The sequence below is a fragment of the Leiobunum rupestre genome, chromosome 3 (assembly GCF_980474605.1).
Source record: "Leiobunum rupestre chromosome 3, qqLeiRupe1.1.hap1, whole genome shotgun sequence".
Classification (NCBI taxonomy): domain Eukaryota; kingdom Metazoa; phylum Arthropoda; class Arachnida; order Opiliones; family Sclerosomatidae; genus Leiobunum; species Leiobunum rupestre.
In genome coordinates, this window is record NC_143386.1 from 22,842,913 (window position 1) to 22,901,327 (window position 58,415).

Here is a 58,415-nt window from a genome sequence, read left to right on the forward strand (position 1 = left end):
CAATATACAGTAGTGGTACATTTTTACTTACCGTAGGGTACGTGACGATAGTATATTTATTTTGGACTAAACTATGTATTAAATATTTATTATTTCGTACCGTTGGGCATTTCTAGACCTTTTCCCATAAAATTCGATATTTTAATGGGAAATATTTCTATTACTGTGTTCTTTCGCTACTGGAAACTATCGCCTGTAATATGTATTGATTCAGTCAATTTATTCTTGTATAAATAAAAATGATTCTGCAATAAACCAAAAATACATATTTTTCTAAGCATAATGGCTTAACCTAACCTATAGTGCCTACGTGCCTGCGGCGCGCCCGGCTAACCTAACCCAACCCAACCTAACCTAAAGTGCTTACGCGCCGGCGGCACGCCTGGCTAACCTAACCCAACCTAACATAACCTGATAGCCTAAATAAATATATTTCGGTCCATTGGGAAAACCCATAGCATTATTTCCCATTAAATCGAATCCCATTCGACCGAATGCCGTTAAATAATAAAAGCCTGACATATGTCATGCATTTATATACTATAATGGGAATCGGTCGTATGGAATTCGGTCGAATGGTAAAATCTCTAGCATTATATCCCATTGTATCGAATCCCATTAAATCGAAAATATTCGTATTACATTTTTGTTACTAGTTTAACATGGAGTGATTCGTTTGCTTAGTCCAAATTATGAATAATAAAATCGTGAACCCTACTATACATCAAAATCTACAAATAAAAACACGAAGCAGATTTAAATTTCCGAATCAACCGAATCCCCACCAAATTGGGCTATAAACGAAAATACTTTTCGTTGCAATGGGATTCGGTCGAACGGGATTCGGTTCAATGGTATACAACCACTGTGATTGTATCGATGTTAAAAACCCGCGTTGACAGATCAGATTCAATTTTATTTAAATTGAACACTGAATATTTATCTCTTTAATAAACTGCGATCCTTTCATCGAAAATAGCGATCTCGACTTTCGTGTTCTCAAATATGAGGTTAAATTTTATAAAATGAAAAACCAAAACTATATTATGGCCGATCTGGACGTTGAATATGCCAATTCCGACCTTCAATATAGAGATCTTTGAAATTGTAAAATTGGGACTTAAATACTATCTAGCCCCTCAACTGCAGCACGTTTGTCATTTTTGATGGGTGCGGTTAAATTTTAAGGAAAATACACTTTAGTGGTTTTGAGACATTGTGACTTTTTCTTAATTCACAATTCAAATTTTAGTCAAACTTTTTTGTTTTAATACTTCGAATAATCCGTGATTTTTATTAAAAATGGTTGCCTACACAAAATGCCTTTGTTTAAAATTAAAATTTCACGGTTTCATACGAATTATCCTCTTGTGGTGGATCAAAGTCAGTGGAATCCTTGTTTGAAGCAGCTAAGAGGAATTCCCGTAGAGCAGAATATAACGCCAAAAGGAATTAAAGGATTGTTTTGGAAAATATTGACAATAACCAGATTGTTGCCTTCTTGAAATCATTAACACGCTTCAGGGCCAAATTTATAATGGATACTAGGCGAAAATGGTAGATCTAAAAGATAATATACTCTTAAGCACTATACTGAATGAAAATGACGGTAAAAATTAAATCAGCATGGAAAATTGGAAACAGCCAAGAAATAGGATTTTTGAAATAAAAACTAAATCTAAACTATGTAAAATCTACACGATTTCAAGGCTGCTTGATCTACGTATTATCGGTTTTCATTTAAAAAAATTGGTCGTTGCGATAAAATCGCCATAAAAGTGTTTAACCAAGGATTTATTTATTAATACTTTGAGAGAATGACTGTATTGAGACGTTCTCCGACTTCATGTATGAATTCCCCTTTCGGCACGAACGAGGGGAGGAGACACGTCACCGGCGTGTGCTCCAATCACGTCGAAGCGGTCAAGTGGCGAATCTTAGGGAACCAATGAGATGCCGGATTGATTTGGTTTTATTAATGGAGAATAATTTTAATTTTAAGTGTGATACTTTAAAAATGGTCTCAATATATAGTCATTCTTGAGAGATTATTTCATAAATATATTTAGATATATATGTATATTTATAGCACAGGAATTAATACTGTTATAGAAGAATCTTTAACCAACGAATAATTCTGCGGAGGTTTCGTGAAAGTGGTGATATAATTATTCCTCATAAAATAAACTTTTAAGATAGTCATTCTTCATCATTGTATATAAATACTTTCAGTACCCTAAAAAATTTAATTTTTTCTTCGTTATCATCAAACTTTTACAGTATATTCCTTCGGGGCTTTATCAGAAAAGTTTAAATGTGACAGAAATACCAAAAAAGTAAAATTAATTACAAAAAATTAATTAAATGTAATTAAATTCAATTAATTGAAAATTAAAAAAGAAATATAATGGAAGTAAAATTGAAATAAAATAGAAATTAAATAAAATAAAATAAAATAAAATAAAATAAAATAAAATAAAATAAAATAAAAAAACGAAATAAAATTGAAATAAAATGGAAATAAAATGGAAATAAATAGAAATAAAATGGAAATAAATAGAAATAAAATGGAAATAAAATTGAAAAAAATTAAAATGAAATAAAACTGAAATCAAATGGATATGAAAAGTGGTAACTTTAGCTTTTACGTAGTCGAAGTTACCACTTTTTTAAACTATGGCAACGATAAGCAAATTAATTTATCTTTATATTTGCTGTGTATAACAAGGTATCTTTAAAATATTTTATATAGATATGTTATGTGTGATTGTATTACGAATGACTGTTCAAAGTACTAATATTGCGCTATATTGCTCTTTGGGGAAAAAGGGGAACTATCCATCTCGTTTAAAATCTTTCTATGGAATAAATCCAACAGGAGGAAAATGAGTGTCTCGTTACAAGGAAATTATTACGCAAAAGGCAGATTGCAAAAAGTTGCTACACATCAAAAATGATCAAATCGGAATGTAAAAGCTTAAGATTTAATGATTGTTTTCTAGCATCTACATTAACGCCCTCGGTCATAGATGACAGGAAATATTAACATCTGTCAATTCTTTTTTTTTTCTTTTTTGAGGAATTCGTTTTGTCTTTCGAGATTTCCTTCGAAATCTAAAATGGGAAATTTGGCAGACCGCGCTCTATTAAATCAGTCACATAATACGTGATCTTCGAATTCCATCTTACGTAACGTATACACTGTTAATTTTCCGTTCATAAAGTTAACTTATGGCAACGGATTCAGTTAACTTTGTTTTGATCTAGCTAGCCAATTTATTTACATTTTGGACCCAAACACGTTAATTTTAAAATAGGGAAATAATTATGTTGCAAAGTACTAACTTTTATTTTGTCCTCAAAAATAAATTGTTACACTCGTCAACTTACTATTTTTCAGTTAAAACAGGTGTGTTACAATAGTTAATCTGTAGTTTATGGCGATCTTATAAAATATAAATTGTACAGCCCTGATTTAAAAAATTCGAAGAAAAATGAATGATGTAGTTAGTCAAACGACGCCCGTAGTAGGGAACAAATTTAATACTTGGCGGATTTGGTGCAACGATAAAAGGAACCTCAACATTATCCCAAAGACTAAATCAAAACATCAGCTAAGGAAATAACAAAAGAACCACACAGGCCTTTCATGCCACGCTGCCCAACAGCTATCTTAATTTACTTTCACCTTTAATCTTAACCAATTTTTATGGAAACGGATAAATCACATCTTACCAGCATAATTATAATAATGTTATGCAATGCAATGTAAGTAATGTTATGCAATCCAATGTAATGTTATATTATGAAATACAATATAACATTAAATTATTGCTAATTGTGGAAAATTAAGGTATTTCACGAAAAGTTAAGTGAATTGCCCTTGAAATATAATTAAAATAAATAAAAGGATAAAATATAATAACAGTTTCTTCTTGAAATATTTTCCCTTACGTTGGAACCAATGATAATAAATGATCAAACAGGAAAAGCAACTTCGGAAATTTACGAATAAAAAATAATATTATTTGACGGTTTGGTTCCGACTCGATTACGGCGCACCGGTGAAACAAATAAAACCTGTTGGAAGCTGGAGGCCGTTTCTTCTAAGAAAGCGTTATATTTTTTACCGCTAACAAATCTTTGGAGTTTGGCCACGACATTCCCTAATTCCTACAGATCAACGAACTTAGATTACACGCTATTGAAGGACGGTGTAAGCCAATTTAAAATCTGCGAAAGAAAGAATCGTTGCCGACGTATAATTTCCAATCAAAATGTCAAAGAGAAAATATTTGGAAAGATCATTCGTTAAAGAAAACTTATTCCTAAACAAATAAAAAAATTATTTTATCAGAAGTTCGTAATAAATCCTTTTCAAAGGAAGTATCCATGATCACCATTAATTTGAACCATGTACTTTTACTCATCGCTGATTCCATTGGTTGCCAATTTCAGGGAGCACGTGCTAATAAATTGTTCGAGACAGGCATATGATTTTGAAATTGGATTAGCAAAAATACCGAACTATACTTTTAGGTACTAGACTTACTTCGGACCATCGTAGATGTTTAAATATTGATAAAATAAAATTAAGAGCATAATATACTTGTTCAAGAAAATTGTTAAAGCTCAGGCGTTAAATCTGGTGAAATAATGATTTTTTCCAATGATACTTGTTATACCAATCCTTAAAACTAGATAAACAGCCATTCTTCAATTATTGTTCTTCATTATTTTGTTTACGTGCCTTTATAAAAACCTTCGTTTCACACAAGAATGCATTTATTCATTCTAAAAGAGAATGTCTAAGTTGAGAAGATTTTTACAGTAAACTACGTCTCTCCCCCCCCCCCAAAAAAAATCCGCCCGGTAGATCATTGGTTCCTTAAAAGTGACTTCTTCATAGGCCGGTGACCTTTTTCCTCTCTTGAAGTTCAAGTAAAAATAAAAGCATTCTCGGTTTCTCCAGGAAACTATGCGCTTAAGATTTTTAAGGTGCCATTTATGATTCTTGCAGATGCGGGAACAGTTAGACTCGGCTCCAGCTCAACATTAAGCTTTGTATCAAATATAAGTTCACTTACCTTCTTTGGTTATTTTTTAAGTATCTAAATTGTTGATTTTACGTGGAACTACAACTGCTTTCTCAAGAACATGACAAATTCACCAATCTCTTGGTTGAGATTTAATTTATTGGTAAGTCTATTTTTCGAGTAGGTGTCCTTCATTTGTATTCACGCCCTAGTTTCTTGAGCCTCTTCCTTAGACCAGCGGTTTCCAAAATAGTCCAAGAGCCCATGACAAAATAAGCATGTGATAAGGTACACGATGGGTCAAAGTATTTTTTAATAAGGTTAGTGATTTGTAACAAAGAACTGTTTGTCTTACGGGTCAAAGTGGGGGCTTTCCGGAAATACGAACCACGTGACGTCACTTTCGGTGACCTTGAAAATTTATATGACCTGATATTGGTATCATTCGATTGGTCTCAACGCGCTCTTACCAAATATCGCAAAATTAACCTTCAAATCTGAACCAAACGGCGTATAAGACTAAAAAAGTAATTTTGTCTTATACATGTAAATTTGGGAGGGGCTCGAAATTAGTTTTTTAGTCTTATACGCCATTTGGTTCAGATTTGAAGGTTAATTTTGCGATATTTAGTAAGAGCACGTTGAGACCAATCGAATGATACCAATATCAGGTCATATCAATTTTCAAGGTTACCGGAAGTGACGTCACGTGGTTCGTATTTCCGGAAAGCCCCCATTTTGACCCGTAAGACACACAGTTCTTTGTTACAAATCATTAACCTAATTAAAAAATACTTTGACCTATCGTGTACCTTATCACATGCTTATTTTGTCATGGGCTCTTGGACTAAAAGGTGTTCCGTGGGTCACCGGAGTTCCGAGACAGCACTGCAATCTTTGTTTGTGTCAAGAGTCTTTTAAGATAAGTAAAAAAAATAAGATGGGGTTCCGCTAGTATTAGCTGGATAATTTAGGGTTCCATAGAAAAAGAAAATTGGGAACCGCTGCCTTGGACACTTCAAGTTAAGACATATATAGTTTTCTGACGGAACTTCATATACGCAATTAAGCATGGCCGAATTAGTGCCATCAATTTATTTTGGTGATATAACAACTTAAATGATAAATTACATTACACCTTGCCAAATCTTTTGTAAAATGTGGAAAAGTTCAAATACATTTATTTCTTCTAATATTGTCAATTATAGTTATACTGAAATTTCGTTTATATGTTATTATAATAAACATTGCATTCAAACATTTCTATAACTAAATTTAAACTTTAAAAATCGTAACTTTTTAAAATATTGGTTTTGTTTGAGAGTGGGAAGTTAAAGCTTGCACATCACTTAAATTTTTGAAAGGCTACTATTTGATATACCATAGAAGCCTAATGAGTTGAGCAAATCAAATTTATTATTACATCTTCTAAAAAAAATTAAATTAACATTATAAATCATTTTTAATCCAATATTTTAACGTTATATCATACATAAACGCGCGGAATTTTTCATGATATTTTTAACATTAACAATCTATAGTATAGATAGTGCCTCGCGATGACGTGATTTCGTTTCCATGGTAACATTTTCAAAAGCGCCAGGATTTTAAGAATTTTCTGTTTTTGTCAGAGGTGGGCAAAAATTTGTGAGTGAATTCTGAAATGAACGCTCAGACCTTTTTAATTTGTGTGATCAAGTAAGCTAGTGCTCAATACTGGCGATGCTATTTTCTTTCTCTTAAACTGAACCAGCTCAGGCCGAGCGCCGTGAAATTATCTCAGTCACTGATCGTTCACGGTGCGTTGAGCGAAATCGGCTGATCGACACGCTAGCCTGCTCAATTTGAAGCGCCACGTCCTCCAGCGGCGGGATAATTCGTTCACTAGAAAGCGCTGACGGCGGGCTGAGTGAGATCGCGCCGAGAGAAGCGCTAGTTTTTTAACATTGGAATTTCTCAACGCACTGAGTGACTGGATAGTCTTTTTTCCGGAATTCGCTCACAGCGCGGTGAGAAAAAATTATACAAATAATATTTTTATTGTCGATTTTTTTATTCAATGCACTTTTTTGTGAAATAATTTATGAGAAATGAAACTTTTTTTCTCACAGCGCTTTGAGCGAATTCCGGGAAACAGTCAACCCCGTCGTTCAGTGGGATGAGAAATTCCAATGGTACGTGAGTGTTGGCATGTGGGTGTGGGTAAAAGTGTTTGGGATTATTGATATTTAAATCAACCACGATCGCAATTACCAGGCATATCAATTGGTTATGCTTTATGTCTTGGAGTACCTGGAAATGAGATAAGGTTAAGGGTTTTATAGTCACAACATTATTTACCAAACGTAAGAACAATTTAAATGAAAAATTGAAAATAGTAAATAGCAGTTTTCGACAAAATGGTGAAATAGTTACCCAAATTTAGATGAATTTCTTATGCACCAAACGGTGTTCGTCCAATCCCCCACCCCCGAAAAATAATGGTCGGCCCCTAAAAATCAAAGCACAAAGGGCTGCTAGCAGAGTTGGTCATATATTTTGAGACACACAACATACAGGGCCTTTACAACTAGGTTTTTTCTATTAAAATAAAACTATACCTTATTTGACAATCTCTTTTTTATAAAATCTGGTAACCAAATAAGATAAAAAATGTTTGATTTAACTAGAAATATATTGGAATGCTTGTCCTGGCCCAGCCCACGAGATAAAAAATCTCCTTTGCGCGTGCTCCCCTCTCACGTAGTTGTTTGTTAAGTTAATAAAGTGACGTCAAAAAAACCGTCCACCACATCGAGACGAAAATAAGCCGAGATAAGCATTCCAAGAAGAGCTACGGATTCCTGTCGAAACATATAAGCCGCGCTATGAAAAATATTTTTCTACTTGGTTTAAAAACTAGGAATCACACGTCTTAAAAATACGATCTGATTTGTCAAAAAAATATATCTAACGTTCCAGCTTTCAATTAACCTGGAACAACGTATAGCTTGCATACTAAGGCTAGGCGCCCACTGGCTCTCAGTTTCGTATCCGTCCTGCCTTCCACAAGGCATTGTCTCCGGTACAAAGCAAAGGCTTGTGAAAGGTGGGACGACGTTACGAAGAGCAGTGAGTGAGCACCTGGCTTAACTCATTCGTTTTAGTTAAAGGAAGTTTAAATCGAAAAATTGTCTGATATCATACTCTACGACGGGTTTCAAACTAATGCCAGTTATCGAAGCTGCTAATAAATCTAGTGGCAGTTATGTGAACTAAAATTACTATGTTGAGATCATTTTCAGCGTAGCTCGACGAGTATGCTACCTTCTCCTTAAAATTCATTGTTCTCGCATTATGGGGTGGCGGAGTGGTTAGCACTTTCACCTCGCAGCCAGAGAAGCCAGATTCGATTCCACCTTGTGACACTGGGTGAAAAACTCTGAACAACTCCTTCTGCGTTGAGTTTGCAAGTTCTTTCCCCATTGGTTTAAGGGGTTTTCCCTCGAGCTCTTCAGTTTCCCCTTACATAAATTTGTTGAGGTTAACGGTAATAGTTAGTGTAAGGAGCTGTTGGCTCGCGTGGCATGAAGGACTTGCCCCCACCCTCCTACGCATTGTAACCCGGCCACCTGAATTAATGGCTTTAAAAGTAGCTTGATGACTTGGATATTAGCCTAGCTGATTATTATTATTATTAATGTTTTCACTTTGTTATCACATTGGTACCAGGATTTCAAGGATCACCCCACTATTCTCCCTAAATATGAAAATCACATTCTTGATAATACGAAGCTATTGCTGAATAACAACCCTTCAACTGAACTAGTGCTCGGAATTGTTTATTCATTATCCACAAAATTTCCGATTTATTTAACAAAAGTTGGTAAAAAGAATATAATTTTTACGCAACCAAGCATTTATTAGAATTAAAGTGGTATTAATTTAAATAATTGTTTCTTTTGTTTAAATAATAGGCTTATCCACTTTCTATTATTTAAACATTTTACAATTATTATTCAAATATTGATTATTTAAATAAATATTATTTAAATATCGCCGCACTTATTTTATCCATGGATAAACGTTAATCGAACGCCGACCTCTAAACAGAACTGCTTGAAAATAATAAAATAATTTTAATTGTTAGAAAAAATTGTGTCACTTACTGGTGCTGATCAGTAGCTTTTATTGTACTACATCTTTACAACCATTTCGAGCCCCTTTCAAAAATAGTTTTAAAAGCCCAAGTTACGAAATTTTTAAGTGCATATTTTCCTCTCAAATAATTCGTTACATACAAAACATCGAAATTGTATTTGTTTTTAAAGTTTACAATCGATGTTAATTATGTACATTTGGCTCTAACGGAATCACTTCCCGCAAATATGAATGGTACTCGTAAATCACGTTTTCGGTTCTATCGCATCAAACGACCTTGAACTCAAACCGGCGAATAAAGAAAATGTTCGCCTGTCAATAGACAAGTAGACGCCGAATAACCTCTCGACGTTTTATACGCGAAATTTATTTAAAATTGAAAAATTAAGCTCGTACCAAAAGACGGGTACGGAGAACGTGCAGGCTGTACAAAATATATATACATTTCACTTCGAATTTGAAACGTATTTGAGATGATATAGGTTAATTGAGATTAACAATTTAATGGTAATTTAATCACACAAGGGGGTCGTTATAATCAAGGGAATGATCTGCCCCTTGAATGCGAGATTAAACTAGTATCATAAAACGTGTACGGAGAACGCGTAGGCAGTGCCGAATCATTGACAATTTCAAAATAGCCACAATATCTTCCTTATAACGTTTTAGTGGAGCGAAGGTGAGATCATGTTTATTACGAAATTTAAGAAACGTGTGTAGAAGTATCATGTACAAAGGTTATCCGCAATTGAAGCAAAAATTAAGCAAGTATGTAAATTTAATTTTTAGGGGTCGACGTTCGGATAATAAATTTTCCGTTCATTTCTTTTATATCCATATCCGAAAATTATCCCAATAAAAACTTATTTGTTGCGTATAAAATCGTAAAATAGGCGCGACTAATATCCATAAATAAACAGTTCATCGATATTTTTAGGATTCATTGAAATTTTGGCGGTTAATTTATCCGTTTCCCCGAGCTCTATTAATTTTAGAAAAACGAGTTTTGTTTTTCTATCAAGACAACCATTATAATAATAATATTGGGAATATGGTAATAAAATGTAATAAAAAGAACTTGATAAATGTAACAAATACATAAAACTGTAAAGATTTATATCAAAGGCCTTTCAATTGTCACTTGATTTTTGCTATAAGCTAGGGCGCTGCTCTAGAAAAAGTGGGAAGAGGTAGGTTAGAGAGTACATCTACTTTGTACGACAGGTGTTTGAAACGTAAACGTACGGCACAGCTTCCTCTCGCAGCCAAATTAATCCCTTTGTTTGACTACTGTTGTTTTTGTCGCCACGACAACGACGTCTGTAATGTATTCTTTTGCGCGCTCCGCTGAACATTAGTTTCGCGAATGTTGACGGCCGCCGCGAATAGTTGAAAGTTGCCCGCGGATCGTTTTCAACCCGATCAAGGGTTTCTGTGGCAGCCCTCATCGACGAACATGTACGATAGTGTCTGTCCGATGATACCGTTTGGCCGTGTCACTACGGTACGTGAATTTTTGAAATGATCTCCGCCACTTTTCATGTGAAAGTTAGAAATTATGATATTTATTTTTCTTTATTCTTTTATTAATATTTTTATGTATTTCTATATATTACTTATATTTGCCTTTGTCCATGGCTCAAAATTAACTTTTTTAAAGTTCAGTGGCGGCGGAAGGATTTTGTTACAGGGTAAAACTAAAACATGATATTTTGAAAATACCACCACCATTTACTGTATTTAACGTTTTAGTTAATTTAATGTAAACAGTTTTATAAAGTACCGATAAGACGCTAAAAATATGTCTACAACGAATGTGGATAATTCATTATTTCTTCATCTACTGCGCTTTTATAAAACAGGACTTTTGGGCAGTGGCGTAAATAATGACTCCACAGACCCCGCAATGCAAGGGGCCCCATTATGGAGGGGGTCTCCACTCGTTCCTTATAAACGCCACTGATTATAGGGGGCCCCGGAGACCTTAGCTACGCCACTACTTTTGATGGTTTTTGGATTAACAATTTAGAAACTCGAAATAACAATTTGCACATCCTTGATCCGTTTTCCCACCCCTGTTAGATTTATAGTAGGGCCTCTCTGGCAGCTGTTTTAGATTTTTGAAGGACAATTTATGTTTGATTAGTCGTGAAGCAGGAACGTATTGTAATTTAAAATATTCTACAAAATAAAATAAATCTTAATTTATAATATCAACAACAACAAATCATTGAAAAGCAAATTCAATTAAATGGAACATTTGTATGTATAATTTGGGAAATGTGGCACAAATAAGTCAATAAATTCTATCATTTGACATCAGTTTGGTCATATTATTCCAGCCCTATTGGACTATAACCATTTGAATCTGTGAATGGCATTACATAAAATTTACCAATTATTAAGAAACGGCTTTGTCTTCCCTTACATATACATTTGTCCGTATTTGGGGCTAGTTATTATTTAATAACCAAATATTTAGTTTAAAAGATCGCCATTATCCAGGCGAGATTGCTCAGACTATTTTAGTTTTTTTCATTTTAAGATTGAATTTACTAGATAAATATTTTAAAGGTCAAGATCGCCATTTACCAAATATGGACCATATATAAGAACAATAACTTGATTAATCAGGGTTAGTAATGGGTATTTGACCAAAGGTTTGATAGTACATTATATCTTTTAAAATTGTAATGTTTTTTTACCGATAAAAATAAAATACAGAACACCAAGCGGATAACACTAGAAAAATGTATTATCTACGTGAAAAGGCAATTTAATTTTAGCATAGAGTATTGCTGACATTATCCTAACAATAGTTTATTTCTTCTGAAATTATAAATATTTTTACTGAAAGAAAATAATATTCGGGAAAAATTTTCAATGAAATTGTTTGATTGCCTAAGGTCATAAAGTCAACCTCACTAAACGTAATAATGTATTAAAAAAATTAACACAAATAAATTTTAAAAGTGTACAGTCTGTTGTATAATTTTTCTCATAAGCACCCATAAATTTTAAAAGTGTAGTCTTTTTGTATAATCTTTCTCATAAACACCCATACATTTTAAAAACGTAGTCTTTTTGTATAATTTTTCTCATAACCTCTAATGAATCTTTGGACAAGGAAATTCTCTTAACTGTTCTTAGCTTTCTTCGATAACACACCGGGTTTTAAAGTGTTTTTCTGGTAAATGTCCATAATCTTTTAAATAAATTATATGTGCACTTTTGGCATTCCATTTTTAATTATCGCTCAGGCCATTTGAAATATTATGGCAGTTGAAGGACTAGATGATTGAGGAATTTGCTTCATTTTTTTAAAAGAAGTGAAACGTCATTTGGTTAGAAACTTAATTTATCAAGCTATAACAACTTTGAGCTTCTACTTGTATTTTTATTTGTTAATTTTCCACGTCAGTTGATTGAGATAATATTTTTTTCAATTTTCATTTCTGGTGCTGGGCCACAAGTATTTTGTGATAGGTAAAGACGATATCGCGATTTTACTGATTCATCGTTTCCTCACATTAGGTTCGATCTAAGACATGATACATTTTTTTTTAAATAAGGGTATATTTCACGACTCAATCGCTATTATTAAAAATAGGAAAAAGGTTTGAAGGCTTTGTATTAGTGGGTTGTCTAGCCACATTAATTAATGTAATTATATGTATGACATTATAGTTAAATAAATATAAACGTTACAATTAAATTTAGAATTATATTCTAAAATATGTATTATATCAAACTAATGTATAAAAATATACTCAAAAGATAATTATCTAATATTCTTATTTAATTTACAAATCCTCTCAATCTCTTTCATAATTTCAAAAAATAAACATTCGTAAATTTCAAAAAGCGGATTCTCTTTAGTATTTTGGGTTTAGTGGATAAATTATCCAAAAACTGCAATCGCCACAGAATGAATTGTTGTGGAATGTATATTGTAAGCTATTCGACTTCCCAGACAATATGTTCTTAGTTACTAGAGTGGTATCAGCATGCGTCAGAATATGCGATATTATGTTCTAAGCTAGCTAACATAAATAAAGGGATTTCTTACAAACGTACTCCCAAGCACGCACACCCGAAAATTTTAGATACGCATTTTAAAAAGAAAATAAGTTTTAATAACGTAAATGTTTCGAATATTTTTTCCTTATATTGTCGGAACCTCAATCTGCCAGTAAACAGTCAAAAATCTTGGGCTGCCTTACATATACCTGGTCATTGTTGAAGCTCATCGAAGCGTGCGGAAAGGCTTATTTATTTTAATTTGTTTGTCCTGCAAAAGCACTTTAAATTGTCACTACATTTCCTGTAAAATTTGTCAAACTAAACAGAAAAATATAAAAGAAATGACTCAATGAAATTAACCACACACGATAGAAATGTAGTTTTTATTTTTAAAACGAAAAATCTGTTTAGGAGTGCCACAAGGATTTTCATTGCATTCTTCACTAATTTCAGTAAGATTTATATAAAATATTTATACGTATCTAATTATTTAAATTGGTTTCCTATTATTTATATGTCCTAATGGTTAAATAGGGCGTCTTTTATTTGTTTACAACACGTTTTATTAAAAATAACTATTTTCTTGGTTTAGAAATGTGACGTGTAAATTCTGTACATGCTAAATGATTACAACCGATCTAGCCTTAATTAGTTAATTAAATTAAGTTTTTATATAATTTATGCCCGTTTTTTGATAACCTTTAAATATCTTTATCAACGACTTCAGAGCTTAGGAACAGATAACTTAAATTTTTAAAAAATAATTAAAGATTCAATGAAATAAGAAGTGCAATATTTAGTAACGCGTTTAAGTTTTGGAAGTTAAAAACATCAAAAAAAGGTATTATATGAAAAGTCATAATTTTTGTGAGTATGTCAAATGTCTGCAGAAACCCAAATTGTCAATAATTAAAATTTTAAAGATAAATTTTTCTGCAAACATTCTTGGTCAGATTCATGTTGTTAAAATTATGTACAAATTGTACATTTAATTTAATAAAGCATTAACTGCTCATTAGCTTTGTCATGTGCGAGAAGAGCTGAGTAACATGCGTGGCTATCATAGATAAAATGATATCCCCTTAGCGAAAGCATACCAACCATTAAGTCCCTTTTTCTGAAGTTTCCTGCGTTGGTTAATAACGCCCAGCTTGGGAGACTGGACGTTTCTTGGCCGATATTGAAGGCCGTTTCGCAACAATAATGTCGTTTCTCAGCCTATTATTCTGAAATGTAATGGCAACTTAGTCACACCCTTACAATTAAACCTTCTATTTTGAGTCGAAATGCCACGCCTTTTTGGAAATGACAGATCCGCTACTGACAGAATTGAAACAGTTTAAGTTCTTTTGCTGGAGTTTAATCTGTTGGTTGGAAACACTCGGCATTGGAGACGATGACTTCTTGAAAAAATGGCTGAAATAACTTTGTTCTATAAGGAATAGCTGTGGATGTTTTTGTACCTTTCTCGTAAAAGGGGGGATAATACTTTTAGTTTCGAGTTCAAAACCCACGCCTTCTAGAAAAATGGTAGATAACGTAAGCAATAACTGTATTAATTTTTAGACGCTTTTTAAAAAATTCTATGGTATCTAAGAAGAAAGTTTCCTACTGCTTAAAAACTGAATCACTGCTTCAACTTCACGGGGACTGAAATGATAAATGAAAACTAAATATTTAACACGAATAGTTTTATCATTTATGCGACAGTAGTTTTTTTTACTGATGATCTAAACGGGCACATCTGAACATAATTATATTTATCATCACAATATAATTAAAAACTATACGATCAACAGGAATATATTATATTTATCGCAAATGGAAACTATATTTGAGAAGCAGATTTCTCCACCAACTATTATGTTCTACCATATTTTCCCCAGCCTTTATTTACCACGAATGCCGTTATTGTATGTTTTCCTGCAGATGTAAAAATTAAAGTATTTTCGTCCACAATTCATGACAAAAAGCCTTTTTGGTTTTTTTAATTATCTGAATGCGGGATCGAGCAGTGACGGCGATCCCGTGGGGGCTCTGGGGCTCGAGCCCCCACAGGGAAATCCAAACGAGGGCAGAGCCCCCACAGAAATTAAATTGAGGAAAAATAGCAACCAGGGTAAAATTTATAATATCACTGCCTTTATTTGGGTCCGAATTCAGTCTTTTGACAGAAGTTATTTTGAGATTGCAGATGCGAGTAGCATTAAGATGATATAACCGTAAAATTGATTTCGATAGATTCGTCCAAACAGAAAATCGCCCCGTCGTGTACCCTATTTTACCTCAAATACCTTCGTTAAGTATGTGGCCACAAAGGGCTTAATTATCTAGCCATGTACACAGATATTTTTCTAAAGATATCGACTTAACTTTTATTATCAATGTAATCCATGCCGGATGAGATATTATAAACAACACTTTTAAAAATATATAGAAATTTAGAGCTGTACATTTTCTTGCTTCAGTTTTAAGTATATGCATTTTTGGATGAAAAAATAATGGCCCGGGCCCCCACAGAAATATTTTCCGATCGCCGCCGCTGGGATCGAGTGAAGTCTGTTGTGATTGAGTGGCGATAATGTGTCTATTTTAGTCCAGATCTCTTCACTGTGAAAATTTTGATAGAACTCATACGTCATTCTTTCGTTTCACTAATAAAAAATTTATTTATTTTTACATTACCTCAAAGTCTAGAACATCTTGGTATATTCTTAAATATTTTTTTGGAAAACTAATTGATATCTATATAAATAGTACTATTTGTGATTCCATAAACATTTGTTGATTCATATTTTATCAAATTATACAGAAAGCTATGAAATGCTTAAAAAGACTTTTAATTAAATTGTCATTTTTTCACACGATCCGTAAGAGTTACTCGAATTGGGAATAATACTGCTAGAATTACAATTACGATTTCGGTTGCCATGGTTCTGATAAGACTGTACGAAATTCGTCTTTATAATTAGGCGGTAGCGCCATCTATATTTTGTAAAGTTATATGGCTAAAAATAACTTGAGTTAAAAAGGATCGTGTTGACAGAATCAAATTATTTTAAAACAACTTCAAAGGTTTGTTTGTTACGAGTAATCAAACATTTCCATTTCGCATCAGATTCGCGAAAATATTCAATTGCAATATAGTTGCCACCACTAGAGACAGATGCCGCTACGGTAGAACGATAAAGTTGATAAAGTTTCCTTATTGAACGAAATTGGTCGAGCGCCAGCCAAATTTAGTTGTACCTCTATTTATTCCCAACTCAATGGAGTTACTAGTTGACAATTTAAAGTTACTCTGAAACACTGAAAGTGCTTTTAAAAGGAAGTTTTATTATTATATTTAAAAAGTATTCAAATAAAAACTCGCCGATATTCTATGGAGATTTTCCGTGAGAGATTTTGAAAGCGAAATTTAAGAGATTTTTAACTATAAGCTTAGTTATTTACTTACATTTAATAAGGGGAAAGTAAAAATATTTAAAGTCTTTTAAACTTTAAATGGTTAAATAATAGATTTCATTCATTTCTGTTTTGCAAAATAGTGCTTGACGTCAAAGAACGATAGCACCTAAAATGAGCAAAGGACAAGTGACTGACCATCTGGTGCAAAATGCGAACGTTTCTATTGTTCCAAAACGAGAAAACGTGCCACAATTGGTAAGCAAAATACATAATTTTTGTGAAAGCCTTACACATCAGGGGAAATTCCAGGAGAGGTTTACTAGCCTTGCGGACTATAACCGTTGTCGAGATATATTTTAGGTGATTTTCTGAAAATGAACCTTGACCGCTATTTCCTCCACCCCATAAGTATCTTTTGAACGAAATTAGTTAGAGCAATTCTGATTTTCAGATTCCTCTCCTCGCTATCTAGAAAATAACGTTAGCTGCGTGTCTCTATTTCAATTCGATTAATTGTTTCTCTAGGTCTAACAATTGGGGTCAAGGTCAAATTAGCACCAACGTCTCTATAGAGTTTCCAGAAAAGATAATTTTGCGGATCCATCTGAACTGGAAATACCTATTCATTTCGCTTTTAATTTAATTAAACCATATTTTACAAGACTTACTTTAGTATCGAAAACGTTCAAGAATTTGTTGTTATATGTAATAGCTAATTTAAGAATGTATTCATGTTTACGTGATGAGAGTTGTATTTAGATGAAGTTAAGAGAAACCACGGCTATGGACTGCATTGCAAAGAGTGATAAAAAACGCGAATAAATAGAAAAGTCCATAATGAAAAAGGATAAAATTTTACCTAAACCCTAAACAAATTTGAAGAAATTTAAAAACTCACAAATAATTCGTACCAATAGGTACTCGAGTATGCATAAAGACGCGAATCTTGGACCAAATAGGTCTTCCAGTAAAATAACTATATAAAAATTACTCAAATCGCCAGAAGTGTTTTGAAATTTTAATTTTCACTTTTCGGTTTAATAGTCACAAGCCAGATTTCGCGCACGGTACTGATGAGTCCCAATTAGGACGAAACCGGTCTATCGTTGGAATTTCTGGCTGTTTAATTTTTTTAATTTATTTTTCACTCAAAGATCTATTTGGTCCGAGTTTCGCGTTTTTGTCCGTTCGAAGACCTATTAATACGAGCTATTTGTAAGTTTTTAAATTTCTTCAAATTTGTTTAGGGTTCAGCTTTTTTATCCCTTTTTCATTATGGACTATTCTACTTATTCGCATATTTTATCACTGTATTACGATGACTTGCAGCGTTTAAATATCAACCTCAACAAACTGACGTGTCCGACGCGACTGAAGTGCACCTTTCCCACAACTCAACTTAGTCATTTTCCCTAAGCAAAAATTTAATATATTTTTGTTTAATTATTAATTGAAGTAGTTAGTTTTCAATGAACTTAAAATCAATTTTTTGGTGCCATTCAAGAATTTACATTTATAATGGAAAAAGAACTGATTCTTTAGCATAGTTTTCTGTATAAAACGTCGATTTCCACCTAAAGCGCGAACGAGCCAGAAAAATAAAAAATATTTAAAGAAATATTAATTTTGTTAATAGACAAAATACGTAGTTTTAGGCATAAAATTTAAAATCATGATTTGAATATCTGCGAAAATTCATTTTTTTCCATCATTCTGAAAAGGAGACACATAAGCACCTTACATATATATAGTTAAAAACATCTAATTTAATTATCCATCCTTGTTAATAACTGTTACAGGAGAAAAGTGAGGAATTTCCTTATGTCATTAAGGTCGTTGATGTTTCATTCACTTACGAGAAGCCGTCCAAAGATCTTTACGTTCTCAAGAACCTACACTTTACCGTATCCATCGGAACAATGTAAGCGATCTTCTTAAAACCTAAACATTGTGAAATAAAGAAAAATCATTTTTAAACAGTGAAAAGGCACCAAAATGCATAAAATTTTGTTTCGAAGATTTTTACTTATATATTTATGTTAAAAACATTTATGTTTTCAATCCGAGTCTTGGGCTAGATCATTTATCCCTTTAACCGAGTATATGTCAAAAACATTTGACCCTTTAATCCAAGTTCCTCATAAAAATAGGTGTTCTTTTAATCCAAGTCCTTGATAAATGGGGTTGCCCCTTTAATTCAAGTAGTAGATAAAAGTTGGTGTCCCTTTAATCCAAGTTATTTATAAATGTAAAGGTCCCTTAAATCCGAGTATTAAAAAAGGAGGTGTCCCTTTAATCCGAGTATCTATTAAAAGTAGGTGTCCTTTTAATCCGAGTTTTTGATAAATAAGGTGTCCCTTTAAAACGAGTCTCTCTGATTAAAGTAGGTATATCTTTAATCTGATTCTCTAAATTAAGTAGGTGTCATTTAAATGCTTGTCTCTGTTAAAACATAATTACTTTTTAACAATGTCTCTGATAATAGATAATTACTTATAATCTTTGTCTCTGATAAATGCAAATTTAAAATTATATTGTAAATAACATTTGATGGTGACGTATCAATTGTCATAATGGTCAAGTCTGGTCCCATTTTTCATTTATTCGTTAAAGTTATTTATTTTTGAAACCACGCTATTACCGATTACGCTTAATCTTTTTACAAAAAAAAATAGTTACGCTTTATTGGGACCCAGTGGATGTGGCAAAACAACTATTTTGAAATGCATCACGGGTAGCCTGCGGCCCAACGAAGGCAGTATCATCATTCCGAGTAACTCCACAGAATTCAAGGTTCCCGGTAAAGGAGTTGGATACATGCCACAAGTAAGCATTTTCAAAATTAAGTATTATGTAATAAAAAAGACCAAAATTTCGTTTTAAAGGGAGTAGAACCCTCCATGTTCGGTAGGGTGCGTCATAGCTTCTCTCTTTTCTCGCTCATGGCGCTAGTCTAGAACGATAGTAGAAACACCCAAAAAACCTTTCTATATAATACTACTTAAGTGCTTATTTACTTTTGTGCATAGAGAGGCAGAAGGTTTGACCTGATTTTTCATGAACCAGGGAGGCTCATAAAAGGATTATCTGGCAAACCTGCCAACCTAGTTGTCTGGATAAATAGTGGATTTTTAATCAAAATCCTACTCATTTAACGGTTATAGTTTTATACAAACCATTATAAATAGTTAATGAACTATATCTCATTGATTTTGTAAATAGTTCAGTTATGGACTTACTATATTTTGAAATATAGTATCTTCACGTAGGCTACCTAGGCTTCATTTTAAAAATCGAGTTTATGGGTGACGCTTCAGAAAGTACTAATCAAATACGAATGAGCATAAGCTAAATTTTTAAACCAAGGAGTAAATAAGTTGGCAAGTCCTACTGAAGTAGCGCTAAGTTGTCTTTGCCTGTTTAACTAGGAATTTATAGAAAGGTCTATTCTTCTATTAGAGGTAGCGTGCCCACCCTCAAGAGGTTTTCTCACTTGAAACCTTTATTGTTTCGTATTTAGTGTTGATTTTTTAAATGCACCCTTAATTAACATATAAACAACAATACCCGAGCTATAAATTAATTATTTTCATTATATTTTGGATATTTATTCAAATATAATTTCTTAATAATGAGGTACGTGGTTTGAGATTCACGAAAGCCATTCTAGTAGATATGAGAAATTAAAGCACTACCAAGCAGGGAGACTTTTAGTGGGGTAATTCCTCAAAAACCACTGTATTTCACCTTACGTATAACACGTAGTTAGAAAAATGAGGGTAGGGAATTATGTGCTGCGCTATATTCCTGATAAGATTATACTCCCTTTAAGAAAGACTTAAAGGTATGGTAGGTGCAATTCAGATAGAGGCGCGGTTTTTGTATGATTCAAGGTGTAAATGAAATTTTGACTCCGTATACAGTACTGTGTATAAGAAATATCTTTCAGGCATTTTATTTTCCCAATTCGACTACCAGGTTTTTTCCTTTTTCGTATTTCGACCCTATTGCCTAAGCAACGACAATGTTTTTGAATTCAAGACCTGCATGCATACGGTTTCATTATAAAAAATTGGAATGTAGTTAACGATTTGTTTAGTTTCTTTTAAAACGTTTATTCTCAGAGTAAACCAAAAAATTAGGACTCATTTCATAAATTTAGCGCCCACGCCTAATTTTTAACTCTTAAATATCGTGGATTACCACTAAAAGACCCTTATCCCTATTTTAGATTTAATTACAGCTAGATATTGTACATTAAACATTTATATGAAATAACATGAAATTTGAGGCAATAAATATTTTTAAAAACGTTGGTTTTACAAGAACATCATTGGTTTTTGTTCATCAAACGCAGAATTTATCACTTTTCCCGGATTTAACCATACAAGAAACGCTTTGGCTTTTTGGACGTATTAACGGTATCGAATCTCACCTTTTACAAGGAGAAATAAACCAATGGAGCGTCAAGTTCGAATTACCGCCGGGGCACCGATTAGTCAGAAACCTCAGGTAATTCAAAAGAAAACTATTTTTCCATTATGTAATAAGTACTATCAAAATATACTTCAGCCTTTAACAAAGGAATTTTTCTGGAGAACATAAATAGCTTATCTTTATTAAATGGGAAATTTTATCTTGAATATGAAGATCTGCCCTTTCAAAAATTCGATATTTACTTTAAAAAGGTTTATCTACAAATATTCTAAAATCATACCGACAGGGCGATTTCAACCTTAACAAAGATGGTCTCGATTTTAACATTAAGAAATTGGACACCCTGATCTACAGAAATGCATATAAATAGTTATATACTTGACGGTGAAGGCCAACCCTACAGAAAACCCGGAGAACTAAAGATTTTCAAGGTCGAAATAACCGTTTATTTAAATAGTCGTTTACCAATATATTTCATTATTTTACCAAAAGCAAAAAATCAGTATTTTCCTTAAGACATAGTTAAAGAATAAAATAAAAATTATCCTTTTCGGGAAACTATTATGGAAATAATTTTAAAAAGAGTTTCGCAAAATTAATCTTTAAATTTTATGATCGATAAGTTAAGCACGAAGAGGAAAATAAAAATAAATATGGCTGTGGTTAATTGCAGTGTCCAAATTAAAATTGAATTAGATGTAACGCATTTCCTTGTCATTTTCTGTGATATTTATCAATGGCATCATGTTTGTAGAAGGCGGGGCACACACATTCTAAAAACAAATACCAAAAGTACCAATATGAATTTTTACACTTATATAACAAGACAGAGCTTAATTAGTATAGTGCTCAATCGTTCGATTTGCACAAGTTTAAAGGAAGGAATTTTTTCTAGATGGGTCCAGTCCTAATCATAATAATAATAATCAGCTAGGCTAATCACCCAAGGTACCACCTTAGGCCCAAGTCAACTAGAGACTTATTATGCCTTTAAACAGGTGGCCGGGTTACAACGCGTAGGAGGGTGGTGGCAAGCCCTTCATGTCAAGCGGGCCAACCCTACAGTAGCTATTACCGTTAACCTCAACAAGTTTTTATGGAAAAAGGAAACGGAAGAAAGCGGGGGAAAACCTCTTAAAACAGTGAAGAGATAGCTTGCATTAGCGTGCTCACTAGGTGCAAATTGAAAAACACACGTTTCAAAAGCCAAGTTAACACTAGGCACTTTGGAACCGTTTTAAAACTGTTTCGAACGAGTAAATTGTAAAATTTTGCTTTCTATTGTATTTATCGTATGACTATTAATACAGTTGACACCGAAAATGTTCAATATTATTTTTCGAAACCGTTTAAAAACTGTTCCAAAGTGGCTAGTGTGAACACGGCTTAAATGAAATAGGTTTTCCTGCTCTATAAATTATGCAGTTATTTTTTTTTTAAATGCAATCTTATGTTATCTTCGAACAGCCTCTCACGCCATCTCCATTTAACTTAATGATTTGAATTTGTGACAAGTCGCCAAGTATATAAATTTCATTATTTTAAGTTATTAGTTTCAACTTTTAAAGAATTTAACAGTCCAAAATACATTTAATCCAATTACATACAATACATGAAATTATACTGTTTTCCGATATCGTCAAAATTACTCGATCAAATCTAAATGGTATTCAAATTGGATGTGTCTTGATTTTCTGTTGGATCTAAATTTGAACACTGGATCAAACCATTTTCGTAAGCTCCAGAAACTTTACAGCTTCTACTTTTTTCAACAAGCCTACCACATCATCCGAATTGAGTTTATTTTAACAATGAACTAGATACTTTGTGAAATGAACTCGGTATATTTGACTGTTTTAGTGGCGGTCAGCAGAGGAGAGTGTCTTTGATTTGCGCTTTCCTTCACGACGCTCCACTCCTGATTCTAGACGAACCGACTGTGGGTCTCGATCCACTACTGAGGAAAACTATCTGGGAGTTCATGGTTGATTTAACGACAACGAAGAAAAGGACGATTCTGCTCACAACCCATTACATTGAGGAGGCCAAGGACGCTCATATGGTTAGACCGAAAACCCTGAAAGTTTAAGCGCGCCAAAAGTAGTCAGTCTTTGTTTGTGTTTACACAAGCAAAGACTGGCTGCTATATTAACTTAGTTAAGTTTAATTTTTAAAATTTTAAATTGGGAATATTTTGATTAAGAAGAAACGTTATGGCTATTTGTATGCCTTTTTGTTTGTTTTTTTGAGCTGGCTTAAGGCTTCTTTGGTGTTGATTGCTCCGACAACCCGTCCCTTTAAACAGAGGTGGCTATTATGTATTTGGGTTGGAGTTTGAATACAGACATGTCATGCTTTTTCTCATTCCGATAACGACTTAAATTTTATAAAATTAATGATAAAAGACGCGGCTTATACTTCATGGTTTAAAACATTAATTTAAATTTAAAAATAAATAAATACATGTTTTAAGCCATGGAGTATCAGCCTTGTCTTTTATTATTAATTTTATCATTCTAGCCATTGTTAAAAATTTTTACGTACACGATTAATTTGGATTTTTCCTATTAATTACACATTGAGCGTCATTTGCAACGACATGTGTGAGAGTCCTCTGACAGTGGATTCCTGCTTCTTTTCCTTATTGTTGTCGTCACATGTTAAATTAAATATATTTTCGTAGCTTTTATTTTTTCCGGTTTTTTTCTGAAAACTAAGTTATAATATTTAATTCTAAAGGTTATTTCTTTCCTCATTCTCATTTTTGGCTCACGATAGCTTGAAACGATAATGGTTTGTATGTGCCAAAATGTTGTGGAACAGATCAAATTAAATGACACTTAAATTTGTTAACAGTTTATTTATCACGTGGTGAAACTTAACAGTGATATTGGTTTTTAAACAGTTAGGTTGATTTATTTCAATGACCATAGGATACCATTGTCTAAATTTTTTTACAACATCAAAAACATTTTGTTCCAAAATATTGCGTTTCTTCGTATTTAAATTAGGGTGCAATTACTATGGTTTTACTTTATAAGATACCATTGCTTCGGTTCTGTGAACTTCGGGCTCGAGAACTGGAAAACAATTCCATTCGAGAACTGCTAAAAAATTAAAATATCTTTGAAATATAAATTTTTGGCTTTATATCTTAAGGTTGGTCTTATGCGAGAAGGTAAAATGTTGGCACAATCAAGTACGTCCGATTTACTAACTCAGTTTAACGAAATAAGTTTGGAGAAATGCTTTTACCGAATTTGCGTATCGGGGGAGGCAGACATTGAGGCCAACAAAATTGGAGATACGGCAGATCCTGAAAGTGCAACATTATTGGTAAGATTAACGCTAAATTCTTCATTCACACTTTTAAATTTCAGATCTTATTAACATTTTTGATAATTTTGCAGATACGTCCCAGTGACAAACAACCGTCAATTAAAAATTCCAACGATGAATTCGACAATAGAAGTAAAGGTGCATCGAGAAACGCGACGTGTGCGGTGACCGAGACACTCGTGTCTTCTAACGTGGAATCAGAAATTAAATTTGTGTTGAAGAACGTCATACCAACGTTACTTTTAAAAAACTGGAAAGTGTTGAGACGCAATCCATTTCTGTTTTTCTTGCAATTTGCCTTGCCCAGTATTATAGTGTGCGCGTGCGGGTTGTGCATTGGTGGGAAAGTTAAGGATATGGGGATGGCCGTCGTCAACGACGAAAACCCATTGGATCTCAGTCAAATATTCCTACAAGCGCTCTCTCAACATCGCATTTATCAGGTCAGTTACTATTTGCAACAAAATTTCCGTTTGAAGCTTCCAAAATTCAAATGTCGCTTATAGTTAAGCCTCGGTTTCGCGTCAACATACGGGCACCTCTTTTTCCGCCATTTTCTCTCAATATGACTTCCATTTTTCTTCACCAAGCAGTTCCTATTTTTAACCTTTTGAGTAAGAAGTGTCGAGAGCTTCTTTTGCAATTTGAAATATGTAGATATATTATTCATTTATGGCTGAACGTTTCTAAAACCAACCATTTTATGCAGTAAAATAACGTGCATTTTTACGAACCTTGACGTTTTTCTACTGTTGCGTTATTATTTCATTTAAAATATTTTAATATTTTCACTAGATATTCTGTTAACGTAGCACCACTTAGCTAAAAAACGACCTTCTATTTGGCCATTTAAAAAGTGCCAAATTAAAAATAATGTTTTTGCTGTAACATTTATACTATCAACGTATAACAAACCTGGTAGAAGAGTTGCGAAACAAAGTCAAAACAGAAATGCGAAAAAAAAGCACACGATAAGTTTTTTTTTTATTGAAATAATTAATGTATCGTGTTTTCAGAATCCATTCTCAAATATGAACTCTGCGATTGATTCCGTGAAAGATGGAACGAATCTTTTGGTGCTGCACATCCCGGAAGATTTCACGGTGTGTTTCCGGAATCGCGTAGAGCTCGGAATGGCTACACCTGCTTTAACAGTCAAGTGCGCTTCAGTTTACCTTCATCAAGATACAACCAGTAGGTATTAAAATGAATAGTTGTTATTAAGACATTAAAACTGTATCAGTAATTTTCCATATAGTAGATGTGCACTATGTTGAATGTATCACGTTAATGATCAACATCCGGAATTTTTGTAAAGATTATTTTTGGTTTATAGATTATTTTTAAACATGGAACTTTTTTCAATAACTAAGAAGAAAAACTGACCCAACATGCCTCAATTTCATTGATTTAGTACACTGCCAAAAGGCATGTGGCATAATGATGATTTGGACGAGCTGTCGGGGGAAGGAGCCAGTGGCGTCGAAAAAGGGGATTTAGAGTGTGAAGCCTGGAAATTGTCGGCTTATGTTTAAACCATGCACGAGAGTTAAACTATAAAATACTCTTTATTAATAATAGTATATATATTTACCAAGTTTTACAAAGCATGACAACTAATAACATTCTCTAGAAGAGTTAATATAAAAGCCTTGACTGGGTAGGTCGCACTCCGTAACCCAAAAGGTCTGTACAGTGTCCCGACGTATCTTATATAGCGGGCCCCTCGTATGACGCTACCGATCTCCAATCTAATTGGCTGGAGAAGAAAGCCAGCAAAGAAATCTTTGCGGACTCACTGTAGTGAAATAGTAAGCGTCACCGATAACTTCACCCCGCTCTTAACCCTTTGGGTCAGAGGTCGCCACTTTCGGAGAATTCCAAAGGTGGACGACGCGAGCGAGGATGAGTCATCCCTTTCTTCCCCAGCAGCGTTGGCCCAAAACAACGAGAGAACTCTCAGAAGTAAAGGGAAAGGCTGTTAGGGACAAAACCTACATTTGCGGATGCATATGCGGGCTTTACAAGAGGTACATTGTACCCTTCTAGATTTCAGGAGGAAGTTTCATTTATTTCCCTTCCAAATATTTCATAAATCACATTTTAATCTCAAACTTTCCAAAACCCTCAGATATAATAATTATATTTTACATAATTTATAATTATATTAATATATTAAAAATAAGAAAAGTAATTTAATTAAATACGGAATTAGACTCGCTTTTTGCTAAACACTGCTCTATTGTCGTGAAAATTACTAGAAAATATGCCTTAAAAATACATTATTTTATCGGAGCGCTGTAGGTTGCCCCGGGCTTTTACTTCTGTACTATAAAAAAAATATTAATTATGTGACTAAAATTTAGTGAAATCGAGTACTAGACCTCATTTTGATAACTGAATAAAATGTATCAATTAAATATAGGCGGATATAATGTGTTTTCTACGTCAATGAAGAAAGCGAGTACGCGTTCGAGTCGATAAAGATTTAGAAATATGAAGTTTACGTGTGAAACGCGCGAACCAATAATAAAGAAAAGCATCTTATACTTTTATTATATCATTGTTTTTGAAACGCCTTTTGAAATTCCGTTATATATTTTCCAATCTATCCAGATCTTCTAGCCTGACATGAATGAACATTTTGAAATCTATAAATATTTTTAATAGATCAAGTTCTATCCTTGGACGTACAAAACACAATCATCGACACATTTGAAAGGTTTGAAATGGACTTTATCAGGAACTTTTCCGATGCTTCACCTCTGGTTGCTACATTACCTATCAGGGTACGTCCAATTAATTAAATACTGGAACAGATACCTGCATTGGCAAGCCTATTTAGTGTACAAACTAGTGTAAAAATCAATTGTTATTTTTTTGGCTACTTTTGCCAAACATATAACAGATTGTGTTTATCTTTTCAACCCTTTAACCTTTTGTTAAAACATTTCAGTAACGTTACCCAGAATATTTTGATTAGGTTTATACGGATAATGAAATTGAGCTTTGTATTTGTTCAATAGTGAAGTTAAATGTAAATACATCTTAGGCCTAAGGTGGTGCCTTGGGTATTAGCCTAGCTGATTATTATTATTATTATTATTTAGTTAAAAAACAAAATTTGACCACATTTAAGTCTTTTCACCGAAATTTGAGCTAGTTTTAATAATGTGGTAAACGGCCTTTATCTAATTTTAAAGAAAAAATAACTTTTGACCTCCGAGTTTTAAATTGACTAGTTTTTGGCATAACACAAAAAATATCATAACTTAAAAAAATATCATAACATAATAACACAAAATAATATCATATAACATAATAACGTCATATAACATAATAACGTCATAACATAACATTGTCATATCATATCATAACATAACACATCATAATACCATATAATAACAAAACATAGCATAATATCATAAAATAACATAACATAATATCCTAACGCCACAATTTATCATAACGCAACATAATATCATAAAATAACAGAATATCCTAACGCAACAATTTATCATAACGCAACATAATATCATAACACACCGTACTATCGCATAACATAACATAACATAACATATCATATCATAACATTTTATCATATAATTTTATCATAACGCAACATAATATCATAACACAACCTAATGTCATAATATTATATCATAACACAACATAACATAATATCATAACATTATATAAGACCACAACATAATAGCATAACATAGCATAACAGCATAAGACCTTGCCCTGGAACAAGAAGTAAACTGGTCAGTAATTCTAATTCTAGCGAGTTCATCTATTTTTAGTTTGTGGAGCCGATATACGGAAATAAGGACATGCGATTCAGCGAATACGTCACGTCTTCGGTGTTACTGACCAGCAGTCACTTTCTGGCAACGGCGTTGACTGGCATCAACTTGATAATGGAACGCCAGAGTGGCGTGCTGGAACGTTTCGAAGTTTGCGGCGTCACTAAGACTCAAGTGTTTTCCGCTCAACTCTTGACCAACGTAGTGGTTGTCGTCTTTCAAGTGACCTTCATGCTACTGACCCATTTCATACTATTCAGCACCGTCATATACGGATCCATCGTTCTGGCTGTTTCACTCATCGTCCTTCAAGGCATTTGCGGAATGCTCTTTGGATTATTCATTTCAGCTATTGCCGCCGATATCACCACAGGAATTCTCGGAGGCATGGGCGTTTTATTACCAAATATAATTCTCTCTGGTAAGTATTATTTGGAAACTCAATTACCTAAAAAATGTTAGTATTCATAAGCAACTCAATAGAAATTATAAGTATTGATAAGAATATAAATAACTTGAAAAATTTAATTACTCATAAACCAAACCTTGAAAATCTAACTTCCATTAATTTATCTTCAAAGTTTGCGAATATTTATTTTCGTAAAGTAGAATACTATAACCAAACTGGCTTTTTCGGTTTCTCTATTTTATTTTCCATCTACCTTGCGAGTATTTAAAAAAAAAGATTATCGTCACTCTGCGTCAAATCTGTCCTACCAAAACCAACCTCAAATTCTTTAGAAAATCATGTACAGAAGCATATTATTTGAGCATTCAAAATAGTTTTAAGTGTGAAAACTATAACCACTATAGCAATAAATCGATCTATTGTTGGTTTCGGGTTGAATCAAGTCTGGGTTACTTCCAACCAGACCGGACTCGACGGCCAGCCTATTAGGGGTTTCTAGCGAAAAATAAGTCTTTTGACTTTTCATTGTGTCATGTAGATACACTTCTTTCTACATATATTAAGGTGTGTAATTTAATACTTTTTTAACTTTAATTTATATTTGAAATAGGTTTCATGTGGCCGATAGAGGGCATGCCTCCCATTCTTCATAAAATAGCTCATTTTATTCCAGTGACGCAAACGAATGAAGCGCTCCGTTCGGTTATCTTGAGAGGTTGGGGACTCGAATATTTTCAAGTGCAAATGGGACTGTTGAGTGTTCTTTTGTGGTCGGTCATTTTCCTGACGACATCTTTGTTTATATTTCGGATCAAGAAATAAGAATTTGATTATGTTATTAAAGATTAACAGTTAATTTTATTTTCAACCATAACACGAGTTTTATTTAAAGATAAGTTACATGGGTATCAACATAAAGATACACACTTAAACCTATAAAATAATTAAGTTCGGCCCACGTATGGCGTGCTAACTGCTTACCAAGGTGAAACAGAACAAAATATATATGTGTTTTTTAATTTAATTCAAAAACCGAGGGTGCGAAAACTTTACAATTTTGTGTACAAGATTTTCAAAATTATTTCCAGTTTTATACCGATTTCGAAGTTTTATGAATATTTTCACACCGAATTTATGATTTTTAAATTGAAGCCTCTTTTGTCACTGAAATGTACGGGAATTTGACCGTTGAATCCGTAAAAATAGATGGAAATTCTTGATATTTAACTAAGTTTAGTTAAAAAGAAATTGCTTTTACTTAAAATTTATTCCAAAATTAAAGGATAAAAATATGACAGTAAGAAACGTTTTTCGAAGTTATAAATGTTCCTGATAAAACGAAAATGGTTCTTGAAATTTCGCGAATTCAAATGGTATTTCTTTGTTAATTAAAGATATTTCAATATCTTAACCGCAATTTCTAAACCAGTTTGGCAAAATATTTGAAAATAATTTTCCCTTATCGATCATACAATTACCTCATCAGGAAAAGGATTATTGATAATCTATTTTATTCGAATATTTTATAATAATTAAATTCGTTATTCGATTACCTTATTTGTTTTCATGAAATAATTTGCACAACATAAAATCAAACAAAGCAAGCCCAAAAAGCCCCTTATTTTAAATATTAGTTTACTACATTATTCTTTAAAAATGAAATTATCCTAGAAGATTAAGTTTATTCAAAACTGTAAAAACTATTTATCTTAATGATATTTTATTTATGGGGGAAAATTATCCAAAAAATATTAAGGGAAATACTGTATAATTGTTTAAAGACAAGCAAAAGGAAACTATATTCAAATCGGAACTCTTAGTCAGCACATCTCGCCTAACGAGAGTGCGTTGTAGTTTTATTATAAATAATTAGTTCAACCCGCTTAACGGGTTTGTTACATGTATACGGCTCAAAAATGTCACCCATCTAATATGATAAAATCATATGGGTCAATTGTAAACGAACCATATTTAGCGCGTTTTCCATCTTGCCCTATAATGTCTCATTAAAACCATAGCGACGAAAAATATAGATTTTTTTTAAGTTTCGTGAAAAAAAATGACCTGGTTGTGCTATTTGAAACTCTATTTATTTATATAAAAGGCCAAATATAATAACGATAAATAACAAATTATATTTATTTATAAAAATATGTCCACCTACATACTCATTGTACAGTTTTGAGAGAGACCACAAAGAGAAAAAAATATCAGTTGAGCAGTCTGTTGGAACACCACTACTTCAAACCAAGGAATGTTGCAAAGATCGAAAAACACTCCAACGAGCAATTATAGTATTCCAAGAACGTATGTTAGAAATGGTAGCTGTGGACGGTCACACATTTGACTTCGTGACCAAATGGGCTTTCAAACGTTTTACTAAAATATTTTGTCCTCAAGTACACGTACAAACACGTCGCAAACTTGTACGACAATTGAAATCAACAGTTGATTCAATTAGGCCAAAGCTACAAGTAGAAGCTTGCGCTGCCGCCAATTGTTCGAAAATCGGTGCAAGCCGCCGCTGCCGCCGATACAAAGAACGGCGCGCCGCCGTTTCTTTTTTTTCTATATACACTTTTGAACACGGCGTCGAACGTCAAATTTTGGTTTTCGGATTTCGGTCGATGCAGAGTAATAGCATTTTCACTTAGCGTCAATAGATTCCAGAATTGCTATCTTGGCTATGGAGAGAGTCACTAATATAACCAAGGCTTATGCACCATTTAATTATCTTTAAATTTAAATGTTGCTTGGTTTATCGATATGTTTTCTAAAATTGCATTATAATAATCTCTGGCGGACTGGATCTAATATTTTTTGGTTGCTAGGAGACTAAGAGTCCCATTTTTAACAACTATAACACTACCATGTTTACGGAGGCCCACTTCATGAACGGTCCATGGGATCCACGCCATCGGGTAGGTTACCTCTATGGCCAATCCGAGACTGATAATAATTTTTTACTTTAAATTAAATAAATGAAGCATTTGATATACTGCATTTTAGACTCCAATACGTTTATAAAATCACATCATATAACCTTAAATTATATTTAAATGGAACATAACATATCAAAGTAGCAATATGTATGTTCACCGTGCGATGATAACCAAAAATGATATTATTCGTAACTCGGATTTATTTCTGATTGGAAGGCTCAGAGCGTCAGTGGCGTAGCCAGAATTTCGTCAAAGGGGGTCCAAGAATGTTAATATTAAGAGGGGTGTCGAGAAGGGGGTGTCAATTTAGTATAGTCAAGGTAGGCCCAGGGGGTTGACATTGAACCCTCCTTGTCTACGCCACTGCAGAGCGTTATCGTGGAGCACGACCAAAAAAAATAAAAAGCCAATATCGAGCCTTCAACCGAATTTCGACCCGGCATAACTGCGAATAATTTTGGATGTCGTTTGACGTCAGGCCAGTGGCCTACCTCGGAAGGACCATGGACTAATTAATGTACTTCGCACATTAAAACATTAAAACAAACGTTTTAAAAATTGAGCCAGTCCCACGTGTTTTCCAGCTGCTGAGCTACATTTGTATTTTCCCTCCCCTCACCCCTTTTCCTTCTTCCCCGGTTATCATTAGTAAGTTAGTTCCTAACTCCGCTGCCAGAGCGCACATTTACCAATCGCCCGAAGCAAATATTCGGGAACGGGGCGTCCCTGTGCGAAGTACATTAATTAGTCCATGGTAGGACTAGTACGAGTTGGTATTTGCCCTTGCCCTTCTGGTCGCGTGTTTTTTAAACTGTCGCTACAAGAAATAGCTCTAAAATTTATACAAACGCCGCCGCTGCCGGTCATTTTGGCCACGCCGAAGACGCCGCCGCCGTAGGCCTAAACACCGGCGTAAGCCGCCGCCGCCGTTATATTTTGGGTCAAACGCCGCCGCCGACCCATATCAGATCGGCGCAGGCCTCTAGCCAAAGCTATAGTATTTAATTTAAGTCGCGCTATGGTGAGACGCTATCGCCATCTATTAACGATGTCGTTCAGAAGACTAAAAAGAGACCAAGAGTAGGATCTTAAATATTCTTTTAGGTGCTCGATCTCGATTCGATCATTCATTAAACCTTGAGCATAGGAAGTATAGGAAGCGTCAAACTTTTAGTAATTTTGTCACTTTTGCTTTTACGTAGTGAGTGAGATACCATGTCATTCTCTTCGTTATAGTATAAATACATGCATTCTTGGTTTTGGTTTATATTGAAAATAAAATACGAAATGTTTAAGTCGGAATTTTTTATTATAATATAATTAAAATATTATATTACATTATTAAAACCCACTCGTGGAGATGGTTTTTTCGCCGATCACCTAAATGGACAGCTATACTAAAAAAAAACAGACTGGAGGAAGAGATCTGATCGTCTCTGTTTGTACTGGATGGAATTCGGTGTACGACGCTATCCTAAGATTATCCGAGGTATTGTACAGGACTTTGGTACAAGATATTAATGAACCGAAGTTATCGGGAAGGTTTAAGTTTGTAAGATACATTTTTGTAACGTGGACGAGTAGGGTCATTGTCATCCGAAACACTGTCTGTCAATAGTGCTTTTCCGTGTAGTATTCGAGACAGGTTCGAAGTTCCGGCGGGGCACGCTTTCCCCTGTTTCCCTCCAGTGGCGTAGGCAAGGGGAGGGTTTCCTTGTCCAAACCCCTCCTATTGGCCTAATTTTAACTGTACTGAAATTTCAGCCCCTTATCGACCGATCTTAACATTGACGAATTTCTGGCTACGCCGCTGGAGGACATTTTAGACATCAAAGAGGCGGGTCTCTTCTTTTTAAGCAAGAGCAGTTACCGTCCAATTACTTCGGTTCGATAACGCGAGACAGGGGTACGTTTTGTGAAAAGTAAAGTTACCTTTTATGAAATTTAGAGCGAGAGATAGTCTCGCCGTATACTGCGTAGTTTTCTAGATGGCAAAGGCCTCCCCACGTAATCGTAATCTTTGGTCTATGGATTGGCTCGATTTTTTTGTTTACTCACGTTTAAATTAATTATAAATATATTTTCGCAGCCAGAAATGTTGGATGCCGTGATCAACATCCTCACACTCGCGAAAAACTGTAAAGGTGGCTCTAAGATGACGTTTTCCTTACCAACTCCGATAGTTTTGAGTCAAGCCAAAGAACTACTGCAACTGCTAAAACCTTTAAAAATGGCAACTGATAAGTTCCAACGAAGAGGAGCCCTTGCGGCAGAGGTTATTGTGGAGCGACATACAGTATTTGGGATGGTGTTGGACGTGGATACCAACATTTGTCGAGCAGTGCAAATTAATATGCTTTCGGAATTGCACACGCGATTTCATGGCGTTTTAAACGACAAGGATTATACAGCCGCTGCTATCCTAGATCCACGAATAAAAACAGAGTTTTTCAATCGTAAGTTCATTTTCGTTGCTATGGCTGCGCGAGTAATGGTTTGTGTTGATCGAGTTGGTTATCGAGTATCGCATTTTGTCATCGAGTAGTTGAGTTGGGAGTCGGGTATCGAGTACTCAATTAAGAAAGTAAAATCGTTTTCGAATAATCAATTTATTACTCGATTATTTTAACAAAAACAATCGAATACTTGATTAGCAAATGATTGTTATTCGGTAATCATAAATAAATTTATTATTACCAACTGAACCTGTCAAATGGCCATGATGACTTTAATACGACGGCTAGGGAAAACCAATAACTCGGCGAAGCGTACGGAAGCTTGTTCGAACATTCGGGCTCCAACTCGGCATATTGTTGGTAATTGATATCTACAATTATGAACTTAAAATGAATTAAAATAAACGGAAACTGAAACTAGTATTTTAAAATATTCATAACAAACAGTACTCGTACAGACCTAAGTTGAAGTTTTTTAAATGTTTTCTCGTTCTTTAGCTCCATATTGCAAACCATCTCGCTAAGAGCACGACAGTTATAAAAGCCCAACGGCTAAGGCAGCAATAAACATTCTAAAAGAGTCTTAGGTTGAAGAACGTGAAGAACATGCAAACCATCTCGCTAAGAGCACTGAAGTTTTAAAAGCCCAACGGCTAAGGCAGCAATTAACATTCTAAAAGAGTTTTTAGTTGAAGAACGTGAAGAACATGCAAACCATCTCGCTAATAGCACTGAAGTTATAAAAGCCCAACGGCTAAGGCAGCAATAAACATTCTAAAAGAGTTTTAGGTTGAAGAACGTGAAGAACATGCAAACCATCTCGCTAAGAGCACTGAAGTTATAAAAGCCCAACGGCTAAGGCTGCAATAAACATTCTAGTGGGAGTAGGACCTCTGGATTACTGGAGGACAAGGTTTCCTAAATTGGCCAAAAGATTTTTGGCAATTCCAGTATCATCGGCTGATGTGGAACAAACCTTTTCAACAAAGAGCTAGACGCGTGAATTTATCGATAAAACACCTATCTGATATTCGGACATATCGTGAACATCGAGGTTTACAAATAGCCGAAATAGATAAAACCTCAACTAAACTTCAATAAAAACAAATTATGTTTTGTTTTCCAAATTCACATCAATAAAGGAATATACTTACAATAGAACCAATTTATTATAATTAAACATTGTGACAATGAAAACTGTTTTTGTTGATGTATATAGTTTGTTACCGAAAGGTTTTTCCTAAATAAATCCATAAGGTCTGCGAGCCACAACGAGTAAAACCATCTATATTGCCTGAGCCCAAAAAGGCTCCCCGGTGACAGATATAAGCCATCAAAAATCCCGCCGTAAATAGTAAAAAAGGTGGCGCGGCGTGGTGTATAGCGGCGGCGTCGAACTCTACTTTAACTACTCGATTACAGTAGCATAGCCAGGATTTCATTTCGGAGGGGGCACACAATGCAAACAAATAAAATAAAAAATAAAAAATTGTACATACCACCATATGTTTCGGGAGGGGCAAACGTGCCCCCTCCTTGGATACGCCACTGCTCGATTAGCCGAGTACTCGAATTAGTAAATATTATTCTTAATCGAGTACTACTAAAAATCATTACTCACACAGACCTAATTAATAGTCTTTCAATAGTCTATTGCTTACGCAATAGCAGTACCAGAAATGAGTACATAAAACGTATCCCGAGATGAAATTATCTATAATTATAAGTCTTAAAGTTTGTCCTTTTATTCGTTTATTTATTTATTTATTTATTTAATTGTATGTCATGTTCCTAACAAGTTGGCAAGCCAAATTATACCTCTCCTCGGAAGTATGGTCCCTAGTGGTATTAATTTCTCGATACGACCCCCAAAGATATCTCCGCAATTCAGAGTTATTTACGAAAAACGTATTCTCGGTTCAAACCCTGCCCGGTCTAAAATTTTAATTTTAATTTAAATAATTGAGACGAAACAATCGAGTTTAATTTATTCAGAATATTATAAATTAAGTAGTTACAACAGCGAGTTAGATTCACTAAAACAATGCACAAATGAATTTAACCCTTTTTACAGTACATGTTTATCAGTTGAATATAATACTAAGCAAATTTTAATGAAAGAAACATCTACAGATGGTATTTGTATTTTTCTCGCTTACGAAATACTTGCCGCATCTTTAACGCTCATTTTATTTCAACTTCCAGTTGACGTTGTGACACATACCGCATGAAAAAGACCAATGCCGTCCAATTTCCAATATCATATAATGACTCGCACACCCAAGAAATCATTGACTGCGTTAGAAATCGTAGATATCCAAATATCCACACCAAATATATTTACAAGAAGCAAAAACCTTACCATCAACAAAGCACAGAGAGCCACTTGACTAACCGCCAGCTCTTAAAGCAATTAACGTTAAATTATCTCCTTTGAATTAACACAACTATATATAGGTCGTTAAATAACAAAAACAACTAACAAAGTGGACCACCCACAGGGTCTACCCTTTAACCCTCTAATCTCGGCTGACTGCGCTAAAACAAGATTTAACCTTTAAAAAAAACCAGATTAGGCCTTCATAAATTCATTAATAAAAAAAGACTTTATTTCCTATTATGCTTACGATGCCTGTCTTAATTTCAGTGAATCTAAGCAGCTATCGGTGGTTCTGTGGTAGAGCGCTCGACTGCCAAGCCGAATGGTCTGGGTTCGAAACCTGGGTGGCGCATTTGTTTTTAATCAATAGAGAAACGCTAAATTAGAATTTCTTCGATGCAATAATTTCAATTTCAATTCTATTTCAATTAAACCAAAATTTCGTACTCTATTAAATACGCTTCCGATAAAGCTGAAGGTCTAATTTTCAATAAGGCGTAACAAGTGTCGGTGGTTCTGTGGTAGAACGTCCGCCTGTCAATCAGGAGGTCTCGGGTTCAAATCCCGCCCGATGCGATCGCAAATTGATACTAAGACGAATACCGTGTACAACTGGTGGAAACCCTGCCATTGGACGTTGAGAGGTAGCATTACACTCAGCACTCGGCCCGTCCCAAAGTCATTAAGAAGAAGTTGGAGAGAAAACGCCCATGTAAACACAACAGACTCAACATGCACAACCATCAGAACACAAACACAACTAATTCAACACTCACAACCTACGCATATACATTACAAAAACGTAATACAACAAACCGTCACGACGGTGAGCGAAAAAACACCATCCAAACCAAACCGCAAATGCATCCGTTAACGCTCACCGTCACACGGTGGTTTGGCCAACCCTTTGAGAAACTGCGTACGCAGTGATTACACTTTGCACCGAAAATGCGAACGCGTTCGCAGGCCTGACAGACCCAAAGACCCACAGACCCACAGACTGACACGGTGGTTGTATAACCCCTCCTAGGGGACTTTGTCCCCTCGGAGAGGTAAAAACTCGGGGAGGGTTAGCTCTAGAGCTTTGAATTTTTAACTCAATGTTCAGGGCCTGATTTCCAACTAAACGCGCCTAATTCCAAATACCTGACATGGCTATTAATCTAATTCAATTTTCAGTTTTATTTTACTCGACTTTGGACTTTCACCTCTCAGCTGGAGGTTTTGACGGGAAGGACTTCTCTTAGTCGCCCATAGGGGAGCGTCCATAAATTACGTGCGGCGTTTAGGGTAGGGAGGGGGTCGAGCTGAATCTCACCCAATCTCACGTGGAGGAGAGGGGGGGGGGGGTTTCGGCAAATATCACGTTTGTTTTTCCGCAAACGTATTTACACTAAAAATACGAATTTTGAAAAATCTCACGTGATATTAGGGGGGGATGTTGAAAAATGTCGCGCATTTAGTGAAAATTTTACTACTTCGTTGTTTAGTCTTTATTTAGTACCATTGATTCGGAAATATAACGCTGTCAAAATTATATAGTTAAAAAATAAAAGATTTGTAAAAATATGTATAAATTAAAATTAGTAAAAGGAATTCAAATGGGTTTTCAGTCTTTCATTTGAATTTAAAGTCGGAATAGCTCTCCCAATTAACGTAGTGTCTAATACAATTCCGATATCTACTATCCCAGTTGCAGACGCTACAGGGGAGGGAGGGGGACGAGCTAAATCTCACGACATCTCACTAAGGGGAGAGGGGGGTCGAAAATCGCCACAATCGCCTCACGTAATTAATGGGCGCTCCCTAGGCTCTACATTGACGGACCGGTAGAAGGGGTCGAATTTGGGGGCTCTTCAACGGACTCAACGCAAATCATTTGGTAATTAAAACTCGAGAATTGTTTTTTATCCCAAAAGTTATTAGGAAGATTCATCAGAAGTTTTCTGAACACGGTTTTGTTATGGTACCGTACTTTTATTACGTACAAATCAAAAAGACCCCGGGCGAAGCCGGGTATTAAAGCTAGTTATTTATAAATCAATTATATTTGGGGAAAAAAGTAGTTTTTGCATAAGTAAATGTCCCTACGAAAAGTAATTTTTACATTTTAATTATATAAACGTTAATACATTCATCACAGTGAGAACGCACTGTGTTAATGTTAAGAGGGTGGCCGAAAGAGGAGTGAAAATGGAGTATAGTCAAAACTACTCCCTATAATCTTTAGGTGTAGGCAAAGTTACCCGTAGAGAATGACGTTTGAAAAGGTGCGCAGCATGGAGTTGGAACTTTAGCTTGTAACACAAAGACACTAAAAAGCCTTAGGTACGTTAGTTGCGCTACTGAATGATTAAAATATCGCTTAAAGGGTGTATAACATTTTTCGGAAGTAGAGGGGGAGGCGGAGCACGCGAAGAGCGTTAAAGCAGCAAATTTTGTTAGAAGCTTGAGCTTCCATGCCTTGGTTATAGTCTCTTTAAATACGGTTACGTTAAAAAAAAATTGCCGCATCAGGCAATGCACAGTGTTCCAAAAGCCCGATTTTTTGGCCAAAATTCTAGAGAGTATCTATCATAAATAGATTTACATATTTCGTTTATTCAGAATACCTGGATTTGTCAAATGTACAATTTTTTGTCATGCGACCCCTAGCCAAGTTAGCGGCCAAGTTAGCTTCCTATTGCGTTTTTGATAATTTTGACCTTTACATTGGATAGATTAAGCTATTCATATCATGTAGTATTTTTTGGATAGCGATGTCTCGTATATAAATAAAGATACGAAACGAAAACCATCTCAAAATGCACAAAATCAGTCATCTTTGACTAGCTCAAACTCCAAACGATGCTAGCCAATTTCGTAGATCTTTTCACTATGGGTAGACAAGAAGTCATATAATGTAATTACGGTGAAAAATCGTTGCGATCTCTGTTAGTTCGGCAACCATTGACGTTTATCTATGTTAAAACAATTTCTTTAATACAGCCCAAAGCTAGCCAAGACTTGGGCGGTTTTTGGGCTGGAAAAATTAAATGTTTTAAAAAAAAATCCGAAACTTAAATTTGCTCACAAAACGTTTTTGTTTTGTTTTTTAAGAATAGCAACTTTGTACGCAAACGTTATAAACGTCTTTTTTATGGAATAAAATTTTTACCTCTCCGAGGGGACTAAGTCCCCTAGGAGGGCTTATACAACCACCGTGTCTGCCTGTCTGTCTGTGGGTGGGTGGGTCTGTCTGTCTGTCAGGCCTGCGTTCACATTTTCTGGGCAAAGGGTAATCATTGCGTACGCAGATACTCGAAATTTCTGCGTTCGCAGTTTTTCGAAGGGTTGGCAAAACCACCGTGTGACGGTGAGCGTTAACGGATGAATTCGCGGTTGGGTTTGGTTTGAATTGTCTTTTTTTCGTCAACGCTCACCGTCGCGACAGTTTTAATTCAGTTTGATTGGATATTTCGTTATTGTAATGTTTATGTGTAAGTTGTGAATGTTGAGTTCGTGTTGTGAATGTTGAGTTCGTGTTGCGAATGTTGTGGGTATGGAGTTGGTTGTGTTTGTGTTATGATGGTTGTGGACGTTGAGTCTGTTGTGTTTGTATGGGTGTTTCCTCTCCAACTACTTCTTAAAGACTTTTGGAAGGAATGAGTGCTGAGTGTTATGCAACCTCTCAACGTCCAATGGCAGGGTTTCCACCAATTGTACACGGTATCAATTTGCGACATTTTGGCGCCGGCCGGGAATCGAACCCGGGTCTGCCTCGTGCAAGAGATGTACTCTAACCACTCAGCCACCAACGCTTGTTAATTTACGGTGTTTTTCTAAAAAACAGCTTTGGCGAATGTCCTTCACAAAGTTATAACCTTAGGTACTAAAATTTATTCTACATCATTTTAAATATTTATAAATTAAATTAATCTTATATTTAATTAAATATTTATAAATTAAATTAATCTTATATTTAATTAAATATTTATAAATTATATTAATCTTATATTTAATTAAATATTTATAAATTATATTAATCTTATATTTAATTAAATATTTATAAATTATATTAATCTTATATTTAATTAAATATTTATAAATTATATTAATCTTATATTTAATTAAATATTTATGAATTAAATTAATCTTATATTTAATTAAATATTTACAGATTATATTAATCTTATATTTAATTAAATATTTACAGATTATATTAATCTTATATTTAATTAAATATTTTAGTATTTTAATTTAAAATTTGATAGTGATCAGGAATTGAACTCGGGTCGCATTGTAACAATGTGGATAGTTCACCGCCGAGCCATTGACTTCCTTAGTGGATATATTAAAGTAAAGGAATAATTATGATAAGGCGGGTTTTTTTACTAAACGGATAAATACAATATCTGTATATATTGTTTATTGAACTTTGTTTGTTTATTCTTTGGTAAGGTTTTTTGTTTTGTTTTACATTTTTGTTAAATTCTTAACAAAATTTCGTTAAAACACAAAAAGTAGTTCATTGTTACCTTTTAATATCGCTTAGAAAAAGGATAATTATTCAAAACTCCCGCGGAAACTATATCAAAGTAATAAAGTGTGGAGAACTATCAATCAAACCGGGTAAAAAATATAATCTCTTCAATTTTTCGAACTTTAGTCAAATCTTGACGGGTCAAAAAAACACCAAATAAACGTATACATGTATAAAGCCGTTGCCGTCAATATTTAAGATTTGGTCTTTCTTAGTTCTTGGCTGTCAGACGAACTACTACAGGACGGGGTCCTGGTGTCGGTCAAAAGTTATGCGGTAACTTTGCGGTTTTAATTAGTATGTTCGGTCTTCGTTCAAGGAAAGAGTTAAATTGTGTTTCGCTTTTGGAACGTGAGCGAATGGACTTAAGTGTATGAACAGTGCGTGTTTAAGACTGAAAGTGTTAAAGAAATTGTGAACTAACTCAAGTCAGCTGTAAGATAAAATTGATTGTTTTTATTTTTTTAATTGGAATAACCTAAGTATACCCTTGAAATTATCAACTCAACCTGTGAGGCTAATTAAGTAGATTGGAAGTAATTAGTAGCGAACAGCTCTCAGCTGTTAATTAAGACGAGAGTTTATAGTAAGATAGTTTGAATTTAGTTAAAATTACTCAGTATATTTTATGATATTTACTTAAGTGTAAGTGTAAGTGTGTTTTGGTTTATTTTTCAATCACGATGAACTAAGACAAATCTAGTCTTAGACACTTGAGTACCAGTTCTGTACAATTACGTAGAAGGGATATATATTGTTGGGTTATTGCTGAAAGTTAAATCTAGAACGTTCCATAGACTGTTCTGAATAAAAATAAACATTTATAATTTTGCATAATTCTGGTTGCCATTTTATTTTCTAAAAACTCGCCCACAACATTACAGTTCTGGCAATCCCGAATCAAATACATTTTCGATATAACGGCGACGGGAAATTATTCTCGTAAATTTATCGTGCGGCCTTAGGCAATATTCTTTTAACAAAATTTCGATAATCTATCGTTTAATTAAAATTGGCCCGATTCCGTTAAAATTATAAACCAAAAAGCGAACGGTCGTAATAATACCCTCTATAGATATTTCTTTCATTAAAATTTACTTTGTGTTATATTCAACTGATAAACTTGTACTGTAAAAAGAGTTTAATTCAATTGTGCATTGTTATAGTACGTCTAACTCACTGTTGTAACTACTTAACTTATGATATTCTGAATATATTAAAATTGGTCGTTTCGTCTCAATTATTTTAATTATAATTAAAATTTTATACCGGGCGGGATAGAACTGGGATAACATTTTTAACAAATAACTCTAAATTGCGGAGATATATCTTTAAGGGTTATCTCGAAATTAAAACCACTAGGGACAATTCTTCCGAGGAGAGGTATAATTTGGCTTGCCAACTTGTTAGGAACATGACATACAATTAAATAAATAAATAAATAAATAAACGAATAAAAGGACAAACTTTAAGACTTATAATTATAGATAATTTCATCTCGGGATACGTTTTATGTACTCATTTCTGGTACTGCTATTGCGTAAGCAATAGACTATTGAAAGACTATTAATTAGGTATATTTTGGCTTGACAACTTGTTAGTCTATATTATTGAATTTTTGATTCTGTTTTCACTTTTGCTTTGCTTGGTTTTACACAACCGTTGAAGGAGGCCTCCAAAAGCAGGCGTTACGATTGTTTTCAGTTAGGAATAAATTGTAGTTGATGATCCACTAGGTCAACTCAGACACGGAAACTTACTAATATGACTGAATGCACTATTGAAATAAACCGGTGCAGCTGGAATGGATTATCTCCATTAAGAAGTCCGATTTAGTCGATATATTTAAATCTGAAAAAGATATCAACGTGTGCGCCCAGAAAACACTTTCTTTGCTAGGAGACAACTTAAAAGGTAATTGTTCAACTGATGACTTTGAAATACTTAAAATATCTTTGCGAAAGGAAAAGTGTCGCTTTGATAAGTGGAAAAACTTTAAGATGGCTCACGCTTCATGGCTGGATTCGGACTATACCATTCCTTAACAGATACTGAAGGCATGTTGTCAGAATTTATAGCCCGCTGTACCGGTAAAATCAAGAAACCACACCAGCGGAGGCCTATCATCAGAGTGCCCTACGCCAGCGTCAACAAGCCCGGACAGGTGACAAAACCAGAATGGGTAGCAGAACCCCACTACTGATGGTCGCACCCTCGACGCAAGCCGCTCAACCCAGCAGAAGGTGCAACAATGGGACGACCAGCCCGCCACTTCGCACACAGCAGTGGGATAGAGAACGGATGCTCTAGCAACTCCGGCCGACACCCCACCTACAAAGGCAGCCCGCATAACCCGGCACAGCTGGCACCGGAGATCCCGGTGTGATCCAAAAGGCCGGGAGATGGGTCCGCCGCGCCCTCATACGGAGGCCCGCAGCCCCACAGCAGGCAACCCAATCCGCCGAGGCGGCCAGTTTGCCCGGCCCCTCTCCATTAGACTGGGCCGAAGCCCAGTATCCAGCCCACACCTGACCGAAGTCGGAGGTTGGAGATAGGACCCTTTGGACGGACCTAACATCTCCCAGTGCGCACCGCCCTTACGGGTTACAAGAGCCGCACCCCAACTCCCCGGTACAGCCACCAGTTATTGCACACTCCGACCCCTTGAGGGCCAGATACTGAAGGCACCAAGAAATCAACCAATATATGATGTACCAGGAACCTCTTCGAATGTAGAATCTGCAAATGCTGGGAGGCCACAAATAGACTACGCCTCGGCGTCGTCTAGAACGAAAAGGCGAAGAGTTAGTGATCTAGCGACAGCGGTAGCGGGAAACTGAATAGAAGAAATTGTTAAATCCACGGAACTCGTTTTAAAATATCAAGGCAAAAACCAGTTGTCCCACGTCTTGAAAGAATTATTAAAGAGTCCAAATAGGCTTAAAATAATTCAGCAGCTTACTAAAAATCCGAATCAGAGCCCAAAAACTGGTACTGCTGAAGAAGCTTTAGCCCTAATTATGGATGGAAATTTATCTGTTTCAACTTATAAAATGTTACGCCAAACAGCCACATCCCACGGATCTATTATATTTCCTCCTTATTATAAAGTCGTCGAAGCTAAGTCACTTTGTAGACCAAAACCGATCGTGGTGTCCGAAACTACCGCGTCAGTTTTATTACAAGATCTTTTGGATCACACTACTCTACGAATTCTGAAGCTTCAAAGTGAAGTTTTACAAAGCAAATCCGAAACTTAAAATATTAAAAAACTTGATCTTACTATGATCGCGTCGTGGGGTTTCGATGGAAGCACCGCCCGACAAGTAATTTCGTCGGCGCTTCCTGTAGACGCAACCAAATTTGGACAATACTGTCGGTGTCTTGATGAAAGATATGTTGAGGTGTACAAATGGTTCTATATGCCTGTTACTCTTCACAAGATTCTCGTTCATGGAGAAGCTATTATAAAAACATCAGCATTACCGGTAGGAAGGTTGAGTGAGCAAGCTGGTGAATCCACGAACAAGATATAAATCTTTTTCCTGCGGCCATTTTTACACCTCATGAGAGCTACCATCTTTTATGGATTTTCACTGCCAAGTTTTTTGGTCCATATTTTTGTGATTGGCCTTGGAAGTGAAAAAACTATGTGATAAAATAGCGAGCGAGGTAATTTTAAGGAAAATATTTCGTTGGTGTCTAAGGTCTGGGACCGACACCACCATGTGAATCTTCATTTTCTTCAAAAACAAAAAAAGGAAAAATATTTCAATCCGTAACCGTTCACGCTTGTTTTTTTTTTACGATAACCAAGTTAAATAAACTGTTTAGTTTATATATCTTTAAATTTCTAATGAGGCAATTACCGTTTATTACTACAAATTGTAAAGTTAAATAAAAATAAAAATCAACGGAATGAGAGTTTTGGTAAGTAAATAAAGTAACTCAACTTAAATCTTTCCATGGCTTAATATATCTTTTTTAAGGTACATCATTCATGACTGGTTCAAATTGTATTGTTAGGGACTGCAAAAATAGCCATAGGTTACTTTCAGATTGGAAAAATCTAGTCTGTGAAATTCATAATGTATTGAAGAAAGAATGCTTTTGTAAACCACCCTTCGCATTGTATTCTTTACCAAAAAAATGACATTGCCAAAGTTTAAAATAGTTTAACATGTAACCCTTCAGCATCACTTTCCTCCCCGCATACTTACATTTTTTTATTTTTTCTGTTTTATTTACTTTTGTCATTACATTTTTCCCCGCACTCTTGACCCTCTATATTGACATTTATCAAATTAGTATTCTTTAAGCCCCCTATATCAAATATCTTAGAATTTTGAGCTCTATTTAATAAAACTAATGACAGTGTTAAATATAAATTAAAATTAATGATAAATTAAAAACTTCAATAACTTTTGAACCATACATACAAATTAAATATAGTTAATAAATCTGATAGAAATCAATGAACCCCCGTTATAAACTATAAAATTAAGTGAATTAATTAAACAGGGCACTTAATATAAATTATAAACTAAATCCCTGCCTTCAGCAATGTTAAAATTAAGAGCCCTCGACATATGGAGATAATTGGTGTATTTTTCTTCATTTTTATGACCGTGAAAAGCTCTCTCCGACCCGACCCAACCCAAATTTTCTCAGAAGCGTGCCGAACCAAACCAGTAATATTCCCTCAACTCGCAGCGTTCCCATGGAACCTTGTCATGTTAGTGGTACTTTAGCCCACTATCAGGTAACCCGGATCTAACAAAAGGCGCACATTTTCCAAGGCCAGGTCATAGGTCAAAAGTGTGCCTGGACATTTTCGCTTGGCAACTAAAAAAAATATAACCTCGTGATTTCCTGGCATGTTTTCCCCCACAAACACTGAGACCCCCGCAATCAAGCAGAACCAACCCCAAGGGACCTTTCGCTAGTCGGACCACGTCATACATCCCATGACAGGACACGAGTCTTAGGTGCACCAATGACCCAAATAAAATGGGAGGTCACCAATCGCTTTTTATTTTCAACTCCGCCTTGGAATCCCTGAAACAAAACCAAGAGACAGAGCCCCAAATGGAGAGAACTCTGCTCTGGAGAGAACTCTGCTTTTGGCAGACCTCAACAGAATTCTGATTCTGGACAGAACGGCAGAGAACTGAGAAGAAATGGACAGAGCTCGAGAGAAAGACCATGTCGAGATAAATATAAAATAATGCGCGATGAAGTCGCGCTTAAATATTAATTAACCCTCAATGCAGCCCTCATGACCGAAACAACTCTCACCAACTGCCTAGATGAACTACATCCAGGACATTCCGACCGGAAGAGTATAAGCCGAGCAGTAATGAATCCGGGAAACGTAATGCCCTCAACACCCTCGAATCACCTGTTGATCACCCAAAATCTAGACGTTCCGAGGGAAGAAAACCAGATGACCGAGACCGATTCCCTAGCCTAGCCGGACATTTCTGACCGAAACCCGAAGTACCTACGCCCCCTTCAGCTTGTGAAGTAAAAGAATATAGGAAGAAACCCGTAATCCGGCCGCCAAACCGAAGACGAGTGAATAAAGAGAGAGAAAGTGTGAATAAAGAAAACGTGTAAACAAGCAGCCCCAAAGACGTCCCGTTCTGTGAAGTGCGTGTGTTGGGCATCTTGCGTAAACCGAGGAACGAGAAAACCCGTAAACGAAGAGACGACAACGTAGCGGAGGACACCGAAATAAAATGATGAGTAGAATTTCCATCATAAACCTCCCCCCCTCGAGGTTGAGAGTTCATTTCGCTTCGTGTATTTATACAGTTCGGACTATATATTTCCGTTCGCATTGTATCCTCGTTGTAGCCATTTTTGTTTTGTTTTATTTTGAGTTAATATTGCCATTGTTTAATTGTCGAATCTCTAATTTTAGTAGTATTTAATTGTAGTGTTTATTATTATTTAGTGTAAGTGTATATTTGTTTCTGCCCCCTCCATCCTTTGAAACCAAGATGCCTGAGAGTAGGGATACCGGAACTGATCCCATAGAAAATAGTAAGAGATAGTTTAATTATCAAATTTAAGGTCAAAGAGTGTATATTTTTAGTGTTAAAATTCCCCTCGTATATTGGAAAAAGCTAAAAGAACCATAGTAGAGATGGGCTAACCATCACTAGAAGCAAAATAAAATTATCCCTCAATTCACCCCCGCAATTTTGTTCATTTTTGTATTTTTGTGTTTTTCTATAATATAATAAGTGTTAAATAAAGATTTTGTGATTAATTAACGACAAAGGGTTTCCATTCTGAATTCGAATCTCCCCCCAATTTTCTTTTATTTCTTTTCCCCGTATGTAACCGCCTCTCTCAGATTTAATTCGCGCCACGAAAGGCCACGACTCGCATTTTGTCGCCATCTTCCCCCCGCCTTGGTGAATTAATATCTTTGAGTAAGGGCTAGGAATACTTCTGTCAGTTAACCATCACATGACAAAGTCCTTAAAATTCCTTTAAAACGTTACAAACACCTTTTTCGTAGGACAAACTGTAATTCTGAAAATAATTCTAAATTGAAATGCATTCTTAAAAAAAGTGACTGTTCATAAAAAAAACATGATCTAATTCGGTTAAAGGAATTTGCTTTCTAGCATATTTTTCATTTTTCTTCATAAATTTCTGTCTCTTCAGTCACCTCATTTTGTTTTTCCTTATTTTAAAATATTTTAATACTATGCTAATTTTTTTTTCATATTATATAACTTACATTTTCAATTTCATAATTTTCAAACTCTATACATATTACAGTATCTTCTAATGCACCAGCTGTGTATTGTACTTGATCAGTTTCAATTTCAATAAATTCGATCTGTTTTTAAGTCTGAATTGTTTGCCTATGTTTTTCGCAACCAAGGAAAGAGGTAGATTGTTCATTTAAGTCAATGTGACTGTAGGTTTTTTAAATTATTTGTTAAATTAAAATTTAAATAGCTTATTTTAATTTTATTTAGTCCATTTATTAAATACAATTCCTCTTTTTATGTGTTGCTCTGGTAAAAGCAAAGTTGGAACCGCGGTTGTATATAGTAATCTTAATTTAACGATAATCCGATTCCAAAAAATGGTCACCACAAATCACGTCATTTGGATCAGGAGTCCAGTTAAAATTACCGATAGCTTCAAGCCATTCTTTTAACAAATCCGACCGATTAATAGGAAATCTTAAAAACAGAACATTTAATAACAGAAACATCTATGATCTTATCAATTTTTCAGTTTCTTACTTATGCCAAGAAACTTTTTTATTTATCCCAGTATTTACAAAACTATTGACAGAACATTTTCTACCCATTGCAAAAGTTGTTTTACTTTTAAAACCAAAAATATTTAAGGTCTTCCAAATTTTAAAAGTGTACATATCTTAGAACTATCAAAACAAGTATTGCGTTCAAAATTTCCGCCAAGATCAATAAAGCAGACGACAGTTATCTTTCCTACGGCTAAGAACAGATGGCGCCAACACGATTCGATAGAGTTGAAAATTAAGCCTAATTCTCCTACTCAAATAAAACGTGTCCCGCGAATCCCAGATTTGTTTGGATCTCTATTTATTCTACCCCATTGCTTATTTCTATGTAGTTATCCATGTTGAGAGCTTGGATTTAGGTGGAAATCTCATACAAAATATGTTTTTTTTTTCAAAATTCACAAGGTGGTGTCGGCCCCAGGCCTTAGACACCAACCATACAACATAAATTATTTCAAATGTACCTCGTGTTAACGGATGGACGGACGAACATTACAAAGGGATATTCTATCGTGGAACGACATTATGGTCGATAAGTTAGCAGGGCTACCAGGTTTAAAACAAAATGGCGGACTACAGTGAATTATCGAAAGACCAGTCGAAAGGACAATCTAAGCGATATTTTTGGTCGAGCTCTTGATTCCTCAGATCCAATCGTGTCAAACTACTCTCTAAGTAAAAGATTTGACAGGCGTTATCGTCTAACCCTTCGGAAAGAAGCAATTGATTTACTCCAAGAACCGGAAGTTCCAAATATAAATCGATCGTTTAATTCACCGTGCGACGATGAGGAATCCGAGGACGAACAATCATTTACAGAATGGCAAAACGTAAATTTGTGCAATGAATTAACAATGTAAAATGTGTAATTAAATCATATAATTCCCAAAAAACCTTATTTTAATTATTTCGAATAGGTGTGAACTCAGCCTTTATTTATCTTGCATAGGTTGCTATTCTTAAAAAACAAAACAAAAACATTTTGTGAGCAAATTTAAGTTTCGGATTTTTTTAAAACATTTAACTTTTCCAGCCCAAAAACCGCCCAAATCTTGGCTAGCTTTGGGCTGTATTAAAGAAATTGTTTTAACATAGATAAACGTCAATGGTGGCCGAACTAATAGAGATCGCAACGATTTTTCACCGTAATTACATTATATGACTTCTTGTCTACCCATAGTGAAAAGATCTACGAAATTGGCTAGCATCGTTTGGAGTTAGAGCTAGTCAAAGATGACTGATTTTGTGCATTTTGAGATGGTTTTCGTTTCGTATCTTTATTTATATACGAGACATGACTATACAAAAAATACTACATGATATGAATAGCTTAATCTATCCAATGTAAAGGTCAGAATTGTCAGAAACGCAATAGGAAGCTAACTTGGCCGCTAGGGGTCGCATGAAAAATATTGTACATTTGACAATTCCAGGTATTCTGAATAAACGAAATATGTAAAACTATTTATGATAGGTACTCTCTAGAATTTTGGCCAAAAAATCGGGCTTTTGGAACACTGTGCCGTGGCGCTTTAATTGACATTCAGGATCTTCGGCTTGAGCTTCAAAAGGGACCTTAGAAGTTAGAACTTCTTTTCTACAATCCTCTCAGGCACTCCTGTTTAAGCCAGTTCCCGGATCTCTAGTTTTAAACCTTATAGTTTTTGCGGCTAAAACGTGTGTAAAAAGTTTAAAAAACTGATTTATGGCCTCACGAATTTTAATCACGTTAATAATTGCATTTTTCACACTATTGCGATGTCGCTGAAATCAAATAAATATAATGATGGTACGAATTTTAGTTAGAAGAACGAATGTTGCTATAGAAAGAACTAAAGCTTTATACTTCGAAGCTTTCACATAACTCATTCTCTAAAAATTTCTTGGTTCGACGGTTTTCGAAACACCTTTACGTGGTTTTTTAACGATTAAAGATATTTCAGACCATTTCGGCTAAACTAGTATGAAACATTTTTTACTACCATCTATAAAACCGAATGGTGTTCAGGAAAATGTTTGATTCACAACTTCATTATTTATACGGATGATATTTTTCACTTTGAAATGTTCGATCGAATAAACTAGATACGTTTTATTGTTTTAAAACTTTCAACTTGTGAAGGCTACTCGACTTTTTTGTAGGAATTCGATTTCTTCGCGAAAAACGTCTAGTGAAGGTAAATTGCTTCTTCAAAGGCAGCGAAGATGCCCAGCTCTGAGCATAAGTGAATCTAATTCCCCGAGAAATTGGGACGCGTGAAATTTTATCAACATCAGTAGAACAAAATCCTTCAGAATTAATAAATGATGAAAGGGGTTGCTGCAGTTTCCCAAAGCTTAACTTACGCAATGAAAACATGTCAGCAGCGTGAACCAAATGAACACCACATTTGTGTAATATTCGTTTATTGCATTAACGATGCCTCGAATGTTAATCATTTCCTTTCGAAATGAAGATAACCTACAAAGAAATTCTTGATTTTTCAAAAGTAAACTCAGATAACGTTTAAAGACATCAGCAATTATGTTGGTTTTTAAAGAACACAATATTTCTGGCCCAAATGCAATAACAACCATTGCCAGAGCAGTTAAACTTGCCATAACAGTAATGTACGCTTTATTTATTTCCTATTCCACGAACTAAGGCTACAACTAAAACAACTAAAATTGGAAATAGTAGGGTGAAATTTATAACATTTTGGTAATAAAATTGGCATAATAAAAAGTCATAAAACATGAAAATATTATCGCTTTTGTAAGTATATTTATAATCTTTAAAAATATGTATCTCTACAATTTTCCTATCAAATGAATTTGCCTTAAGAATAACATCAGAGTGAATCTTTAACAAAAAGTATCTTCTAGAGCAATGATACAAAAACCACAGAGAAACATCTAATATTGTTTTGAGATAGCTGGTTGAGTACTCCAGATTTAAACAATACAAAATTATGGATAATTAGATCATTAGGAAAAGAAAAGTCAGAGATGCCCACATGATTAAAAACTTCACCACAGCTTTCAACATTCGATGCGACACTTTCAAAATCTTCTTGAAAAAATAATATTTATTATAACTATAATTTATAGTAGAATAAAAAAATATGTTGTTTTCCTTACATAAAGGGCGTGCCATCAAAATATAAATTTTTCTTTCTATTGTTACTAGCAATCGGACCAGAATAAAATAGGTTAAAACTTGACCGACAAATATTGTGGACATTCATTTTTTGTTTACATGAAGAAAGTCAGTTTTTCAAACTTGGCGCGCTACTCTGGGGCATCGCTTTTAAGGCTAATGAAATCTTTTTTCTTGTCCTTTTCCTGAAATAGCGAAGAAGAGGAAGGATAGTTAAACTAAAACGTCGTCTGTTCGTAAAGTGGTGTTAGAGGCGGTTGTATAATCACGGATAAATAATATACTTAAGCGTTTTGATAAATGTTTTATTTCATTTTCAATAAAAAGAATAAAATCTGAATTATCTAAATTCGAATTTGATCCAAGATTTATTATTAAAATAAGCCAGGAATGTAATTGTTTTATTTGTGAAATACAAAAAGTAAAATGGTTATATAAAAATTTGAAAACATGGGCATCATTTCACTACATTCGGCAATTGACATTTTCGAGCATAGGAAATTAAAAAAAAAATACAAACACGCAGAAAAAAAAGGTTTTAGATATTAAACATTTTCCTGAACATTTAAATGTAACACAATTTTTCTAATTATGAAAAGTGTTGACAGATGAATGTTTATGCATGCAACATTTTACGTTTAGTTTCATAACATGTTAAATGGTTTTTATATATTGCAGTTAAACGCGTATAGTTTGTTTAAATTTAGGATTGAAGCATACTTAATTGAAATTATGACTCCAAATAAAACATGTTTACGTGTTCAAATGCTGTAGCTTGCAACATGTAAATACGTTGATATGATTAGTAATAAATCATGAAAATCAGCTCATATATGAAATTTTGAAACGTGTTTATCAGTTCATATCCACGGCATTCGCAGAACAAATAAATAGAAATTCTTCATTTAGAAAATTATTCAAAATTGGTAAAGGATAGCTTTTTCTTTATATGTGTTAATAAACACCAAAGTCAAAAATTAAGCCACAATTATACCAAAGGCTCATCAGTACTGTGGAGAAATTCTGTCTCTACTAGGCAACTTTTTATATCAGTTCCTAGGGGGCAAAATAAATAAAGCTTTGTTCAACAAAAATTATTAATAATAAACCACTTCAAAACTAAATATCGAATTATTTTATAAATAAATATTTATGTTAATTTTCTCGTAAATATAACTTTATTATTTCCAATAATCAATTAATTTATAATTTTCACACAATATCACAATATATTGAGAAAAGTATTAAAAGATACCACAAAAACCTTTTACATTTCGACGTAAGTTCCCTTGAGAGAGAGTTTTGGGTAATAAAATGCTCGTAATTAACTAAAACATGCAATTCTACTATTTCAAAAGCAAGGTGGCACTGATTATCGATAACTTGTAACGAATTATTCTACAGTGAACACTAAACTGAGAGTTTGATTACTAAGTCGATCTCTTGTGAAAGCGTTGTTAATTTAAATATTAAATAACTAAACTTAAAAACAATAGTTTTTATTAATATTGATATCAAGAACGAAATCTACATTAAAAGTGTCAAAACAGCAAAATCAGTGCCATTTTGCGCAATAAGCGAAAATCTTTAAGTAACATTAAACATTGTTCATACTTCGGTACAGTTATTCTTTTGAAACTGAACTTTGTAACCGCACTACGGCTTCTGGATTAAACTGAACGAAAACCACAGTATAGGAAATACCCAAACCGATGAAAGACAACAATATCTTTTGGGAGATGGAGAAGCAGGATCCCGCTCTGAAGTACAGTTTCCTAGAGAGCAATTCGCAGTACAACAGTAATATTTGCTTCGAATTTTCTTCGCCCGTAAGAGCGGGTAGAACATCAAAAACACGATCATATTCCTCGGGCAATTTCGACGCGTGGAATATTAGTAACATCAGTAGCGCCAAATCTTTCAGATAGATTGAAATGAACGAGAAGTAGCTATTAGTGGATTTCCCTAAACCTACACTTACGCAATGACTACACGTGAACAGTGTAACTGTAAACCAGAGGAACACTACATACGCGAAGATTTGGTTCATTTCGTTAACTACGCCTCTAATGTCCACCATTTGCTTTCGAAATGAAAAGAAACAAAAAGATTCTGGATTTTTGGAAAGTCTTTCCACGTTATTTTTAAAAATTTCGGCTACAATGTTGGTTAAAAAACAGTACAACAATACCTGCCCAAGTCCAATTCCGACAACTGCGGATGCGTTTAAACTGTGGAATACGAAAATATAGATTTTAAAATATTTTTTACATCCGAAACAAGTGAAATTAAATATATTGGGCTTGTCGTTTTTAGTTAAATATTCGCTAATGTAGGTTACAGAAAAATAAGTCATACAACATGAAAATATAACGGCTGTTATAAGTATCATCACAAATCGTAACATAAATATCTCTACTATTTTCTTATCAATTGAATTTGCCCTAAGAACAACATCAGAGTAAATCCTTAACAAACATTTCCTATTTAAACAGAAATAAAAAAAAGACAGCACAAAACCGCTGCTGGATATCAAAGGTCCAAGATTAATTTGCGATTGCTTGTGGCGAACGCCGTTTAGAAATAATAAATAAATTATTATATATATAACCCACGTTAGAAAAAGCGCAGCCAGTGAGGACCATACTATTAAAAATTTCACTGCAGCTTTCCAGATTCGCTGCGACAATTTCAGATGCATCATTCTTATGAAATTGATTATATATATTTCTTCGCTATATCTGTTCGAAAAAATAATGTCTGTTTGTGTTTTTAGGAAGGGTGTGTCTTTAAAATATTATGTGATCTTTGTTATTTGAAAAAAAATCGAATTGATTTACTAATTTAGAATCGATTAAAAATTAAGGCGTTAATGTTTTGTTATTATCCAAATAAAAATTATTATTTTTCATTTAACTGAAAAGAACGTTAAAATGAAATTTAATATAAATGAAATAATTGTCTCAGCTTATAAAAGATATCAATAACGATTTATTTACTGTTAGAAAAAAATAAGCTCGTATTATAGATCTATAATCGCATCTGACCATAGATGAGCTCTATTAAGTTGGCCCGACGTGAAAAGATATTATAAATTAAATTATTTCTAAATTTCGCTCTAATTATGCTCTATTTTGCTCCGTAAATTAAAAATTTTGACCCGCAATATTTAAACACTTAAATGAACGTGGGGTTTTTCGGGCCAACTTAATGCGAGCCCGCCGATATCATATTTCCGCGATTTTAACACTGACATATTATGGCTCTTATTTTGCTCCAATTTGCTCCGTGTATAAGAAATTTTTCACTTTATCAGACTAAACTCTTAATATCACCCGTTAGTGACTGTAAGTATTAGTTACTCATTGGACTTCTACTTTTTTATTATTATTTTATATTAATAATAGTAAATAACAGTTTACATTTTACCATCTGAAACGAAAATTTGATTTACAATAATGTAATTCATTTGGTGTCAAAGGCTTTCGTCTAACACCATTGTTCTTTTTAATAAAGACGTCTGCTCTCACAATTGTAAGTTAGATTTTTTAAGATACAACTAGGATTCAGTTATTGTTTCTTGGCGTCATCCTTTTAGAATAACCATTAAATATCGTTAAAAGTGTTTTAAGTGATAAATTAGTGTTTTATCGCAGTACTACGATGAAATAAAATTACGTTAGTAGTTAATTAACTGCGCCCAAGGCCCACTATAAGTTATAAAAAGTCATTCTTTACGCGGTCATTATGGCTGGGAGGCCTAAAAGACGTCAAGCAGAAGTTGATCGTATATTTGAAGAACTTCTTAGAAATAAAGGAAAGTTTTTGAAAAAGGGATATATAATCGAGAAGTCATTGGAAAAGATCAGTGGAATATTACGTGCAGATGATGTCACAATATCAGCCATAGCTTGGTTTTCAATCGTCTCGAAAAATTATAATGGAATTTGGGACTGTTCATGGTGTAACTATTGTTATCAAAATTTACGTATACGATTATAATTAAATTTAATTTAATTAAAGTAAACAATTTGCCGGTTTTAGTATTAGTTAAAATTTGGGCGATATAAACGAATTGAGAGTACTAATTCCGCTTGTGTACTAACAATTGTAAGTGTCGAAGTTCAGTGAACGTATCAGCGAATAATTTTTAAATATATGGTGCTAAAAATCATTAATATACTCCAATATTCAAGAGTTAATCAGTTTTAAATTATTGAGGTAAAAATTTGTTTAAATAAAAACATCAAAAATATTTTTGGTACCAGAGGAATATTTGATTTATGTAAAGGAAGGTTTTGGTTTTAAATGTCAAATCAAATAAATAGAACTAAGAATAATGATTAAAAAATTGGAGAATTATCTTTTACCTTACAACAAATTATATAAAATTAACTACACAATTTCACAGGAGAAGTTGAACTACTAAACATTGTGCTAAACATAATACAAATATTCAATGTAAGAGAGGCTACTAAAATTTTTAATTTGATTTCGTAAGCTTTCACACTTTTATCTTTTTTAATAGAAATTATTCAGTGTAGCCCTCAAGGTATTAAAGAGAAATAAGGTTATTACTTCTAATAAAAAAATTAAGAGAAACGTGCAGTGGAGGCTTAAGAAGGCTGGGTCCCCGGGGCGGCGGCAGTGTTTTGTGACACCCCCCAGAACCGTGTAGAAGTTTTCACGGGTTTTCTTCAAGTTTAATCGTTCTGATTTGCACCCCCCCTCGAGCTTCTCCGATGGCACCCCCTACTGCCCTGGTACCCGGGGCGGACCGCCCCCCCCATAGGCCGCCACTGGAAACGTGTTTAACTTAGCCACAGAAATGATAGTATGAGGAACAATTAATCGAAAAGCAACACTCTTCGTTTATTCATAAAATGATAACATTCAACCATTTCAGAACTTGGAGTTAGTAGTTTTCAACAACTTGTAACCAAACTTAAAATGCTAGATTGATAATAAACTTAATCAGTTGTGGGATCGTTGTTAATGGTAATAAAGAATAAACCTACTAAATATCTATAACCGTCTATATAATTATTGAAATAAAATCAACCATTTCAATTTATCCATTCATGAAAAGCATTGAAGCATTGAAGCAAACGCACGATGGCTTCCGGATTGAACTTTATAAACACAACCGTGTAAGAGATACCTGAGCCGATGTCGAATAATAAAATATTATTGGAGATAGTGAAACAGGAACCAGCTTTGAAGTAAAGTTACCTCGACTGCAATTCACAGTACAACAAGAATAAGTGACTGTAATTTTCTTCGCTCGAGAACGATGGTAGAATGCCCAATAGGCGATCTAATTCCCCGAGCAATTGGGACGCGTGAAAATTTACCAACATCAGTGACACAAAACGATGAAAGACGTTGCTGCAGTTTCCCAAAGGTTAACTTACGCAATGAGAACCGGTCACAGCGTAGATGTGAACCAAATGCTTCGAATGTTAATAATTTCCTTTCGAAATGAAGACGCTCGAATGAAGACTATCTAAAAAAGATATTTTTGATTTTTCGAAAGCAAATTCAGATAACGTTTAAATACATCAGCAACTACGTTGGTTTTAAAGAATACAATATTACTTGCCCAAATGCAATACCGACCATTGCCAGAACCGTTAAACTTGCCATAACAGTAATGTACGCTTTATTATATTTCCTATTCCACGAACTAAGGTTACAACTAAAATAACTAAAATTGGAAATAGTAGGGTGAAATTTATAACATTTTGGTAATATACGTGGCATAATAAAAAGTCATAAAACAAAAAAATATTATGGCTGTTGTAAGTATCTTAATAAACCTTGACATATGTCTCTCTACAATTTTCCTATCAAATGAATCTTTAACAAAAAGTATCTTTAATTGATTATCATTATGGATAATTAAAACGTTTGGAAAAGAAAAGTCAGAGATGCCCATATGATTAAAAACTTGCCAACAGCTTTCCACATTCGATGCAACACTTTCCAAATCTTCTTGCTTATGAAATGGTTTGTTATGTTGTTTTCCTTACACGAAGGGCGTGCCATCAAAATATAAATTTTTCTTTCTATTGTTACGAGCAATTGGACCAGAATAAAAATGTTAAAAATCGATCAGCAAATATTGTAGACATTCATTTTTTGTTTACATTAAAAAGCGCTAACTGAAAGTCAGTTTTTCAAACTTGGCGCGCTACTCTGGGGCATCGCTTTTAAGGCTAATGAAATCTTTTTTCTTGTCCTTTTCCTGAACTAGCGAAGAAGAGGAAGGATAGTTAAACTAAAACGTCTTCTGTTCGTAAAGTGCTGTTAGAGGGGATTGTATAATAAAAGATAAATAATATAATAAAGCCTTCTGATTAATGTTTTATATAATTTTCTCCTGGATAAATGACAAATGTGGATTTTCAAAATGTCCGGAATTGGCTACTCGACAAGATTAAACTAACTTCTCCTACTTAAACCAATTTTTACCTCGAAACGGCCTTTCAGTTATTTATTTTGTAAGGCAAAGCGGCCGATTCGATAAAACCAAATTCTTTTATGCAAACCTTGCTACCTTGACATTTCCATCTCTCAGCGCCGTTCGCATATCGACGCTATGACCAACTGTGACATTATTAAACATAAAACAATAAAATTAATGATAACCTTAACCAAATTTTTGACGATCACATACCAGTTATTAAATGGTAGGTATTCAAAATCTGCACCACGAATTCTCAGAACCAATAAATAGAAATTCAACATTTAGAAAATTATTCAAAATTGGTAAAGGATAGATTTTTCCTTATATGAGTTAAAGAACACCAAAGTCAAAAATTAATCCAAAATTATACCAAATACCTTCTTTTGAGGCTCATCAGTACTGTGGAGAAATTCTGTCTCTACTAGGCAACTTTTTCACCCGTATTCTGCGCTTAAGGTAAGTTGAACGTCATCTTGACTAAGAGCTTTCATTGGGCGGAACGCTGACGACCCCCGCGTTTCACCCCTCTTGACTAAGAGACCTGATTAGCGGGATCAGATAGAGTTCGAATGACGTAAATTGCAACTTCCGTCATGTTTTCCATAGACT

General features: G+C 34.3%; 1 protein-coding gene across 1 annotated transcript; it reads left to right on the plus strand.

Annotated features, from left to right (window-relative positions):
* The first annotated feature begins 10,490 nt into the window (after nucleotides 1–10,490).
* LOC149949831 (ABC transporter G family member 20-like) lies at nucleotides 10,491–29,475 on the plus strand. The gene is made up of 12 exons (XM_090169314.1): nucleotides 10,491–10,680; nucleotides 16,748–16,862; nucleotides 18,407–18,528; nucleotides 19,283–19,433; nucleotides 20,965–21,119; nucleotides 22,905–23,106; nucleotides 24,204–24,380; nucleotides 24,455–24,826; nucleotides 25,400–25,577; nucleotides 27,054–27,172; nucleotides 28,190–28,613; nucleotides 29,212–29,475. The coding sequence occupies exons 2-12, from the start codon at nucleotides 16,779–16,781 to the stop codon at nucleotides 29,421–29,423; spliced, it is 2,196 nt and encodes a 731-aa protein (XP_090025440.1). The 5' UTR covers nucleotides 10,491–10,680; nucleotides 16,748–16,778; the 3' UTR covers nucleotides 29,424–29,475.
* The last annotated feature ends 28,940 nt before the right edge of the window (nucleotides 29,476–58,415 follow it).

What these genes read in the sequence shown, in the direction of transcription:
- LOC149949831 (XM_090169314.1), top strand. Translation starts at nt 16,779, where the DNA reads ATGAGCAAAGGACAAGTGACTGACCATCTGGTGCAAAATGCGAACGTT. An exon ending in GAGTTGGATACATGCCACAA is followed by an intron (nt 19,434 to 20,964) that starts GTAAGCATTTTC and finishes CATCAAACGCAG; the next exon opens with AATTTATCACTTTTCCCGGA. An exon ending in CCTTCATCAAGATACAACCA is followed by an intron (nt 25,578 to 27,053) that starts GTAGGTATTAAA and finishes TATTTTTAATAG; the next exon opens with ATCAAGTTCTATCCTTGGAC.